The sequence below is a fragment of the Raphanus sativus genome, chromosome 4 (genome assembly GCF_000801105.2).
Source record: "Raphanus sativus cultivar WK10039 chromosome 4, ASM80110v3, whole genome shotgun sequence".
Lineage (NCBI taxonomy): Eukaryota > Viridiplantae > Streptophyta > Magnoliopsida > Brassicales > Brassicaceae > Raphanus > Raphanus sativus.
The window spans coordinates 46196859-46250603 of NC_079514.1; the positions used below are offsets into that span (position 1 = coordinate 46196859).

At 33.3% G+C, this 53745-nt stretch overlaps 6 protein-coding genes and 1 pseudogene across 6 annotated transcripts in view; 1 reads left to right on the plus strand and 6 right to left on the minus strand.

The window, feature by feature from the left end:
• LOC108851169 (cytochrome P450 76A1) overlaps positions 1-2304 on the minus strand; it is a 13140-nt gene extending 10836 nt beyond the window's left edge. Inside the window, exon 1 of the mRNA XM_018624584.2 lies at positions 1737-2304. Within this exon, the coding sequence (XP_018480086.2) occupies positions 1737-2247 (511 nt within the window). The 5' untranslated portion in view covers positions 2248-2304. The remainder of the gene's footprint in view (positions 1-1736) is intronic.
• A 3585-nt stretch (positions 2305-5889) lies between these two features.
• Positions 5890-9644, minus strand: LOC108855582 (pyruvate kinase 1, cytosolic). Its single transcript, XM_018629435.2, has 15 exons — positions 9464-9644; positions 9179-9373; positions 8935-9090; positions 8764-8841; positions 8516-8647; positions 8325-8405; positions 8150-8221; positions 7953-8042; positions 7716-7860; positions 7497-7585; positions 7316-7411; positions 7138-7205; positions 6944-7043; positions 6521-6580; positions 5890-6265 (listed from the first exon to the last, which is right to left on the minus strand). Exons 1-15 carry the CDS (start codon positions 9530-9532, stop codon positions 6113-6115), a joined length of 1584 nt encoding a protein of 527 aa, XP_018484937.1. The 5' UTR covers positions 9533-9644; the 3' UTR covers positions 5890-6112.
• A 9342-nt stretch (positions 9645-18986) lies between these two features.
• On the minus strand, positions 18987-20400 carry LOC108852820 (probable carbohydrate esterase At4g34215). Its single transcript, XM_018626301.2, has 2 exons — positions 19693-20400; positions 18987-19356 (listed from the first exon to the last, which is right to left on the minus strand). The coding sequence occupies exons 1-2, from the start codon at positions 20284-20286 to the stop codon at positions 19105-19107; spliced, it is 846 nt and encodes a 281-aa protein (XP_018481803.1). The 5' UTR covers positions 20287-20400; the 3' UTR covers positions 18987-19104.
• A 1631-nt stretch (positions 20401-22031) lies between these two features.
• On the minus strand, positions 22032-23414 carry LOC108848959 (60S ribosomal protein L24-2). Its single transcript, XM_018622431.2, has 5 exons — positions 23281-23414; positions 22888-22963; positions 22697-22798; positions 22436-22584; positions 22032-22348 (listed from the first exon to the last, which is right to left on the minus strand). Exons 1-5 carry the CDS (start codon positions 23289-23291, stop codon positions 22198-22200), a joined length of 489 nt encoding a protein of 162 aa, XP_018477933.1. The 5' UTR covers positions 23292-23414; the 3' UTR covers positions 22032-22197.
• A 594-nt stretch (positions 23415-24008) lies between these two features.
• Positions 24009-25649, minus strand: LOC108853113 (late embryogenesis abundant protein At3g53040). The gene is made up of 3 exons (XM_018626573.2): positions 24754-25649; positions 24494-24651; positions 24009-24405 (listed from the first exon to the last, which is right to left on the minus strand). Exons 1-3 carry the CDS (start codon positions 25606-25608, stop codon positions 24135-24137), a joined length of 1284 nt encoding a protein of 427 aa, XP_018482075.1. The 5' UTR covers positions 25609-25649; the 3' UTR covers positions 24009-24134.
• Positions 25650-35171: 9522 nt separating this feature from the next.
• On the minus strand, positions 35172-39571 carry LOC130511396 (uncharacterized; annotated as a pseudogene).
• A 6427-nt stretch (positions 39572-45998) lies between these two features.
• LOC130510958 (beta-galactosidase 14-like) lies at positions 45999-46718 on the plus strand. The gene is made up of 2 exons (XM_057007703.1): positions 45999-46380; positions 46465-46718. The coding sequence occupies exons 1-2, from the start codon at positions 46024-46026 to the stop codon at positions 46576-46578; spliced, it is 471 nt and encodes a 156-aa protein (XP_056863683.1). The 5' UTR covers positions 45999-46023; the 3' UTR covers positions 46579-46718.
• Positions 46719-53745: the final 7027 nt, after the last annotated feature.

A 53745-nucleotide genomic window follows, 5' to 3' on the forward strand; every position in this document is an offset into this window, starting at 1 on the left:
TTTTTTTTTCTTTTTTTTTTTTTTGTTTTACTTGACTTTTGAAACTTCGAACTATTATCCAAAACTTCCATAGCCGGAATATACTTTTGTAAGAGTTTTTATTCCTTTCAATAACATTTAAACCCTAGCCGCTAAATCAGAGAGAAAAAGAAAGATTCTTATGTGTGGCCTGCGTTGGTGTGGCTTTCCTCATTTCTTTCCTAATATTCTTTTTTTAGTATTATTTTTTTTTATTCTCGTTGTTTCTTTCATAGTTTCTAAGAATATTATTGTATTTTTTCCAGCTTTTGTAATCAGATATATACTTATTTTGCTCCGATCTTCATTGTAATGGTTATCACAAGTTATTCGACAGAGCAAACTTTTTGAAATGAATCTTTTCGAGAACAAATTTAACCAAGAAAAATGATATATCATTGTCTAGAGAACTTTTAACGTGTAGGTAATAAAAGTGATTGCAGCGCTGTGGAAAAACATTTTGACTGTTAAAAAGCGTGGAACAAGATCATTCTTATATCAATATTGACAACATCCAACCAAATTTTGGTCTGATCTTCATCTTTGATTTTTCTTATCGTATTTATCAGATCATACATTTAGCAGGTTAGATTGTCTCTCAAAAATTTGTTGTGACTTTTTTATATGATATATCATATCAACTTTTATATTATTCTATTTGATAGTTTTACACAAAGAATACACTAGCATTTGTTATAATTCTACTTCTTTGTTATTCATACCATAAAATTACATATTGTATGCTTTGAACTGCATTTTAGAAAAATATAGAAAACACTAATTTTGTGTTTTGTTTTTTTTAGTTTACCATATATCTTCAATAAAATAATTAGTTCTTACGTGTATGCTATGTTTAATGAGGTTATAATTTATATACTAACCATGTCATCATTCTACATAGTTTATTATTTTTTAAGATATGAGAAAATTTTAGAAAACACTCGTAACTGATTTATATAAACTTATCGGTATGTCTTTTCAAATTTTGTAGTTTTATATTTTACTTTTATTCATTTTATTCTATTTTATATGTTTTATGTGTATTATGATTTGTTTATATGAAATTACATTATATTTGATGAATATATTTTTACCTTTTTACTAGTTTAGTAAATATATAATTGATAATATACTATACATATATTGAAATATTGAATAAATTACATAAATACGAAATTAAATATATTTGGATGAAGATAGAATTGATTATGCATTATAAATATATTTAAAATATTGTAAAAATTTCATAAATTACTAGTTTAATTAATAAACAAAAACGTAAACTACATAAATGTTTAACTATTAAACATAAACTGTAATTTATCAATTATTAGAGGGTGAGTTAATTTGTATTAAAATAATAAAAGGTACAATGAGAAAAAACTATAAAGTAAAAGGTAAAAGAGACAAATATATTTTTAGTATGGCTTAATTACCCAAATTATTCTAAGATATTTGAGTGCATGTGTCATGTTATAAGTAGTCTAGATGTTTTAAAAGAAAAATAATATATATATATAATATAATATACTATAATAATACTATAGATTGGTTGAAATTGAAACCTCTTGTACCATATTTCTTTAATTGATAAGTTTTAAATAACTATAGTCGTATAATTTCATATTCATAAACTTCGTATTAAATTCAAATTCGAATGTGGTAATACCAAAACAAGACTACAGAGCCGTGAAAACCTTTGATGATATACGACGTACCGTTTTGGCCGCCTTCCTCAACGAACCTAAGCATCTGATCAACGCACCTTGAGCGTACGTCACTCATAGCATCAAGACGACGTGTGACAAAGAATTGAGTGGTGCAGAGACGCCGTAGCATCCGCCAATACGGACCGTACTGAGCCGTGATCAACGAGCCATCACTACTCTTCCCTCCTTTCATCGCTTCGTAAATCTTCCGGCCAGCCAAAGCCGCGTCATGCTTCTTGAAAATCTCCCGAGCCATTTCGCTCGACGAGATCACAACCGTCAACATCGAACCTAGCCGTAAAGTCATGACTGGTCCGTGACGCCTTGAAAGTTTAGTCAATGAGTGGTGTGGTGGTGAACCAACGAGCTCGAACAAGTTGCCGATCACCGGCCATGGATTTGGTCCCGGAGGCAGTTTCATACGACGTCGTTTGGTGTGAAAGAGACATGCAACATATATGAGGAGGGCAATGGATGTAAATATTCCGATTAGCTCGTTCATCGTTAATTGTTTGATCATGTTTCTTGTTTTGTTTTGAAAAACTTATAGTAGAAGACGTTTTTGCTTTTATAGGCTTCATCAGGTTTCTAGCGTGACACTTGGAAGATAATCTGTAATAACGTACACCAGGGAAGGTAATGGATGTAATTAAATTGCGATTAATTAAGTCGTACTCTTCGTTAATTGTTTAATCATTTGCTTTCAGGTTGTTCTATCAAAAGTAGTACGAAACGGTTTGGCTCTGCAGGGACCAGATTTTGTGTCATTTAGAAAATACTATAAAGTTGATAACGTTGATTGATGTTTTGACGAGTCTTGTCGCTATTATGTTAGGAATCTTTATCGAATATAATCGGCTTGAAACCAAAGAAAAAGAAGTACTGTATGTTGTGTTGTGAATTATGATTAACTTGTAGGCCCATTAAAGCACTCGATGATAACAGCAAATTTATGTGGGCCGAGAGTAGAAGGGGCAGACAGAGAGAGATTGTGTTTTCTTCCAATCCAGGTTCAGATTGCTTCCCGAATACTTTTCTACCAAAGCCCGGTGTAACTGTAGCGGTTTGTTGCGCCCAGTCTCAAGCACTTCGTGCTCCCAAATGTAAACTACCGAATGCAACATATGTCAAATAATAAATCAACAATATTTATATTTTATATAATTATAAAGTATTATCATAATATTATAATAAGTATAAAATTTATATAATCATACTATTAAATTTTTAAAATTGGTAGAAAATATTTTTGTTTCAAAGTTTTATAATATAAATTAAAATATAATATGTATAAATTTTATAATTTTTATTATTTCAGTTTAAAATTTATTAAAATATTTTCAATTTTTTTATTTAAAAAAAAATCTTTCTGCAGCCGAAAACACTATCTATAACCAATTTTTAATTTTAAGAGGTTCAGAGTAGTTTGAAGCGTTTTGTAAATTTTTTTTTGATTGATTCAAAACGCCAACAACTGCTACCAATCACAAAAACTACGTTTGCAGATGGTAGTGGAAAAACCAATCGTGTCCTTAAATTAAACATGCGCCAACAATATTTCGTATACAACTCTTTTTAGGTACACTATTATATAATTTGCATTTTATATATTATAAAATAAAAAATAATAAAAAATTGAGAAGCAAATAACTATTAAATATTACATATATAATTAAACTGACACGAACATATAAATTAAAACAGTCACTTTTTATTTATAATTTTTATGATAAATAAACCAAAACAATCATATTTAACTATTTTATATGGGTATAGTTAAATTTAAATGATACTAACATACATATACATTACACTTTTTAATATGGTTATCTATTACATAAAATTTTATATTTATATGATTTTATGATCATTTGTATTTTTTATAACAAATATTTTAACCTGCTAAAAACAAAAATTTCAGTGTGGACTTTTAATTTTTAAAGCATTAAGTTTTCGCCAATTATAAATACTTAACTTCCAGTAATTAAAGTCATATTGTTTGGTTAAACTTTTCAAAACTAAAAATTATATGGTTAAACTATATTTGTTATTTTGTGAAAAAATAAACTATCAGAATCTTGCCGAGTGTGTTGTCAACCTAGGTGTTCCAGACTGTAAATCTTAAAGACAGTTAGTTCGTTGATAAGTCATCATTCTGTTCTCGCTAAGAGTCAGTTAGTTTGCATTAAATTTGAATCATAGTATAATTTAAACATGACATCTTCAGTTATGAATAGTTTAAATCAAGACATGCATCTACTTCTTCATCTCAAAAACAATCAATTCAAGAGAAATTATGTCAAAAAATCATTGCATTTAATCAAGACATATCGCATGATCAACTATCTCACATTAGTCCTGAAAATATATATCAAATACGAAATTTTTATTTTAAAACTGCATATTCTATTAAACAACATGAACAAACTATTATCTTCTATGGCTTTAGAAAAGTAAAGAAGAATTTTTTTTACTATATTCAGTTCGGATTAATACAAATAGGCAAATAGCAATAAAACATTTGTCTAGGACATGGAATGATTCTCCAATACTTATGTTATTAAGAGAATTATGTAAAAAACACAACATTTAATCAAGAAATATCGCATGATCAACTACTTCACATTAGTCCAGAATATATATCAAGTATGAACATTTGATTTTAGAGCTGCATATACTATTAAAGAATATGAACAAACCATATCATTATAATTTGAATTTTAAGAAATCAAATTATTATTTTATATGGCTTTAGAAATATATAGTAGAATTTTTTTAACTGTATTCATTTCGTATTAATACAAAGAGCAATCAAAACTTTGTCTTGGACATGTATTGATTCTCCAATCCCCTTTCTATAATTTGAAGAAATTTTTTATTAATTAACCTTACCCTCATGTGTGATTAACAAGATTGTCATTGCTTATTTGTCATCATGAGGCCCTACTCACACCCTTTGTTAAAAAAATCTCAATTGCCTAGAGAAATTACATGTTATGTCATTGCATATTAGAATTAGATAGTTATTATAGTATATGTATTTCACATTAAATGTTTGAGTGCAAGAGAATAACCAAACTATACCATGGTTTTGTATTCATATACATATATACATATAGAAATTATAACATTTGTTTTAAGATAATGTTATCAAAAGTAATTTTGTCAAAGCCTCGACTTATTTTCATGGTTTCATATGTCATGCCATGTGTTAGACCATGTTGTATATAATATTATATAGTAGATGAAGAAAACAGTTTTGAAAATGCAAGTTAACGTGGATTTAGATTTCTGAGAAAAAATAAGAATACGGATAGTTGAAAATTTAGTTTGCAGAAAAATAGGAGATGAAAAAGAAATTCAGTTTTTTTTTTTAAGTTTCACTTGTCAGGATTTAATTGGACAAACGACTTGCGCTTTAATTTATAGGAGATATGTAGTTTCAGAAGCGCAAAGCTGAAGATCCGTGAATGAAAAGGTAACATAAAATATATCAATAATGGTTTGGTTTATTCAACACAGATGGTGAAACAAACAGCCCTATAATGTAAAATGTCATGGTTTGACAACAAAAGACAACTTAAATTAAATTATTTTTCGATAAGTTAAATTTAATATAGCTTGAATTATTCAATCCACTCCTGCACATAGCACACCTGTAACTGGAAATGGTTAAAAACAAGCGACAAAGTAATAAGGATACACATAATATTATCCAACCTATAAACATGTAACAAAATGAGTATGAAGTGGAAAAAAAAACCTCCGTGATATGCAGAATAATAAATTGAAATTTACTAATCTTTCAAACCATCAATTGTGATATGAAGGGTGAATCAAAACATATTCCGCATTTTGTGTGTGTACAGTGAATCTGTTTCATGGACCATTTGATCTCAGTGCATAGTTGTTCTATTCCAGTCACAACGAATTTCCCCCCACCCAACCCTATGCTCCACCCCCTGACCATCAAAAGTCCAAAGCGAAAACGTTCCCTGTTCCAAGCCCAGTCACGCTCGTCTCCCGTTCTTTTTGTGATTCTCCCTAGAGTAGAAAACTGATGCCAGACAATACGACTATTTGCGTATTGTACAACGATTGGATACGATAATTTCATACAGCTACATAATAAAGATTCTGTTTGTATGTTACATAATCAATATAATGAAAATTTGTAACATCGTATACTTCTTTTTTCTTACCGTAGCATTAATCTGAAACCAACTAAATGTATAGCGAAGAGAAAGAAAGAGAATAGTTAGAGACATCAGATCTCCCAAGTACAAAAACCAAAAGTCCCGAAGATTAGTATATACTTTAACTCCGGCATTGGATCAAAGCAAAAACAAAGTAGGCAGCAGAGTTTGTTTTCTTCCTCCCATTTATTAATCTTCTAGCTCGATGATCTTCACCACAGATGCATCACCAACTTTCTGACACACCACTACTCTGTCATGCGACTTGATCACTCCTGCTTGCTTCCCGTGGTCTAGTGCAACCTTCAGGACTGACTCGTTCGTTGCACTTGTTGATTCCGCCTGCGACAAGGACATTACATTTTTAACAAATGTTGGAATTTGAACCCAAAAAGTTCAAACTAAAACTCTTAAAAGACTTGTTTGAGCCATTTTTTGTTCAACCAATGAATTAACTCTACGATCTATACACAATTCACAGCAACTATCTTGGTCTTAAAGAGTGATATAAGTGTAATACATTTGAGACTGACTGTTTCTCCAATAGGGAAAGAGAGATAATATGCACACAAAAAAAAGACGATAAACAAGACTTACAGGGTGACGAGGGTCAGCAAGCATGGGGAAGAGTCCTCTGACAATAAGTGACTGCCTCGCCTGATAAGAGAGCCACACGAGTTAATAAACTTGAACTATATCACGCGCACTAAATACATGTGACTACAGTATAAAAAGAAACCTCCCTAAGTATTCTGATATTACAAATTAAACAATCACAGTCAACCATTGATTTTTTTTTGAAACACTTTTTTTTTTTTTTTGAAACACAACCAACCATTGATACAACACATTTTTGAGTAGTCGCTTTTCTTGAACCATAGCTAAGATGGATAAACACATTTAAATAAGACAACAGAAGTAAAAGAGCTGTGGATCATGACTCTTTGATAATCAAAAACTTCTTAAAAGAATGACATGGCTGCCGTCTCTAAACTTGAGAGATCAGGAGGGGAAACATACCTCAAATGCTCCACTGAAGCTCCATTTCAGCTGATTTGTCTTAACTCGTGGAATGACAACAGAAATAACCGGCATTGTTGGCCTGTATTTGGCAATTAACCTGCACAGAGAACAAAGGATAGCAATTCATTAGACATGTATGCATAGATCAAAAGAAACGAAAAAACAATTCAAGGCAAAACAAAGCTAAGAACCTTGCTGCTCTTCCAGAAGACGTGAAGCATATAATAACGGATGCCTTAACCTTGATGGCTGCCCGTACCTGAACAAGCGCGTACCAAGCAAAATTATAAATTGTGATGCCAATTTGCATCTTAAAGCCATAAAATCGAATCCTTTATTATGTGTCCGCCACACAGATGACAGACTTACAGCTGAAGAAGCAATGGATTCCAGATGACTCATCGGTTCTCCAACATACTTGACAGTCTTCTTGAAGTACAAATCTTGATTGAAAACCTTCTCTGCCTGTGAATAGTTTAAGATTTGTAAGAGTAAAACGGATGAGGACAACCAACAAAATGACACCAAAGCAATATGTCATAAAGCTTACCTCAGCACAGATCTTTCCGACAATTGATATAGTCTCAACAGGATACAATCCACGAAGAGTCTCAGCACCAAGAAGAATTGCATCACTTCCTGAAGTAAGAATAAATTGGAGTAAGAACCTCCATTATTTCGTAACAGTTACCAAACCAAGCAGATTTTTCTATTGAATGTTAGAAGCATCAAACACCACCAAAAGAAGCACACTTGAAGCTAAACATACCATCTAAAACAGCATTAGCAACATCAGTTGCCTCCGCACGAGTTGGTCGCAAGTTGTCAGTCATACTATCAACAACACGGGTAAGAACGGCTGGCTTTCCAGCCATGTTGCACTTGTAAAGAGCCGCCTTTTGAAACAAAAACACCTGCCACAAGAACCCACCAGGATAAATCATAAAAGAAGAACGTAAAAGTTTGGTTCCCGAAAAAATCAAATTGAATTACCAAATCAATATACCTTCTCTGGGGGTAGATCTATACCCAAATTCCCACGAGAAAGAATAATTCCATCAGCTTCTTGAAGAATCTCGTCAAAGTGGGTTAGTCCCTAAATTCAATACAAATATCAGCAGTTTTCTAATTAACGAAAAAGGAGGAAAAAGTTATAGAGAGAGACGTAGTATAAAGCAAAACAAAAAAATGCATTGCACTTACCTCTACATTCTCAATCTTGGCAAATATTTGGGTTTGAGAGAGGTCACCCAGCTTTTTAAGCATTTCACGGGTCTGTGTTATGAAACAACATTTGGTTATTGTTCAAAGTAAGCTCAGAACTATAATATACACAAAGAAGTACGACACAACAAGAAGTATAGCGCAAGATACAGACCTGGCGAACATCTTCCGCATGTCGACAATAGGACAGTGAGAGAAAATCAATTTTATTTTGAACTCCCCATGTGCTTATAACCTAGATGACAAACAAATAAAAGCAATCTGGTCAGACACTCGAACTAAAACCCACGAATGTGTGACAAAAAGCAAATCTTTGGATTTGTAGATGAGAAGCAACTCTCTGACCTCCTTATCTTTCTCCGTGAGAGTTGGGAGGTCGATGTGAACTTGAGAGGCGTGCAAAGTGAAGAGAGCACCAGCAAGAGTAGCAGCATTCCTTGAAAGGCAAATGACATCATCTCCTTTGATTTCATCAACCTGCAAATTCGATTGGTAAATTAGTCTTACAACACATAAATTCTAAATGTCTAAAACTTCAACATAGAGAAACCACCAAAGCTCTCATCTTTTTGAGCTTCATAGTTTTTTTTTACCTCTAACCAAACAGAAGTTGTTTCACTACCAGTGAACAGGTACTGCCCAACAAAGATAGTGTCTCCTTTCTTCACCGCCTGAAAACATCAAACAAAAACTCCATCACATATCTACTACACAAGTATTGGTATTGTATAAAGTCATCTCATTTCTATAAATAAAGAACAAACCTTGGCAAGCCCATCGAAGTTAATGGGAAGAACTTCAGAAGAAGCTTCTTGGTCTTGATTCGGAGTCAAAGTAACAAGTCCATCAGCTTTAAGAGTGATAGCTTTCTCAGACTTGTTGATAACTTGAAGCTCAGGTCCCACAGTATCAAGCATAACCTAAATAAAAGACATCTCAATATCAACTCAAAGCATATGCAAAAAAAAAAAAAACATAAAAATCAAATGATTCACTAAAGTAACATACGGCACAAAGCTTCTTGGTGCTCTTGACAGCAATTTTGAGATTATCAAGCGTCTCCTGGTGGTACTCGGCGTCGCCCCAAGAGAAATCGAATCGAGCCACCGACATGCCGGATTTGAGACAGCCGGAGAGAGTCTCGACGGATCGGGATTTGGGACCGAGAGTCCCGACGATCTTAGTCAATGCCGGGAAGAAACTCTGAGTAAATACATTAAACACGGATCAGAGACGCTTTATATCGATGATGACGAAATGAGAGAGAGAGAGAGAGAGAGAGAGAGAGCTTACGGATTTGGAAGGTTCGAGGATTGAAGCCATTCTGATGGGCTCCTCGAGGAGAAGATGGCTGGAATGCATCTTTGTGTGGTGGTGAGAGGAGAGATCTCAGATGTTCGCCGGCTGAAAGTTTGGACGGAGAGGTTTTGGGGATAGTTTTAAGGGATTGAGATTTGACCTAACATCCGTTCACTGATATCAAGTAGAAGAAAAGCAACAAGTCCTCGTTTTTTCTTTTCTGTTTTAGTCCTTATATTCTTAATCTAATTCAAATTATACCCTTTCGTTTTTTGCATCGCAATTGTTAACCCCCATTCTACTTTACGTGGACAACAAGTCGACAACATAATAAGATACAGCTGGCCCAAGGTTTTTTACTTTTAATCAACTAACACCATCCATGGTTTGTAATTTCCAATAATCCAAAACCATCAAACGAATATGCCTTCCATGAGATCGAATAAGATCTAATGTCACAAGCATATCCAGTCTCTAATTTAAAAAGTGGAAATTCCACGAGTTATGTTCAGTCATTTGTGAATCAAGTTAAGTGTTGTCCGTCTCAAATAATATTTGTGAGAGACACTTGTCAGACATGTCCAATCCCATTTTCACATACAAATCTGAACCAAGAATCCAAAAGTTTCACATCTTATAATTACTTTGAAATGAGTATTAAATTTGTATTCATCAAAATAACCGTTTTACTTTGAATGCATCTATAATTAATTTTTTTGAAATATCGGCTATTTCTTAGCTATTCGCCGGGAAAACGGTCATTTCATACTCAATATATCGCGATATGTTCAATTCATACCCGACTTATATAGCCGTGCCAAAATATACCTGAATTTATATGGCTGTGCCAAAACATACCCAACTTATATTTTTTGGCAAAATCATACACCAGTCGCAACATCAGCTGTCATGTCATCTATTTTTGCTTGCATGGATGCAACATTAGCTAATTTTGCTGACAAATATGTCATGTATATAATTTTTTTTTTAAAACTAAATAATTTTGTTATAAAAATAAAATTTTAGAAAATGTAAAATTTTATAATTTTTTTATTTAGTAAAATTAACAAAAAAATAATTAATTATTAAATTTTAATCTTATATAATAGATATATTCGTAAATATTTTGATCCTATCAAAAACCGTCCTTATAAGAGTTATATATGTATTGTAATGATTCAAATCCAATGCTAGTTTGCAGACTTGTTACTCTTTATTAATTATGATTGTGTTAATCTAAATCTTTTAAATGTAAATAACATACCCATGATTAATAAAACGTAACATAATTTATTTTTACGTTTGATAAAGCGTTACATAATTTATTTTTAAGCTTTTTTAATCATGGACATGTTATTTACATTTAAAAAATTAGATTAAATGTAAATAACATACTCATGATTAGCGAAACATGATTCATTTTTACTATTTATTAATCATAGATATATTATTTACATTTAAAAATTTAGATTAACACAACTATGATTAATCAAGAATAACATGTCTGCAACACTTGCATTGGATTTAAATCATTAAAATACATATATAACTCTTATAAAGAAGGTTTTTGATATGATTGAAATCTCTTATATAAGATTAGAATTTAATTAATTAATTATTTTGTTAATTTTACTAAATAATATAAAATAAAAAATTTATATTTTATAAAAACTTATTTTTATAACAAAATTATTTAGTTTTTTTAAATTATATACATGGTATATTTGTCAGCAAAATTAGCTGACGTTGCATCCACGCGAGCAAAAATAGATGACATGACAACTGATGCGGCGACTGGTGTATGATTTTGCCAAAAAAAATATAAGTTGAATATGTTTTGGCACATCCATATAAGTTCAGGTATGTTTTGGCACGGCCATATAAGTCGGGTATGAATTGAACATATTGCGATATGTTAGGTATGAAATGGTTGTTTTTCCGCTATTCGCCTATTCATGGAAGTACGAGAGAAATTATATTTTGTTCCAAACCACTATCGTAAAATACTTTTTAGTCCATTTCCCTCTCTTTTGAGCTTAGTAAACTGAGCTTTTTTCTGGCACCTTTATGATGATAATTCATTATGGCTAGCAGAGGTATTGGATGTTCCCTATGTCTTCGTTTGTTCCGTTATCTCTCTCTTTTTTTTTTGTTCAAACCATACATTTCATTCTTTAAACAGAAACTAATACATCAATCTCAGAGTCATTGTTTGAGTTCGAAAACAGAGTGGACTTAGCCAATCTGTCTGCTGCTTCATTACAAACTCGAGAGACAAAAACAAAAGAGATAGAGTTGAAGGAGTGACTCAACACGCTTATGTCATGGAGTATCCTTCGGAGAGCAATCACGGATTTGTTTCTTATAATTAAATCAATAAGACCTTTAGAATCTGATATACAGATCACGTCTTTTAAACCTGCAGAAGCCGCCTGCGACAAGCATGCTTTCAACGCTAATGCCTCTACTACAAGAGCTGAAGCTATATAACGCCGGTACTCTATTCCTTGGAAGCGATGTGTGCATTCTTTCGAAGTGCAGATCCAGCCAAGCCCCCCTGCGAGAGAAGAGCCATTCCAAGCAGCTTCGAATAGATCAGATCAGTATTATCTGGTACTTGAGAGAGTACATTCGGAGTGTTCTGAGGTCTGTTGTCTTTCTTTGAAACAGAGGTTTGTTTTCGTGGTGGAAGGGAAGCTTGCCACTCTTTTGCCGCCTTTAAAGCTTTGGTCACCATCACTGTTTCTGAGAAAGACTTGTCCTCAAACCTCTTCTGGTTCATGCTAGTCCATAACACCCAGGGGATCCATGGGTATAGGGGCGTAGCGAGGCCTGATGGCGGTAGGTTAGTCATGCTAGCACACGCCTTTAGTAAGTCCTCCATAGTTGTCGTAGCATCCCGCAACGGGATTTTCACTGCCGGAACAAGGTCCCAGACTTTCTTAGCCACTGGGCATGTAAACATGACATGAAGTATTGACTCATCTTCCCCACAGCTCTTGCAGTGGCCATCGACTTGCATTCCTCTGCGTTGCACGATCTCTCCAACTGTCAGCGCGTTGTTTTTGAGCTTCCAAAGGAAGTGTCTGAGCTTAGGGGAGCATTCCACATTCCAGACATATCGTTTCCAGTTAAACGAAGGTTGGTCTTCTCCTTTGTGGATTTTCGCCAGAGCATAACCTGATTTAGTTGAATAATTACCAGATTTCTCCAATAACCACACCAATTCATCTTCCATTTGGTATGTACTCGGCATAGCTTCAGAATTTGAGACCTGTGATGGGGCAGATATTTCATTATGGCCTCCTCATTCCAGGTTGTCGAGTTCGGTAGCATGAGGTCTTTAACTCTGAGGTCCTGGCTCTGTTCCGTTGGTGGGCCAATGGGAGTCAGTTGTTGCTCTGAGGAGAGCCAGTTATCACTCCATACCTTAATGCTTTCTCCGTTACCAACCCACCAGCTCATACCCTTGCGGAGAACCTCCCGACCTGCTAAAATGCCTCTCCATCCATGTGAGGCGGAGTTTGGTGCTGAGCAGGTTAACACATCAGAGTCCCGGCAGTATTTATTGAGTAGTATCTGGCCTAGCAGAGATGATGGGTTCTTGAGTAGTCTCCATGTGTGCTTCGCCAGAAGAGCATCATTAAAGACTTCAATTTCTTTAAATCCTAACCCTCCAGCACTCTTCGGATACGTCAATCTATCCCAAGAGATCCAACTCATCTTCCGTAGCTCGGGTTTAACGTCCCACCAGAATCTTGTTAGCACGGACTGTATCTGTTTGCACAAAGACACCGGAAGCTTGAAACAAGACATTGCGTAAGTTGGCATTGCAGCTAGGACTGCTTTGAGAAGCACCATCTTTCCTGCACCTGATAAGAATATACTAGTCTAGTTGTGTGCTCTTTGCCTTATCTGATCCACAATAGAGGCAAAAATATCTCTCTTTCTTCGTCCAAAATGCTCTGGAAGTCCTAAGTATTTCCGTTCTCTCTCTCCTAGGTTCGTATTTGTGATAAATATTGATAATCAGTTCTATTGAAGACCCAAAGATGGTGTAAGAGTAGAATTACACACAAACACATTTTATATTTATTCTGTAAATTCCACTCAAATCCAGTAACTGATACATGATGATCAACCTAAGAAATGTTAATATAGCAAGTTGGAATTTGAAGGATCATTGAAGGACACACACAACTATTGGTAGCCTAATTTCTCTTCTTCTTAGACTAAATACAATGGTGGTGTTGAAGCATAAATTCAACAGTTTAATTACTGGGATGTATGTGTTGAAAGAAGAGTTGAATCATATCTAAATTAAACATAGTTGAATATCTTCAACCCATTGAATCCATCGTGAAAGAAGAGAGATAACATAGGTGGCATGTTTCCATTGGAGATAATATTTGAAGTTTGTAGAAGAAAGATATCAAATATGTGCTGGGATTTATTTTCCCCTCCTTATTATTTAATGTCATTTTATTTTATACTAAATTAATTTTTCACATATATATTTTTATAACAAAACTCATCATTTTGAATACTCTATTTATAGAGATTTTTTTCATTTCATTTGGACATAAAAAAGTTTACTATAATTTTTCTATTATACATAACATTTTGTTTGTTTAGTTATTCTTAATTATGATTTTTATTAATATTTTAACCATAAAATATATAGAAGAAAATAGAAAATATAATGATGAAATAAATTGTTGAATACTATTAAATAAACCATTGTAGAGTGTGAAAATATAATGGGTGTTGATTTATTAGGTGGAAGATAGAAGAGATGATATGGAATAGAAAAAATGTAAAAATTAGGGTGTTGAATTGAATAACCACTGTGGATAGTCTTAGACTACTTACATTGGACATGTTAAACAGCTTAAACCAATGTCGGGTGTTGAATTAAAAAAAATACACATGGAGTAAACATCAGTTGAATAACTTCAACATGATGAATAAAAAACAGATGGGACCCGCACTGCTATATACTCTTTTTTCATTGGTTGTTTATATTTTAGTGTTTTTCTATTTTCACCAAATTCTTAGAATTTAATTATTTTATAAAACAAAACTTTTCAAAAAAAAATAAAAATTATAGCAAAATTCATCATTTCTTATAACCTATCAATAGAGATTAGTTTCATTTTATTTTGATATATATTAAAATTTTCACTTTTTCTTTATGATTTTATTTTTTATTTTTAATCAAGTGTTTTGGTATTTTTAAATTTTGTGTTTTTGTTAAATAGGTATTAATTATAATATTTTAATACCTTAAATAATTATTAGTATGTAGTTACCAAATTATAATTGATATATGTATGAATTAAAAATAATAAAATAGGGTGTTGAATCAAAAATAAGAAAACTATCTTAGAGTACAAAAATTAAATGAGTGTTGAATAATAGGTGGAAAAGAGAGAAAATGATGTGGAGTGTTAGAGCAACATTATCCAAAGAAACCTACATGGTTTCTTTCTTTTTCTTAAAAAAAAATTAAAATTGCACTAATCGCGGGCCGACATGTGTCGTAGGGTCCGCGGAATAGTGACAGAAACATACAGAACCAGTTTCTCTATATGGGCCTTTCTTCCCATTTTCTTCCCCTTTTCTCTGTCTTTCGTGGACCCCGCCCTCCTTGAAACCCCTATCAGAAACTGCAATAAGAGTGCTTGGGTCTGGGGTACCCATTCGGGTACGGATCGGTTTTTCGGGTATCAGATTTTTTGGGTTTGGAAATTAAAACTCATTCGGGTATTATAAAATTTCGGGTCGGGTTCGAGTCGGATCTTTCCGGGTCCGGGTGGGTTCGGTTCTGACATAAAAGAACCTAAAAAACCGAATAACCAATGTATATGAAACATGTTCGGATAAAAGTATCCAAAGTAACCATATTACCCGATTCGGTTCGGGTATTTTGTATCCAAACTATCCAAATATACCAAAAAACAACAAAAAAAATACTCATTAGACTCGGTTTTGTTTAAGTATTTCTATCCAAACTATCATATTTTATCTGAAAATACACAAAAGTATTGAAAATAACTAATATCTTAAATTTATAATTATAATTAAAATTATTATACATATAATTATAAATCATATTTTTAAATACATGTCTACATTTCGGATATATTTGGATACTCATTCGGTTCTCGGTTCGGATCGGGTTGGATACCGGTTCTACGGATACAACAGTTTAGGACCCAAACGGTTATTTCTGAAGAACCGAACATATCCGATATCCTGATTTTTCGGTTCGATTCCGGTTCGGGTCCTCAAGTCCGGTTTTTGTGCCCAGGCATAAGAGTGCTCTTAAAAAGAGAAAAATAGAGTGTTGAGACTGTAATATCCATTCAAATCAGGGGCGGATCTACAGTACCCGGAATGGGGGCACGTGCCCCCGACTACTTTTAAAATTATTGAGCATCTCCAACCAAGACACCAAATTTGGTGTTGAATTACACCAAATTTGGGGTTTTGGTGTCAAACATTTTTTGTCATCTCCAACCATGACACCAAATATTACACCAAAAGTAATATTATATTATTTAATATTTTCTGTTTTAATAATTTTTTATTTTTAGTATTTGAAATTGATAAATAGTTGTTTTATCACACTTTGATATTATGTTAATTAAATTTACGTAACTATACATTTATAACATTTATTTACATTTATATGTTATGGTTTAATAATATTTTACATGTATTTAATTTACATAAAATACTATATTCAAAGTTACAAAACATTAATGATGAAAAGCACATAACATAACAATATATTTATTTTAATAAATTTTTATTAGTCAGTAATACATGTTTAACTATATTATAAAATAAAAAATATATTTTAAAGTTTGGTGAATTTGATAGTATTAAATATAATTTAAATAAAAATTATAATCAATATTTTAAATAAAATAAATGATAATAACCATTTAGTGATTTCTTATTTAAAATAGAATATAAATTTCTATGATATTTTATTTTTATAACATAAAATTATTATAATAATTTAGTGATTTTAATTGAAATCAAAATAAAAAAAATATTTAATTATGTAAAAGTAATTTAAAAATATAAATAATACTATGTATTTATATTTAGTTAAAAATTTGAAATGATTAATAATAATTTAAACAAATTTAAACTAACTAATAATAATAATTAAACTATATTATAAATGAAAACACAATAAAATATGTATATAAAATATTTGGTGTGATGAATAATGTTACACCAAATTTGGTGTAACACTATTCACTCTATACCAAATTTGGTGGGATAGTATAATTTTTGGTGTTCCATTAGAAATGAAATTACACTAAATTTGGTATTTTGGTGTCCCATTGGAAATGGTCTTAGTTAGCTGGATCACTATTGATTTCTGTTGAATGTGATTGGTAAAGACACTTTCTGTTACGTTGAGTTCCTCCAGGTTGCGAAACCATACGTTGGTCTTTTACCTGCTTTTACTTTTATCTTTTGGTGTGCAATTAATGTCTTCTCTCACACGTCTACTATTACGATATTTTTTCTTCACAACAATTATTTAGTGACATTTTCCTACCTTTTGTTTTATTGTTAATATAATTTTTTTTTGTGTTAGCATATAATTGTCTTTCTTTATATGTGTTTTAATAGTTCTTTCGATTAATATATTTATTCTATTTTTATTTTTCAACTTTTTAACAGATTTTAAATCCATTCTTTTAATAATAGACATTAGCAATTGCTAATAAAAACTAACTAATCCATTCATTTTATTTAATATTTAGAGTTTAGTTGCTTATGATATGATGATTAATTGATTATAAACAAGTTCTGTAAGATATTTATATGCTGTTATATGTGTAAGTTTGAAGACTACTTTTATATATATTCAAATTAACTTTAAGTGTAACAGTATGTTATTGTGATCGGTTACATTTGTAAAATAATTAATAATAATAAAATATATTATGAGTTGAAAAATTAAACTTTATTATTTTCTTACAGTTTTGGTTAATTATTAATGATTAATAGTTTATATAATTTTAAATATAATTTTATTTACTTTATATAAATTAATTTAATAATAATATATGTATTAATTATGTGCCCCCGTCAAATAATTAGTCTGGATCTGCCACTGATTCAAATGATCCATTTGTATGGTCCATTCACATGATTCATTCAGATTTTATGAGATGTTTGTTTGTTCATTCAAATGACTCATCTAGATTAATCATCTAATGGATCTTAGTTTGTCCATCCAAATGATTCATCTAAACAAATTACCAAAATACCCTTGTTTGATTTAACCATTACTTGATATTAGTTTCAACTATAATAACTTTAATTATTTAATCTGATATATTTACAACAGAATTATTTGTAAATTAACATTTTGGTGGGAAATGCGTTTTGGCAGGAAACCGTGTTTCGCGGTTTTGCGATTTGGCGGAAAACGCGTTTTTGGAGTTTTGACGGGAAAACGCATTTTGCGATTTTGGCGGAAAACCACGTTTTGCGGTTTTTACGGGAAATGCATTTTTGGAATTTTCGCGGGAAATCGCGTTTTGGCGGAAAAAAATGTTTTGAGGTTTTGCAGTTTTGGCGTGAAATCGCGTTTTTACGGTTTTGACGGGAAACCATGTTATGCGGTTTTGGCGGAAAATCACATTTTTACTGTTTTGGCGGGAAACCGTGTTTTTGCGGATTTTTGGTTTTGGCGGGAAACCACATTTTTGCGGTTTTGGCGGGAAACCGCGTTTTGGGGTTTTGGCAGGAATCCATATTTTTGCATTCTTTGCGGGAAACCGCGGTTTTGTGGTTTTGACGGAAACCTGTGTTTTGTGGTTTTGGCGGGAAAACCGTGTTTTGCCGTTTTGGCGGGAAAACCGCGTTTTTGCGGTTTTGGCGGGAAACCGCGTTTTTGCGGTTTTGACGGGAAAACTGTGTTTTGCGTTTTTAGCAGGAAACTGCGTTTTTGCGGTTTTAGCGAGAAACCATGTTTTTGTGATTTTGACGGAAAACGCGTTTTTGTTTTTGGTGGGAAAACATGTTTTGCGGTTTTGGCAAAAAAACACGTTTTGGTGAAAAAAACATTTTGCGATTTTGGTGAGAAAATGCATTTTTGGGGGGTTTTGGCGGGAAAATTTTGTTCGTAGTTTTGGTGAGAAAATGCGTTTTATGGTTTTGTCATTTTTCTTGAGTGACAAAATAATATTAGGTTAAGTTTGTAATTTTGTAAACTATATAAGGGATATAATAGACATTATGCTATTTTGAATGTACCATCTCCGTTCAAATGGTCCAACTTGGTTCAGCCAAATGGACTCTATGATTAAACCTAAAATTTTAAAAATCATTCAAATGGACCATCTGAATGAGATGTACTTTTAGTGCTTAAACAAACAACAATCTCATTTTCATTCAAATGGATCATTCAAACGGAGAAACGAACATGCCCTTTAATGTCATGATGGATCTAGATCAATAGGGTTGTAATCATATGATAGATTGAACACTTGCCCATCTTTATTCAAGTTTAGTAAAACTCCAAGAATCCCTCCCTCTACAATAATTGGAACAGAATCATGAAGTATCCAAAATTGTTAAGGTTGGTCCAAAATATACTATAAAATGAATAGAGGAAACAGAACAAGGACAGACAAGCCAGAGAATAATTCTGCTGAACTAGAAATGGCCAAGAAAGCATCAGCCATCATGTGACCAAGCCGGACCTGAGAAGATGTGGTCAGGTGCAAACCGTCCGGTTCAAGAGGTAAGCCCATTGCATCAACACAATGTACGTTCTCAAGATCCGTCTCAAGTTGTGCTTTCCTTACCGCCCCAAGATATGGTCCTGTGCCTGTAGCAAGAGCCACCTGTATTTTTCCAAACCAACATAGAAATATAAGAAGAATGTATTAGTATTAATCAAATCATGTCTACTCTATAGTTTTTGCTAATGATCAAGAAATCGTTAAAACAATTCTTTTGGCAATTTATAGGAGATTGATTATGCTTAGACAGGCATCTAAAATAATTTTTTGAAAAATCGTTTAAAAAAAAATTGTTTTGCTTATGACCAGTTTACCGAGGCGCCCGAGGCGCCGTGCCGTCGCCCTCTATAGTACACTCGTTATTATAAGAATATACCAAAAAGTCAAACTAAAAATTCTAGCTGGATTGGTACAATGAAGAATCACTAAATAACATACCTGAATAATAGGAAGATTTGGATGTTGTAAATCACTTCGAAGATCATTGAAAAACTTGACTAGTCTCTTTTTATAATCCGAAGCATCCACCATATCGTCCGTATCCGACTCGCCTTGATACCACAAAACCGCTTGGTACGAGCCACCTCCACTAGCCACAGCTGCTTTGGCCCTTTTCACTGTCTCCTCGTAAAGAAACTCACCCTTTTGCCATTGGCTTAGTTTAGTCCCACCTATAGAGCAAGGAACCAAACCTACCTTACCAAACCGGTTAACCACCCGGTTTGCAAATGACATCCCCGGTCCAACACCATTAGTCTTGTTAACGTCAATATCAGCATGGAGTGGCTCTTTAGCTTTTTCCCACTCGAGATTAGCCGTGAGGCGGAGGATGGAAGGGTTTGATCGAGATTCTGGCGGTATTACGCTGTCCCACACGATTATGTTTTTGGATGTGTCGTTATAAACGCCGCCCCGACCTGCCATGTTGCTTTGACCGGCCAATATGAAAATGCTGATGTTTTGTGGAAGGATTTGGGAATGGATTTGTGGTGGAGATAGAAGAAAAACTATGTAGAGAAAGATCTTGTTCATTGTTTTCGAAATGAGGAGACAAAGATCGAGAAATCCCGATTAAAGACAAAGTTGAAGTAAGATGCACGAGAGAATAATGTTTACTTCCTTAGTCTTCTTGTTTTGTCTCTTTCTTAGTACTATTTAGTTGAAAATTCTTGTTTTTCTTTTCAGATTAAGAAGACTAATTAGCCTGGCCGACTTTATATCTTTTCATGCACAATTTGATCTTATATATCTAGACTCCTACACATGTATATGATTTTAAACACTGATTAGTTTTAAACATTGATTAGTTTTTTTGGCTAAAATTTGGCATTGATTAGTTAGTAATAATTGCATAAGCGGCTCTCAAAACAACCGGTTGTTATTATACATACATCGTATAATTATTGTCAAAATATTTTGTATTAATATTAACCTAAAAATATTTATGTTTCAACAGGGGCAGATGGACATTGTGCGGTATGGAGTCATGTGTCCCCTACTGTTTTGAAAATTTTCTCAAGTACTTTAAATTAATTTGGTTAAATTCTTCGTAGTTTAGTGAAGAAATAGGTAAAATGCCTCCGGTTCAAAATTTATTTGTCCTCAATTAAAAATGTTTCTAGATCTGTCTAGTTTCAAATCCGACGCTGAGTATAACAGTAAACTGTGACATAAAATAAAAATTCATAACATAATGACTTAATCTCACTTAAACGAAGAGGAATCTTTCCAGTGTCAGCAAAGCTTAAACCAATTTTCCATTCAAAAATGAAAATATAGTATATTGGAAGTTTATTAGGATTTTTCCGTCGTTCATAATTTTCTGAAAACCCAACTATGTGAAAATCAAACCCAAAACTAATAAATATAAAAAAAAAAAAACTGATTTAATAGGTTTGAAAAATATTAGTCCATACATTATAGACTCAGTACTCTGCGACTTACTTGACGTTACTCTCTTCTGATCGCCACATACTTGATCAAAAAATTGTAGGTGTTTAAATGAGAAAATTAATTCGAAGGAGAAAAAGATGATGATCATATATGCCAACGATGAAGAATTTACAAATCCATGAACAATGGAGAAAGTTTAGTTGGGGATGTTAATGTATAAAATTAGATATTTTCTAAATTTGCGTCCGTAAATCTAAAACGAAAACTAAAGTGAAATGGAAGGAGTAATAAACTAAATCAACTAGTTTTTTTGGCAAATTTCGAAAACAGTATTTTTAAATATTTGTTCCAAAAATAGCAATCAATGATAACTTAACAAGTGTTATTTAGGAAAACTTTCCCATTATATAAAGTTTGAGATTAAATGTTGTTTATTGCTATTTGATAGTATTTCTCATTTTTTAGTTTATATTATTTTGATTAAATTCAAACAAATTGTTATGGTCAACTGGCCACTATCCATCTTGGTACAGAAGGATGAACTTGAGGTATGGATGAACTTGAGGTATGGAGGATCTTGTCCTCACTGAAACTATGATGCATTCCGTAACACTTTAAAGTCCATTCTTGTGGTGATGTTCTCCGGTTTAATGTGAAAACTTGCAATAACCATATCCTCAACAACAAATTCAACAGAAAACAGAGCTACGATTGAGATGAAGAAGTGAGATGTTCTCTTCTTATTCATCCAAGAAGAAAGAGATCGCATATACGGAAACGAAAATGTAGTTCTTATTCAAAATGAGTGCCTATTAAACAGTAGAGAGCACAATGATAAGAGGTTTGAGCAATCATACACTCTCGTCTAGACAGATAGAAGAAACTTTTAGTGAAATGAAGTTGATAAGCACTAAAATTCTCAAGTCTGAGATTACGAGTTGCAAAAGGAAAAAGACAAACGGCAACAACAAAAGGTTTACGTTCGGCAGAATATTCCGAGTTCAACATTTAACTAACAAAAGAGTAAAAGATAAAATGGCTTTGGGCTCTTCAGCGTTTGCCACCACCACCTCCCAACTTAGGACCACCCTTTGCAGCAGCCTTGGGGACCTTAGCCTGAATCTTCTGTTGCTTAGAGGCAAATTCAGCTTTCTTTGCCTTCTTCTCATCCTTGGTCTTCTTGATTCTCTCCTTGATATCACTGTAGGATCATCACAATTCACTTGAGTCGATTAAAGTTATTTTAATGTGTTCTTATTGAACGAATCGAGAGATAGAAAAAACTGACCGGAGAGCAGCTTCTCTTGCGGCATCACGAACTTCAGGCTTCTCAGCTCTCTTCTTCTGGATCACTTCCAAGGTAGCACCAACAATAGACCTTGAGTAAGGCTTCTTGGTAGCACGTCTCCTCTTCTTGACAGCTTCTTGAGCTGCATCCTATAAAAGATCATAATTTCCAAACAAGACCACTGTCATAATCCAAAAGCAGCAGACAGTAACATGGACTCTTTCAAAAAACTAGAACCAAAATTAATGATTAGTTTGGAACCTTCTTGTGCTGCTTTCTGTACATGGTAGTCCAACAAAGCTTGGAAGGCTTCAGTTTGTTATGAAAGTAATGCTTACACTTTGAGTTGATAAACAAGAACACCTTTATAGAACCATGGAAACGATAAAAAGAAGATTAGAGACTATAACATTAAGATGACCAGTACTCGAGAAAGATTAATAAAAAAATACCTGAGAGTCAGATCGGATGAATCTGATACCCCTTCCTGGGTAAATCTTGTGGCCACTGAAACGACAAAGCTCCGTCCTGCATCACATAGATAGCCAAAAGAATGAGACATAGCTTAGGATTGAAAAATCTATGACTAACATGCTAGAAATGAATCATCCAGTACTATATAGAGACCACTAGTAAATGTTCACGCGATGCAAAATCATTACAAAACATGTAGGAAGATAGATTAAAGGTTAACAACATTGCACACCAGAGAGACAAGGTAACAAAACCAGATCTAGTTACAACGTAACATCATCTAATGAAATCAAGAATCGTTGCAACTAGCAATGTCAATTAGTTGACAAACAAAGGCACAGATCAATAGAGAGGTGGGAGATTTGATTTACTTGAGAACCATGGTGGCGTGTTTCTGCTGCTGCTCCTCTTCTTCCTCCTTTTCTCAAGCTGCTGCCGAAACCCTAGTTCTATGGATTTCTTTATATAAGAGGCTACAACGAGATTGCAGACATTTTCGTGTCTATATAGTTTATTTGTTAGCCCACACTTTAAAACCCATACACTTTTAGTGACAGCAGCTTCTCCTCAATAACCCTAGTTTGTTAGCCCACACTTTATGGCCCATTATACAGGCCCATAATTTCAATTGCCTATAAGATATTGGATCTAGAAGAATTATAGATTTCATTAGTTCTAGTGTTATTCAATCACCTAGGCTATTTCTTACTACATCCGCTGATCTCTGGTTGTTTGCGTGCTTATGTTTTGAACTTGCCGCTGGAGATGTTCTTTTCGATCTTCATATAGTGGAAACAACTATGATAGAGATGAGGTAATGTGGTCTGGCTTCGTGATTCTATCATTAGGGATTTTATGTAGCAAGCTAATTCACTCGTGTCTAATAGGACCAGTTTGGCTTTGATGATGGAGCTCCTTGGAATAATGCCTCGCAAGGAAACAGAATCATTAGCAGAATGCTGTTGAACTACTTCAATCATTCTAGACCGTCCAACTCTTTTCTCTATTGTATGTCTTGCATATAGCTTTAGGAGGCAGTTACTCCAGAGATCTCTTCAATAGGCATGGTGTGCATATTGAAGTACTGTTTGTGTACTTATAAGAAACAGAAACTATTTATTATTTTACAAGACCAAGATCAAAAGACATTAACGACACACAAAAAACAAAGATCAAAGCATTTAGTTATATAAACCGCAGAACTTCTTCATCTTGTTTTGTTTGATTACAGCTTCCCTTTATCTCCCACTTTGACATTCACCTTCCTTTCCTCCTCATCCATCTCTCCAACGTCGTTAAAAGTTTGACCAGTCATCTGATCCGCCGCTTTCAGCTTCGTCGCCACTTGTCCAGGCCTCGTATCTTCTACGTCAACTGTCACAGTCGTCTTCCCTGAGCCAGCCTCATCAGAGGGCGTTGCTCCTGTCAGCTTGCTCTTTATGGCTCCAGTCATGTTCCCTAACGCACCCCTTACCGTCCCTCTCCCTTCTTCACCTCTACAAAACACATTAAAAAAATGAACACTTCCGCAACTATTAAGACATATTAAGATTTAAGACAAGCCCGCCCTTGCAATCTCCATACCTTTGAGAGACGGAGTCCTTAGTCTCGCGAGCTTTATCAGCTGCTGATTCGGTTCTCTCTTGGGTCTTCTTAGAAGCCTCTTCTTCGAGTTCTTTACCCTCGAGTCTCATCTCTTCCATTTTCCTCCTTGCTTCTTCTCCTGCCTCGCTCATTTTTTCCTATTAATCAACAACACATCATTTTTGTAACACATCAAGTAGTATACTTCAATAAATGCAATACAACACTCTTTCCACATAGACATAGATTTGCTAATATACCTTTGCAGTGTCTTTGGTTTCGACGGCTTTTTGTTTTGTTTCCTCTGTCTTGCCAGACAAGAATCCCATAGCCCTCTTCGCTGTATCCACAGCACTGTCCTTCAGTTCACCAATCTTACTCACTCCAGCATCTTTCCCTTCCGTTGCCTTTTCTGCCGTATAGTCTTTATACTCACCCAACTTTTCAGCAGTCTTGTCTTTCGCTTCCCTTGCCTTCTCTGCCGTGTAGTCCGCAGTTTCCTTCGTCTTCTCAGCTGTTTTGTCTTTGGCTTCTTTCGCCTTCTCTGCTGTGTAGTCTTTGTACTCACCTGCCTTCTCAGCCGCCTCTCTCGCCTTATCTGCTGTGTAGTCCTTATACTCGCCTACCTTCCCAGCCGTCTTGTCTTTTCCTTCTTTTGCCTTCTCTGCCGTGTAATCCGCAGTTTCCTTTGTCTTCTCAGCTGTTTTATCCTTGGCTTCTTTCGCCTTCTCCGCCGTGTAATCTGCTGCCTCCTTTGTCTTATTAGCGGTCCTATCTTTAACCTCTCCGGCCTTTTCAGCGGTGGCGTCTTTCACCTCCGCTGCCTTCCCCGACGCAACCTCGGCTCCACTTCTCGTCGACTCTGCCGCATCGTGGCTTTTACCAATCACCGCATCTTTAGTCCCCTGCACCGCCTTCATCACCGAGCCTATAATCCCGGGTCTTTCAGTTTCCTCCACCGTTGAAGGATGCTCAGTTGTTGTTGTCTTCTCAGTCACCTTATACGTTACACCTCCTTCGTTGACGTCTCTCAAGTCGTCAGCCGCGAGCCTTGCCGCTGCCTCAGCTCTCTCGGCCTTGGCTGCTTTCTCTGCCTCTCGTTGCCCTGACGCCATGATTTGTTTGGTTTTGGTTTTTGAATGCTTTGATATTCTTCTTCCTAGTTTTTTTTTTCAACTTATCCGTCTTATTTATTTAGTGAGTGCTGCTTTGTTGATTTTATAGCAAGCGGTTTGGTTCTAATGAGATGCCATGTAATGATCTCGGTAGATTTAGTAACTGCTACGTGTGATTTAAATGATTTCATTTTATGCCATTTTTATCTTACAAGTAGCCTTGTGCGCGACACGTATCTGAGAAGATCGATCGTTGAACTCAGGAACCATGCCACGTAAACTTTTCATGCAGCGGCACCTTTTGACTTAACGTATAAGCAAGTATCTGTGGTCGGTTATAAACAACAATACTAATTCAAATTGTTAAATCAGGCTCCGATTTAAATTACTATATATGTATACCAAGTTACCTAAACACCATGTACATATCATGAAAGTTAAAAAGAAGAAAAGTTAAAAGATAGCTCGATACAGTCTTTACACAAACGAGAATTTTTGTTTCAGTGTGTTCTGTTAAGAATGAATTCGATTACTTGAATAGTTGTATTTTTAGTTTAATATAAGTAAATATAAGTCTCAATATCCAACACAACTCAACATGAGAGACATATGCTCAGCACAACCATAGTGACATAATCAAATCCTGCTCACTGCAGCCGAAGTGTTCAGGTTCATAGACCGCGATATCAAGACGATTATCACAGCTACAAAGATGAGAAAGCACTTCTCTTCTCTTATGTCATTTTGGAATGATTGGTTATAGTTGTAGATGCTTTGACAGCCAAAATTTAATCTAGTGCTGTGTTTTTTTTATAACAATCTAGAGCTGTATATGTTAATCAATCAAGTTTTCTTTTCCTTAAAAATTCACAGCAAAAATATCTCTACAAAATCAAAACATAATTGTAGAAAGCTTTATTTTCAAAGGAAAAAATAGTGCTTTAAAAACTACAAAAAAATGTTAAAGCAAATAATAATACAGACTAAATTCTATAGCCAAAAACATAAAGCACTTGTATTTTTACAGGCCAGATTGTTTTTTATTCTTTTTACCAAAGTAGTTCTGCTTCTTAGATTTTCAATTTGTAAATCTGACTATTTCATTTATCAATATTTACATTCTTGGCGAAACCAAAAACCCAAGTCAACATATGAATGTTCATCTTTAACGTAGCTTTCCAACTCATCTTGCGACAATCAACTTTAACAATAACTAGATTTTGATCCGCGTTTTAAAAGTGCAGGATTTGTCTTTTTTAAAAATCAAAATTTAAAAATTTACATATTTTTTTGTTATAATCTTATGTATTTAATACACTACAAAAAAACAGAGAAATACTAACGGACATACTGACGGAAAATGAATTCCTTGGAATATTCTGAAGAATTTCCGAGAAAATTCCGAAGAAACTTAAATTTTAAGTTTTTTCGGGATTTCTTCGGAAAATACCGACGGAATTCCGAGGAAGTCACTTTCCGTCGATATTTTCCGAGGAAATCCCGAAGAAAGATTTTTTTTCGGAAAAAACCGACGAAATTCCAAGGATATATTATAGCCGTTGGAAACGTTCGAGTACGACTTATGATACTGGCGTTTGTTCTGCATCAGGAGATGACGTATACTACGGAAACATACAGGAAATTATGGAAATCAAGTATTCGGGCATGGTTGGATTGCGCTGTACTATTTTCTATTGTGATTGGTACGACGACACTCCAAATCGAGGTATTGTTTTTTTTTTCTATTGTGATTGCGCTATACTGTTTTTTTTTTAATATTCCGAGGAAATTCCGAGGGATTTAGGGATTTGACTTTTAGGGTTTAGGTTCCTCGGAATTTCCTCGGAATTTACCGAGGAAATTCCGAGGGATTTATGAATTTTACTATAGGGTTTAGCTTCCTCAAAATTTCCTCGGAATATTCTGAGGAAATTTCGAGGAAAAACACATTTTCCTCGGAATTTTCTTGGAATATTCCGAGGCTTTTCCGAAGAACAAGGGTTTGTAACCGAAAACAACGTTTTGCGGTTTGAATAACACGTATATAAGTCTTATTAAGTGTCTTAAACTGATTATTAAGTGTTCTAAACCAAAAAGGTGCGTTACCCGATAATAAACACTTTCCGATTGTATGAACGAATTTCCCACAACATAAGATCAAACACTTATACACTTTAATGGACGGTAAAGGGAATACTTACAATTTATTTTGGAATTTTGTTATTTCATGGTTTATGATCATCTATACAAAGAATAGTCAATTTTATGCATTACATTAGTATAAGAAATGATATTGGGCAAAAACAATTGAGGTTTTGAAACCCCAAACATATATCCCTCGGAATTTCTTCGGAATATACCGAGAAAATTCCGAGGGATTTGAATTTTCCTCGGATTTTTTTCATTTAACCGCCATAATTTTCGCGAAATATTTCGCCAAAATTAAATTTCCGAAACTGAAGAAATTCCGACGGATAGTTTTCGTCGGAAACCTCGTATTTATAAATACAGATCTCTTCTTCTTCCCCATGTCTCTCTTCTTCTTCCTCGCCATCTCCGCCGACCTCCCCTTCTCTCTCGACGATTTCCGGCCAATCCGACCTATTCCTCCTCTATTTGATTCCCAAATCATGTAAGGACTTTCCCAATCTATTTGTTAAGTTAGATTTGATGATTTTAGAAGTTTTTTGATAGATTTTTGATAGGGTGATTGGTAGGATTGTATAATGAAAGTTTGATTGTTGTTTTGTATTGAGGATTGTGATTACTTGATTGTGTCGAATTTTTTTTTAAGTTTTATAATAGTTTGGTGTTTATAAATAATTTTGAAAACGTTTTTTGTATATAAAATCTATTTTATGAATTATAAATGAAACATTTTTGTATATAAAATCATTTCTATATTTATTAAACATTTTTAATATTTATGAAACGTTTTTTGTAAATATTAAACTATTTTTGGAATTTTAAAACTATTTATATTTTTTTAAATATATTTATATTTTTGTTATTAAAAAATATTTTTGGAATTTTAAAACTATTTGTATTTTTCAAATATATTTATATTTTTGTGATTAAAAACTATTTATATATATACTTTTATTATATTTATATTTTTGTGATTAAAATCTTTTTTTGTAATTATTAACCTGTTTTTTATATTTATATTTTTGTGGTTAAAAACTATTTTTGGAATTTTAAAACTATTTATATTTTTTTTATATTTATATTTTATATTTATATTTTTGTGATTAAAAATATTTTTTGTAATTATTAAAATATTTTTTTTTTTATTTATATTTTTGTTATTAAAAACTTTTTTTAGTAATTATCAAACTATTTTTATATTTATATTTTGACGGCTTTGACCAACTTGTCCCGGATTCGAATCAACGAAATCGTTGAATCGGTATGTTCTATTCTTAGTTCAATTCATTTATATCTTTATTTTTGCATTTTATCATCTTTTCAATTATTTAAGTTTGTTTATTTTTCTGTTTTAGTCGGTTTCAAAGAAGAAGAGACGTTTGGTCGGTTTGGGTCGTTGATCCCGATCAGTTCCTGCTGCTTCTTCTGCACCACAACTCTTTGTTGATCCAGTACTACTTATGGATCAGTTGAAGGACAAGGATGACCGCATAGCTGCGTTGGAGACCAGGATGGAAAATCAACTGGCGGGATGGGAGGAAACAAGGAAGCATAACGAGCGAATGATGGAGATGATGAAGAAGATGTATCCGGACATAGAATTCTCCTAGTTTTTTTTTCTTTCAAAACTCTGAATGTTTTTTTTTTAATTTGTACAACTTTAAATTATCTAATATATTTCAATTTCAATTTATATTTTAGATTTTCGAATTTCATTAAAAATTAATTTTTAAATTTTTTAAAAATTTTTTTTTTTTGGAAAATTCCGAGGAAGTGGGTTCCTCGGAATATTCCGACGAACTCACTTCCTCGGAAATTACTAAGGGAACAGCTTCCTCGGAATTTTCTGAGGGACACAGTCCTCGGAAATTTCCGAGGAAATGCTTCCTCGGAAATTCGTCAGAAAAAAATGTTCTCAGTAATTCGTCAGAAATTTCCGAGGAAATTCCGAGGAAACCGAACTTTCCGACGAGAAAATTCCGACGACATTTTTCCTCGGTATGTCCTCGGAATACTGTTATTCCGAGGACATACCGACGAAAAAGGCCGTCGGTTTCCCGGTGTTTTCTTGTAGTGATATTTGATAACTAATATTTTTAATTGTGTTGATGCTTTATGTTTGACAAATTTTTATCGGTGTGGAGACATCTATCTATAACACTACTAAAAGGAGAATATGAGAAATTATGTGAACATATAGGTTTAATTAAATCATCCAATAGCATTGGAGGTATGTCGCCACGTCTGATATGAGTTTGTGTAAATGTGTTCTTCGTGACTTCTAATCTTTTTTTTGGGGGAAAACTCTCTATCTTCTTTCTCACATATAATCCATCTCTTCTGTCTTCCTACTCCACGCAATCACCAAGAATTGTGACGTCTCCTCTCCTCCTCTGCCTCTCTTCTCTGACTCTATCTCACTCTTGACGTCTGTTCTTTTCTTTCTTTTGATCTCTGCTCCATGTCTCTCCACCCTCGCGAGATCTCTGCTCATGTCTCTCCATCTCTACTACCGGCTCTGTCAATTGTAACGAATTGATTTTACCTGTTGCCACCGTTACAGTTGAAAGATATTTTTCAGCGATGAAGATTGTGAAGACTAGTTTGCGGAATCGGATAAATGATCAGTTTTAAATGATTGTGTTGTTTGTTTTGTTAAAAAGGAATTGTTTGAAAAAGTGACAAACGAAGTAGTAGTGAAAAAATTCCAGAATATGAAATCTCGTAGGATAAATTTGTAAAGTATTTTTTAGTTATGAATTTTTTTATTTAAATGAATTACTTATTAAAGTGCCCCCGATTAGTAATAGTTCTAAATCCGCCACTGTTTATCACCACAATTCACTAAAGTTTAATCTCACAATTTTTTTTTTAAATTGTGATTTTCATCAACCGAGACTGGAAATTAAAAATTGCCAAAACTAGGGTTGATATTTAGATTATATCTATATAAGTAGATGATATTATTGGACTTTTTGCAAAAGTGACTCAAAACTTGAAGTCAAACAGAAAACTAACATTTTCTTTTGACTCATTTTTTTTTTTGAGTTTTTAACCCCACACCTGTATTTTATCTACGAAAATGCCATTAACTTTTTATTTTTTTTGTTTTTCGAAAATGGCTTCTTTACTGTCTCAACCTCATCTTCTTCAAGTATTTGCAAAATTGCCACTGCCATGAATAGTGGGAACAACCTTGTACGAACTGTTTGGAGCATTTAATGCCCTTTAATGCACGTAAATCTCTTTACACTCTCTCTGTTTCAATTGTTATGAACTAAAAACAACATTTCTTTCACTTTCTCTCCATATTCATCCAAAACACTCAAGCTTTTGATTCAAAATATGGGCGATGGTTGACAGAGCCATATTTCTTTCGTTTTGACTTACGGTTGCTTTCGTTTGAGGTTCTGGGTGGTTGGAGAAGACCCTGTGTGTAAACGAAGTCATCTCACCTAGTTTAAGGTACAAATTTGATTTTTTTTTCAAAATCTGTTCGCGTAGAAGACTTACAAGTAAGTCATCTGGATGTAGAAGACTTACTGATGAGTCTTCTGGTCAAACGGACGACTTAAACTAAGTCGTCCAGCTTTGTTTGTTGAAAAAAACACTCCAGACGACTTATATCTTTGACTTATATAAGTCGTCTACGAGAAACATGCTAGTTTTGCATTTGACCGAATCGTGTCAGATCTTTGACTATTTCTGGACGACTTATAATTCAGTCGTCTCTGGGAAAGTTAAAATTTCAATATTTTATTAAACTAGACGACTTACGTGTAAGTCGTCTTAGGTTAGTTTTGTAATTGAAAAATAAAACTTCATAATTTAACTTTTACCAGACGACATAATATAAAGTCGTCCCGTCAGAAGACTTAATTTAAAGTCGTCCGGGGAAAGCAAAGTCGTCCAGAAATTTTTCCAATTTTCTGGTCAAACCTTGCTTATCCCGGACGACCTTAAATTAAGTCGTCTAGCTGGACGACTTTTAGTTAAGTCGTCTGGAGAAAGTTAAATTTCAAGTTTTATTTTTCAATTACAAAACTAACCTAGGACGACTTACATGTAAGTCGTCTAGTTTGAATAAAATATTGAAATTTTTACTTTCCAGAGACGACTGAATTATAAGTCGTCCAGAAATAGTCAAAGATCTGACACGATTCGGTCAAATGCAAAACTAACCCGTTTCTCGTAGACGACTTATATATAAGTCGTCTGGATTTTTCTTTTTTAACAAACAAAGCCGGACGACTTAGAATTAAGTCGTACCTTTTAATTTTCAATTGCAAAAGTGACCTCTTTAGACGACTTACCTTTAAGTCTTCTGGACGACTTAATTCTAAGTCGTCTGCGATAATGTTTATTGAACTTCTTCATTTTCTCTATGTTTACTAATGTGTTTTATTTTGAATATTTGCAGATGATTTTTATGTTACATGCAGTATATGGAGAATGGCTGTTGAGAGATTTCCGTTGGGATTTTGTGGTTGATGATCTCAAAGGAGCAAGATTGTTTTTATTGAATGAAGATTCAACACATGCTGAACTTGTTGCAATGGCTCAAGAAGATTATAACCTGGACATGAGATCAGTGACTGTGGAGATTAGCTACTCATTACCAGCAGAAATGATGATGACTCCAGGCAGTCCTCCCATTCATGTTACAAGTGATAGACAAGTTCGAAACTTGCTCGAGATACTCAAAACGCATAGAGTATGTCTTTGTGTATCAAGCCGCAGCAAGGTGGAAACGGTTTCAGAGAAAAGAGAAGAAGCTGGTGAATGGGAAGAAGATGTTGGTGATAATGATGAAGCTGGTGAATGGGAAGAAGATGCTGGTGATAAAGCTGATGAATGTTTTGAAGATGTTGGTGATAATGAGTCTGTTGAAGATGAAAATCAAGAAGGGGAGGAGGAAAATGGGGAGGAGGAAAATGGGAAGGAGGATGCTGATAACACTATTGTTGGTGAAACGGATCAGAATGGTGGGGATTACAGTCTTTATGGAAAGGTTCAAGATGAGGACGAGGAAGATGATGATAATATTTGTTTTGAAGAAATTGAAAAGACATATGCTAAGACAAATGCTATTGAAGGAGGAAAATCAGATTGTACCAGCATCTATGTCAACCAGAGTTTTGTTAGCAAGGATGCACTGCTTTCAGAGCTGCGGTTGACAGCAGTGAGGGGTAAGTTTTCTTTCAGAATATACAAATCAACAAAAACTCTCCTTGTGGCAACATGTCGGGTTAGCGGTTGTGGATGGAAGATCAGAGCGAGTGTGAAAGATGGGATAAACACGTTTTGGGTAACAAAGTATGTGGAAAAACATTTATGCTCAATTGGAGATCGAATCGCTCAGCGGAGACACTGTACTCCAAAGTATGTTGGTAGTCTTTTCATTGATCGTGTTGGAATCATTGATGGGATAACTTCACAGCATATCACTGATGCAATGAGGAACATGTTTGGCATGAAGCTTGATTACACCACTTCATACAGAGCACTGTTATATGCACAAAAAATGGTGAGAGGATCAGCAGAAGAAGGGTATTCGCGTCTGCCTTCATATCTCGAGCAAATCTCCATTGCAAATCCTGATTCTATCACGGCTATAGAACTTGATTCTATGAAAAGATTTAAGTATCTATTTCTCTCTTTTGGAGCTTCTATCAAAGGTTTTAAGTATCAGAGAAAGGTCATTGTGGTGGATGAAACTCACCTAAGTGGAAAGTATGGAAGTGTTATATTAGTTGCAGCCGCACAAGATGGCAATTTTCAGATATTCCCATTGGCTTTTGGGATCGTGGATGCTGAAGATGAACCTTCTTGGGAATGGTTTTTTCAAAAAATTGGCCAGTTGTATATCTCATGACAAGCCTCTGGTGATAGTCTCCGACCGGCACGCAGCCATTAAAAGTGCGTGTGAGAAGGTGTTTCCTTGGGTAACCCGAGGAATATGTTATTATCACCTTCAAGATAACATTGTCAAAAAGTTTAAAGGGAAACATCTCATGTACTTGGTGAAATAGGCTGCTTATGCGCACACGGTTTACGATTTTGACCGGTACATGGCTGAGATACGGAGTGCAAACCCGGAACTTGCAACGTATTTGGAGAAGGCCGACGCCAGGCTATGGTCAAGGGTTTATTGTAAGGGAAACATGTTCAACATAAAAACAAGCAACATCGCTGAATCTATTAATTCCGCACTGAAGCGAGCAAGAGGATTTCTGATTCCGTTCCTGCTGGAGTTCATAAGGCAGAAGTTAGGACAATTGTATTGGAAAAGGAGACAAGATTCTTTGAGTCTCCCAACTGAACATAGCCGGGATGTTGAATACTTGCTTGTTGTTCGATCAGAGATAGCGGATACGATGACGGTCGAACCAATTGATTGATGGCGTTTCTTTGTCAAAGGTGGCAAAATGGACTGTGTGGTTGATTTGGAACATGTAAAATGTGATTGTGGTGTCTATGGAGTGGAGAAAATACCTTGCTCTCATGCTATAGCTGCTGGAACACATGCTGGTTTGCATATCTCCACACTTGTATGTCCATTTTACTCAAAGAATCATCTGTATGCAGGATACTCAGAGAATATATATCCTATCGTGTCACAACATATTGAGGAACGAGAATGCTTTCCTCCAGACGTAAAGCATGGTCCGGGGAGACAGAAGAAATCAAGATGGCAATCTTGGCTGGAGCTATCTAGGATGAGAGGACACAAACCCAGGAAGAAACACAGGGCACAGAGATGCTCAAACTGCAAGGAAACTGGCCATACGAAACCACAATGTACACAACCAGTTGACTAGTTGTCCAAACGGCCTAAATTTAAGTCGTCCACTCTTGATTACCCGTCCAGACTACTAATTGTTAAGTCGTCCAGTGTTTCGTCTACCAGATAACCTTCAAGTAAGTCGTCCAGAAGACCTTCTACTAAGTCGTCCAGTGTATTTTATTTTTAGACGACCTTCTACTAAGTCGTCCAGTGTATTTTATTTTTAGACTACCTTCTACTATCCCTTCAAGTTTATTTTTTTTAGACGACCTTTTACTAAGTCGTCCAGTGTATTTTATTTTTAGACTACCTTATACTATTTTTAGACTACCTTATTTGTAAGTCGTCCAAACCTACCAGACGACTTATTTGTAAGTCGTCCAACTGGAAAACCTTCCAGACGACTTATTTGTAAGTCGTCCAGCTGGAAAACCTTCCAGACGACTTATTTGTTAGTCGTCCAAACCTACCAGACGACTTATATATTTACAAATCTATACAAAGACAAGTTCAAATAAATCATACACAAGTTAGAAAATATATACAACGACAAGTTCAAATACAAATACACAAATCATACACAAGTTAGAAAATCTATACAAAGACAAGTTCAAAGCCATACACAAATCTAATCATACATGCCCACGAACATATCACCATCCTCATTATCTTTCAAATGATGATCAACAAGCTCCGTCCATATAACCACCGCCATATTATCCCTCATATTCTTCGCATTGGACCTAGCAAAGTCTTTAGGGCTAAAAGGGACCCCAAGAGCATGACATTCAATGTACTTTAGAGCGTACACGCCACAATCACCATTGTTGGCCGTGGGTACATCTTTCAGCCGTCTCTCATATGTGTATCGCTCCAACCCGTATTTGACCCGTAATTCGTCGGTGTTTGCGCACTCAATAAGCAGATAAGGGACCATCTCGAGAAAAGGCTCCATTATCTTATCCCATGCTTCTGGTATGCTAGATGTAGGTATGCTGTCCCAGACGACTATGTGCCTCTTAGGGATCGATATCCAAATAGCAACCCAATGTTTGTTGTCCAAGTTCACTGGCACATAGATATCATCAATGTCCTCCCCCCACTTCTTGTTTGATTGGCAAAATGAAGGCATTGATCCGTCATAAAAACTCGACGCCCCACCAGGTAGCATTCTTCCTAAACCTTTGTGATCAGGTTCCGATGCTTTGAAGAACAGATACTGGTCTCTCCAAGACTGGTAAAAGTTGTGATCCAGGAAGCACATTCGCTCGCTCCGAAAAGCTTGTGGGTTCTCCTGATACCTCTGCCTCAGCACATTAATCCAAGCATCTATATGCTGCATATAAAATAATACAAGTTAGAACCTTCCAGACGACTTTTATTTAAGTCGCACAAACCTACCAAACGACTTATTTGTAAGTCGTCCAGCTAGAAAACCTTCCAGACGACTTATTTGTAAGTCGTCCAGCTGGAAAACCTTCCAGACGACTTATTGGTAAGTCGTCCAGCTGGAAAACCTTCCAGACGACTTATATATTTACAAATCTATAGAAAGACAAGTTACCAGACGACTTAAAGATAAGCAGAAGACTTACTACGTCTTCCAGCCATCCTTTGTTACTCCGGAGGATGTGATACCACCAAGTTGGTGATGTACGTGGTTTGTCCTCTTGCTTAGTGAAATAATGACTGCAAACAAAAAAGCAATCAGTTTTGGTAGACTAAATCAAACTATTATGGGTAAAGCAATCATTTACGGATCAGTTTTCAACCAATCAGCAAGCTCCTTCAACTTAGGTCTGTTTAGTGTGGGAAATGGATTATACTTTTCCACTCTAAGGAGTTTCTTTCTCTCTGCCGTATAAGGAGATATCTGCGTGGGAGCAGGTTTCTTCGTTCGTTCACTCCTTGCACGCACATAAGCAGTGGGAGCTGTTTTGTCCAATACAACCAGGCTCGGTTCTGAAACTGGAACGCTTGGATCGGTGGAAGCGAAGCTCGGTTGTTGATCGTTGGAAGCGAAGCTCGGTTGGTCAGTGGAAGTGAGAGGAACAATCTCTTTGGAGGTGACACCATCTGCTTTATCCTCCGGCAAGATCTTATATACCGAGATCGCCTCATCTGCTGTATCCTCCGGCAACAATCTTTGTAATAAAAGTTGCATACAAGTTAACCCTGGACGACTTAAATAAAAGTTGTCTGGACGACTAGTTGACCCTAGACGACTTAAATAAAAGTTGTCTGGACGACTAGTTGACCCTGGACGACTTAAACGTAAGTTGTCTGGACGACTAGTTAACCACGGACAACTAGTCGTCCAGACAACTTTTATTTAAGTCGTCTGGACAACTAGAAGACCTTGGACGACTTAATTCTTGTTGGGAGAGGATTTGATACTAACCTCTTTGGGCAGAGGAGAAGGCTGTTTCTTTTGAGGAGTAGGCTTTGCCTTTTGAGGAGTAGGCTGTCTGGTTTGAGGAGCAGGATGATTGGTTTGAAGTGTAGGATGATCCTTTTGAGGAGTAGGCTGTCTGGTTTGAGGAGTAGGCTGATTGGTTTGAGGTGTAAGGGTAGCCTGTTTGTTACTAACCCCGGTTTCTGTGGCTTGAGGGGTAGGATGTTTGTTACTAACCCCGGTTTCTTTGGCTTGAGGGGTAGCCTGATTGGTGACACCAACCTTCTTCTCCACAGCTTCCAATCTATCGGACATCTTCCTAATCTCCCTGATGCACTTCTTAAACCCATCTTTCATCACGTCAACTACGTCCTTGAACATATTTTCCAACTCCTCTCTGGTCACCCAACTAGCCTCTTCTCTAGCCTCTTCTCTAGCCTATTCTCTAGCCTCTTCTCTATCGTCTTCTCTAGCCTCTTTAAGAGCCTCTTTACGAGCTTTCTTCCGAGGTCTCTGATTGTCTTCCTCCTCCTCCTCCTCCACCTCCACCACAACCATCTCTTTGGCTCTTTTCGATGGAGTCACAACCTTAGGTTTTGTACCAGTGACTTCCCAGCAATCCATGGTCCACTTCCACGGTCTCCGATCATACATGACTTTAATGATGTTCTCCGCGGGCACGTCCTCAACCTCAGAGTCCCATTTTGGCCACATTTCACTAATGTCCTTCTCAACAAAGTTGATCACGCGGGTCTGCAGTAAATAGAAGAAGAATCGAGTTAGATATTTGAAACAAAATACTAAATAGACGACTTAATTATAAGTCATCTACTAAGTCGTCCAGCTGGACGACCTTCCAGACGACTTATTATAAGTCGTCTACTAAGTCGTCCAGCTGGAAGACCTTCCAGACGACTTATTATAAGTCTTCTAATAAGTCGTCCAGCTAGAAGACCTTCCAGACGACTTATAATAAGTCATCTACTAAGTCGTCCAGCTGGAAGACCTTCCAGACGACTTATAATAAGTCGTCTACTAAGTCGTCCAGCTGGAAGACTTTCCAGACAACTTAATTAAGTGAAGATGGAAAAGTACCTGACTCAAGATAGCAGCTTTCATGAATATGCGGCCTCTGCTGCCCTCGTAAGCCAGAATCGGTGGAGACGGACTGTTTGCTCTGGGACTACCAATACTAGCACCCATTCCCGGCAGAGCTGTGTACGCCCAGACCTGAAGAACTTGTATAAACCCATCCACGGTGTAACAGCCAGTAATCTCTTTGTTCCACAAAGAGTCCATCAGCACCTTAAATGCGACTCTCCCCCATGGATAATTCTCAAACCGTTCTAAATCCATCACTAGCCTTGCTAGAGTAGATCGTGTAGCGGTTGAAAACTTTCTCCCTTCAATGAATCCAGTGAAGATGGAAAGGTACGCGAGCCGCTTGCGATCTTCCGTGGACCAATCCCCGCATCTCTTCAGTGCTGTTTTATCTGATCAGTAGTTGGCCCAGCTTCCAGATTAACTCCTATCATCCCCCAGAAAGAAACCATCTCTTTGGTAACTTCACATTTTGGTGTCTCAAGGTCTTCGATGTACTCGCAGTTTAGACCAGTGAGGTTTTCAAACTCTAACAGTGAAAACCTCACAGGTTCTGGACCAACGAGAGACCACATCTCGTACTTCTTCTTAATGTCCAGCTTTAAACAGAGCATGTAGTGAACCGGCCTTGAAGCCCAACCAAATTCCTGCTCCTTGAACTTGATGAAAACTCCCAAACTCGACTCATTGAGCTCTTCAAATTCATCATCAGTGAGAGCTTCCCTAAGAGCAGTATGCAACTTCTTGTTATCCGTATGATACGAAATGCTATGCTGGGGTTCTGGCTCTTCCTCTAATGTGTATAACCTACGGAGGAGTTCTGGAATATCCATCCTTTTTGTCTGCAAAATAATCAAAGACAACAATAGAAGTCAGAACACAAGCTAAATCAATCACACCTTAATTGTTACTCCAGACGACTTAGTAGACGACTTTAATATAAGTCGTCTGGAAAGTCGTCCAACTGGACGACTTAGTTGACGACTTATATTTAAGTCGTCTGGAAAGTCTTCCAAATGGACGACTTATATTTAAGTCGTCTACTAAGTCCTCCAGTTGGAAGACTTTCCAGACGACTTACTTACAAGTCTTCCAGTAGAAAAATTTCAAGCGGACCTGATTAGTCGCAGAAGGAGTTGGAGTACTCGTCATTGTGGTTATAGATCTGAAAAAATAAACGTGAAACGGTGAGAATGAGTAAATTGATAGAGACAACATTTTATGTTCATCTTTTCCTCGAGATTGATGACTTACCGGCGTTAGGGTTTACAGAGAAACGGCGCTACGGTTTACAGAGAAGAAGCGGCGGTGCTAGCTAGTGTTTAGAGGAAGCGGCGGTGAGAACGTTGGTGAGCACGGTGGTGAGGGCGACAGTTTGTTCGGAAATAGTGGAAGCGGGGGCGCTAGGATTTAGAGGAATCGGCGGCGCTAGGATTAGAAGAAGCTGCGGCGACAACGGTGAGAATGAAGTGAGATAGATAGCCGACGTTGAGAACGATGGTTTGTTCGGAAATAGTGGGAATTCGAATCGCCTTTGATATCGCCGGTGAGAGAGAACTGTTAGGGTTTCTGAATTTAGCGGAAAATGAAACAAAAAAAAATCACCTTATATATTGGGTAAATAATCCGGTTAGCTTTAAAAGTACATTGGTAAACTTTAAGGTTTGGTCCGGTTTAGACGACTTATTCTGACTGATAATGTACATCAGACGACCTAATATTTAGTCGTCTGTGCACAGAAGACTAAATATTAAGTCGTCCCAGACCCTAAAATGAACCCCTAAGCTAAAATGACTAAATTAACTTACTAACCACGTTATAAAATCAAATTATACTTCAATAGTGTTTATTATACACATAAATGAACACGCTTAGGTAATTTTAAAAATTTTCAAAAACGGTTTTAATGCTTTCCAAAATCTAACCCTAAGAACACATACAATACTACAACATATGTTGATGAAACATAAACTAAAGAATATCATGACTCACTACTTTCACTCATCTGGGCTGAAAACAATTGAAATTTGTTATATATTAATTTATATCTCTTAAGACATATGTTAATTACATAATTCCAATTTTCACTTATCAAAATATTTTTTTACAAAATTTTTAAATTATGTTTAAGAATAACTGTCCAGACGACTTTAAGTTAAGTTGTCTGGACGACTTATTTTCAAGTCGTCTAAACAGACGACTTGCGAGGGGTAGAAACGTAAAAAAAATCCGTTTTTTTGTTTGTTCACAAGGAGATAGTTGTAATTTCAATAGCCTTTTAGGTTACTTTTGCCTTTGACCCAAGTTGGGGTATTCTTTTGGGTTTGAATCCAAGTTTTGAGTCACACTTGGTAATTCTCTCGATATTATTTGGATTAAAACATTATATTAAATAGTTTCTAATATATTTTAATTTTAATATTTGACTTTTATTAAACATATATGCTTTTCAAATGTGATTTTATAAATTTAAAATGGACGTAATACATTTTCTTTCACTCAAAATAAAAATCTATTATCAAGTCATCGTGAAAAAGTCAAAGCAATGTTATTATACATCTCCGAAAACAAAGAAAAAAAAAGAAAATTCAAAAAAATAGAACTACGTTGTCCCAAAAAAAAAAATTGAATAAAGAAATGAAACTAACAGATGCCAAATAATATGAAAGAAATCTGCATGGCCACACCAGCACACGAATTTGCCGTTGCAAATTAGATCCAAATTAAACTATATATAGTGCTTAATACATTTTTGTTACTTCTGATTACAAAAAATAAAATGAATACTTTACATAGCCATCGTCTAGGCTACATCTTGCTTCTAGTTATATTTCATTCCTCTGTGTTTGGTTTAGTTTCCAATAAGAATATATCTAGTGATGCTGACAGTACCTTCAAATCTCAAACTGCTTACACTCACTATGGCAAAGACATGGGTAAGGAATATATTATGTGTACAGAAGCTAATCTCGAACTTCCGTGGAAGCTTTCTTGTACAAGAGAATCTAAAGATGTTGTTACAAAAATCAATTTTGCTGATTATGGTAATCCTTCCGGTAAATGTGAACACTATAAACACGGAAATTGCGGTGCATCAACCACCATGAAGGTTGTCAAAAAGGTTAGCAAAATTAATTGCAGAATTGTCTTGTGAATTATACTGAACAATAAATATTTCAATGAATAATAATGTGAAATATAATTCTGTGCAGAATTGTCTTGGAAAACACATGTGTGTGTTTATGGTTACCGACGAGATGTTTGGTACGAGTCACTGCAAAACGGATGTGAAGTTCTTTGTTCAATACACTTGTACAAAAGCATAGCCTTAGGTTTCTTATTTGCTTCTTAATTACTAGTCTTTTTTTTTGCTACTCCCTCAATTTTATAATATAAATCGTTTAAGAAAATAATTAATTTCTTATATTTTCTAAATAAAAATATTATTAATTGTTTACATAACCAGAATCCAATAAATAATAAAATGGAATGTATATTATCATTGGTCAAATAACATTGATATTTAATTAAATTAGAACAAATATTTTTTCTAAAACGATTTTAATTAAAAAAAAATAGTAAGGTCTTTTATAAAAATGGTTGCATGGTTTGTTTTCTTATAGTGATCAAGTTCCATTTATGCCTAGCTCTTCTCCTGCCTCGTTCATTTTCTCCTATTAATCAACAATAATATATTTTACAAACCAGTATGTAAATAAATCCCATGAATTTTCAAAAATACCACTTTATCATTATTCATCTTTACCATCACTAAATAGATATATATATACTCTGGAACATAGAAAGAGCTAAGCTAATTAGCTTGGCGGTCTCTTTGGTCTCCACAGATTTTTGTTTTGTTTACTCTGTTTTCCCGACAAGAATCCCATATCCCTCGTCGCAGTATCCACAGTACTATCTTTCAGTTCACCATTTCGCTTCCCTTGCTATTATAGTGTTTCGTATAAATGGACATTATATATCTATCTACTAAACATAAAATGCATTTTAAAAAAAATGTATTAGAACAACGTAATCATTCACATAACTTCTGCATATCCATATCGAATAATTAAGAGAATTAGTGCATTGTCAAATGTATTATATTGTTTCCTAAAATACAAAATAGTTTTAGTCAGCCATAAATTTTGATTCTCATCGCTATAAATTAGTAAATAGATTCTCAATCACAATTAAATGTATCCCATTTTAAATGGTGATTTTATTAAAACATCAAATCAGTCAAAAATACAATCTAATTTTACATAAATTATATTTCTGATACATCATTTGTTTAAAGTTACAATATTTCTGATACATCGTTTATTTCTCATGCTAAAAAAATATTTATTTTAAACAAACTTACTAATAAAAAATATTTGTTTTCTCAACCTACTGAACCATATAATTTTTTTATGTGAATAACCATATCATTTTTTTGATACATCGTATACAAAAATATCTGTATTTGATTAGGTACATAATAATCGTATAACTTCAGTTGTTATATGAAATTGATGCTTTGATTTTTATTTATTTTTTAATTCATAATAGGACCAAAAAAGTATTATATTGTATTATAGTGTTTTGTATAAATGAACATTAGATCTCTATCTACTAAACGTAAAATGTATTTCAAATATATATAAAAAGAATGTATTAAAACAATGTATTAAAACAATGTAATTATTCACATAACTTCTGCGTATCCATATCGAAATGCATAATTAATGAGATTAGTACATTGCCGAATGTATTATATTGTTTCCTAAATTACAGAATAGTTTCAGTCAGCCGTAAATTTTGATTTTCATCGCCATAAATTAGTAAATAGATTCTCAGTCACAATTAAATACACTCCATTTCAAATGGTGATTTAATCAAAACATCAAATCAGTCAAAGATACAATCACATTTTGCATAAATTATATTTCTCATACATCGTTTATTTAAAACTATAGTTTCTGATACATCGTTTGTTTCTCAAGGTAAAGAAATATTTGTTTTAAACAAACTTACTAAGAAAAAAAATTTGTTTTTTCAACCTACTAAACCATATAATTTTTTTAACCCGGAGAACCATATCATTTTTGATACATCATATTATTTATTTTCTGATCCAAGAATTTATATGATATTTATAATATAATACGTAGTCAATCATGATATGCAAAAAATATATCATATACAAAAACTATGGTTTATTAGGTATGTAATAATCATATAAATTCAATTGTTATATGAACTTGATGCTTTGATTAGTTTATCTTTTTACATAAATCATATCAAATGTTTTAAATTTTCCTTATATTATTTAAAAAAAATTGGAAAGAAAGACATAATCAAATATTATGCATTGTTTACGGAAATTTAATCTATTTTCCTAAATTACTGTTGATTTTAATTGCTATTCTAACTGAGACAAATCATTTTGAACATATATGTAGTTTCAAATATTCATAGTTTTATGATTGGTCGAAATAAAAAAATTAAATCGTTCCAGTGTAATATTTTGTATTAGGTACATGACTTTTTCATTAGTTTTCGTCTCACATCTAAAGATGATTTATGCAGAGTTTGAGCATGATCTTTTCAGTATTAAAATATTAACAAAGGTATCAATCATGTCTGGAATCAATTCATCATATTCACTAATTTTGTTTAAACCATCAAGTAATTTTTCTCAATTATAATCGCTGAGAAACATGTTTATATATACAATTTGAAATACAAATTTTGTCTAATTTGAGAGCTGTGTTTTTATGACAACATGTGTTAAAATAAGTTTTAAAGTAAATTGTACCACAAGTTTAGGAATATTAATTAGTAAATATTTGCTATAATTTTGGGGATTTGTTTTCATCATTAAAACCCTAAACATACATCATTATGTATATACTTATGCACTGTCTTCAACACATCTCCTCATCACATCACTTTTTCGAATCATCATTAACAAACCAGAAGTCGACTAGGAAAACACATATGGCGGACTTCATTAGTTTTATATCAGCTTTTATTTATTCTTTTAGATTTACTTCCACAAACTATATTTCAATTACACAAAACAAATAACACAAGATATAAAATACTTTGAAGCTTACTTTGTTTACGTATCTGTACTTTCATTGAATTTCTTAACATGAATAATCTGTAATGTATGGGCGTGGAATTTTACCTTTATAATATCCATATATTCAAATTGTAATTTATTTAAGTTTTCTCACCCTGCGCAGAGCGCAGGTTATCACCTAGTATTTGTAGTATTTAGTTAACAAACGAACCACAATTACATAAAAATAAATATTAGACGATCTATTTTTTGAAACATTCACCATATAAAATAAATTTACAGTTTTTCAAAAAAAAATATTATTTAAAAGGAAACATTCTGTTCTTTCCTTTAATGTAAATGTCGATTTTCCAAAAATAATTATAAACTACCATATACATACTATCTTTTGATTTATGGGCTTACAACTATACATAGTCATTAATTTAATTCATTGCATTTGTGACTCATTAATATTGATCATTACAAACCTATAAATTAAAATGCATAACATAAATACAATGCATTTACATTATCCAAAAACTCAAATAGTTTATTCAGTTTTATGTATTATTATAAAGTATATGAGAGTTTTGATCAAGTTTTCAAAAAAATATTAGAAGATTTTTTTGGATATTTTTTTTCGGCCAAGCGGTGTCGGTTAGCGGGTTAATGACGGGTTTCTTTGTTTTATCGGATATTTAAATAATATTTTTTCATTAATTCCTAATTTTGTGGAAAACAATTAGTTGGTAGAACCTCTAACATAATGCTGCATGAAGAAAATAAATCAGTCGAGATTATATACGGCCGGATTAACCGGTTTGACTGTGGGTCCGAATCATATATAAAAATACTGCTTATATTTTAATTAGTCTACAAACTACATATGTACCCAACTAAAAGAGTTGAAAACGATTTAAAAGAAAATGCCTTATTTGCATCATTTAAAAGAAAATGCCTTATTAGTCCTCATCTTTCAGTTCAGTTTGAATATTTTAGTTTTTCTGTTTTACCTCAAATTGTTCATGTATTTACAAAGTTCAATTTGATTCAATTATGTTAATTTGGTTTTTGTTCCGGTTCATTTGCAAAGTTGGAAACTAGCTAATATACAAAAAGTAGGTCCAATTTAGTTCTGGTTCAATTCTGGTTTTCGAATAATTATGGATTTATCGATAAAATATTGGATAATTTAAAATTTTCAATTTAAATGTAGGGTAATTCGGATAAAAAATATTAAATAATACTGATATTTTAAAAATATTTTGAATAAAAAGTATCGGGTAATTCGGTGTATAGATAATATTTTAGGATATCTATTTGATTCACAATTCGGTTCCAGTTTTTTGGTTATAGAGATATATGATCTGCTCGGTTATATATGAAATTCCGTTTAGTTATGGTTTTGTGTCTTCATTTTGGTATCGTTCAGTTCACTATCCATAATAAATGTATCCAAACCCATACTATATCTAATATAGAAATTCGTTTAAATTGAGTTTATCTATTGTCGAAAACAAATCTGTGATTTTCAAACTCGGATCAAAATCTAGTTATTTGGATTAAAACATTATGTTAACTAGTTTCTAAAATTAAATTTCAATTTAAATATTTTGACTTTTAATAAAGATATATGTTTTATAAATGTGATTTTATAAATTTAAAATGGACCTAATATATTTTTTCACTCAAAATAAAATCTATTACTAAACGATCATAGAAAAGTCAAAGGAATGTTATTCCCCACCCCCGAAAACAAATCAGAAAAAAAGAGAACTGAAAAATAGAACTGTAATTTGAGAGAAATTTGCGAGGCCACACCAACCCACGAATTTTCCGTTGAAAATTAATCCAAGTAAAACTATATATAACTATATTCATAAGTAGTGCTTACTACATTTTGTTACTTTTGATTACGGAGACAACAAAATGGATACTTCTCATAGCCGTCGTCGAGGCTACATCTTTCTTCTAGTTCTATCTTATTCCTCTGTGCTTGGTTTAGCTTCCAATATGAATATTTCTTCCAATGATGCAAGAGGCAACAAAACCGACAGTTTCTTTGAAGATCAATATGCTTACACTCATTATGGCACAGACATGGGCAAGGAATATATTATCTGTGCAGAATCTACTATGGAATCTCCGTGGGTGCTTGGTTGCAATAAGTCTAAAGAAGTTTTTACAAAGATCAATTTTGCTGATTATGGAGATCCTTCCGGCAAGTGTGAACACTATAGACATGGAAATTGCGGCGCAGAAGCTGCCTTGAAGGTCGCCAAAAAGGTTAGCAAAATTAATGATATGTTTTGCGGATTAGTCAACAATAAATATCTCAATGAATATTAATGTGAAATATAATTTGTGCAGAATTGTGTTGGAAAAAACATATGTGTGTTTATGACTTCGGACGAGATGTTTGGTGCGAGTCACTGCAATAAAGAGGCTAAGTTTTTTATTCAACTCACTTGTAAAAAAGCTTGAGTTTCTTAGTTGCTCCTTAATTAATAAGGTCTTTAAGAAAATGGTTGCATGGTTTGTTTTCTTGTAATGATCAAGTTCTTATTGATTATTAAAGGAATGTCCGATATAAGTTATTTATTCTATTTGTTATTTTGCAACAAGGATTGATGTTGATGGCTCTTTGGGTGATCCAATTCATCTTCGATATCAACTTTCTCAATCTCATACTTCTGGCAAAAAGAAAAGACTTTATCCAAAGAATGCCACTCATTATCTCTAAAATTTTGAAGTTGTCTCTTTGTTAATTTCATCAATGACATTGCATTCAAAATGTCTTGATTCCTTTTTTGCAAAGCCTTGGATAAACTATCTGTAAGTCTTAAAAGATGAACCATCATTTGCAGATAAAACACAAAATCAAAATCCTGAAAATATACAAGAAGACCATATGCTTGTCGTCTTTTTGAGTCGTCCAAGCCCTCATTCTCAATATGTTTAAGCACAAGATGATGGGAGAAAATAACTCAATCAAACGCAACAGAGTTTTTCAGTGAGAACCCCAACGTATCTGTCCTGGTATTTGAATAGCAACCTCTTGATTCGACCCTTTTTCTGTGTTGATTTTACCATCAAGAATATCTTCCTCAATCATTTTTCTTTGATCTTCCCGAATCTGATACTTTCTCTTGCATGAATCTCCAACCACATTCAACAATAAAGAAATCATATCAAAGAATCCTCGAATCTCAAAATTCTTTTTGCAACAACCACAACAACCAATTGAAGTTGATGAGCAAAACAGTGGACATAATAAGCTGAAGTGTTTTCCCGTAAAATCAGTGAACTTAGTCCGTTATATTCACCTCTAAACTATTAAAACTGAAGTACAAATAGTATTTAATCCTGGGTTTTTCACAAAAATTACATCATACTGCCACTGTTGATGCACAGTCGTTTTAGCCAAAAAAAATTAACCTAAAATTCACTCGAGGTTACGTTCTTTCTGGACCGAGATATTTGCAAGTTTGTTTCTAAGCCTAATGTTATATTGTTCTGGGCTTGCTATATTTTCATGGCCCAGATAACTAACACTTTCTGTATTTTACCACAATATGTTTTCATTTTTCATACATATACTCATCCTCATATGGGATACGTCGATAATGTGGCGATACTCATTAAGTTTAATATTTTATTATATTAGCTTTTTTGACAACACTTATATTATATCAGTTAAATCAGTATATTTAACTCATGAGTATGAGTATGAGGTCCATTAGTTACAAATAAATAAATGCAGTTTATACAAACCCAAATTTAATATATATGTTTTCAAACACAAGTTCATCACATTATTATTTGAAATACATGTGACCTTTAAAATATAAATATTGATGTTATATTTTCACGAATAATATATCCATTACAAAAAACAATGGGATGGACAATGATAATTTTTTTTGGTTAGCATTGCAACTACATATTTAAAATATTGTTTTGCTACATTGAAGGTAAAATTTTTTAATACTGTAGCTTGGTTTCAAAAGACGACGTATCTAACACCACAAACAAAATTATTCTGATTTTTTAGAAATGACCAACAAATGATATACCGTACTTTGAGCAAAACAACAAAAACAAATCAAATTTCTATAATCAATTTAGCATAAAAACGAAATGAAATTAAAAATTTGACTCAACCTCATTTTGTGAACCATGTATCTAATTAAAGTTTCAAATGTCGTTTCGTGCACATGTTTATTACAACTAACATTCATCATATGATCTTTTCGTTTTAGACGTATATTGTACAAAGGACTTATTACTACTGCCATTAATTAGATATAATACACAGTCGTTTAATTTACATAATTTACCTCGTATAAAACATTCATTTAGTTAGGCCAACCGATGGGGTTTTTATTCTTAATTCTTAACTTTTTAGATAGATCCGTTAATTTAATTAAAAACTAGAATGGTACCCGCGTTAAAATGCAGGATTTTTTACCAACCGATAAAATTATGTATAAATATTTGTTCAGTAGGTTAATTGGATATTTATTTTACTTTGTCTTGAATTCATAATTTGTTCAATACTTTGTGAAAATATATTAATAATTTGTGGCTATTATTAAACCAATGCTCTTTTGATTTGTGGAACTATATCTTTATTTATTAGTTGATCTATTTTTTATTTGAATGTTACATGCAGATTTCTTATGATGCAACAAATAACTAATGTTCTTTTGCTATTAGATATTTATTCATATGATTATAAATATGACATATTTTGAATATCTATGATAAATTATTTCTAGAAAATATAATTGATTTTATGTTTTTGTGTGTTAACGATTTAACAACCTCCACAATATGTGGTAACAATACATATTTATGACCCAATTAATATCTTACATTGTTAATAAATTAAGTAAATCATTATATTGTATAATGAGTAGAATTAGGAGTAGGTCCAAACTTAAATGACAACATTTAATAGTAGATAAAAAAATAGGACTCTAAATTAATAGATTAGACTAGCTTTTGACCCGTGCGGGCACACGGGTGTAAAGTAATTTTATGTTTTTGTTACATACTAAAAATATTATTGTTGCATATGTTATTAAGTTCTGAAATTAGTGTATCTAGTTTATTTTGTTTAGTGTACATTTTTTAACTATAATGTTATATTCTTCTTATATTGTATTTTTTACTTGGTAAACTAAACATTCTTTGAATAATATTAGAGCATTTAGTTGAGATTTAATAGTTTTATTAAATTTGAAATCTTAAAATTTAGGATTTAAGTGCGTATTTTTAAATTTTATTTTTACAGTTTAAAAAAATATTATTTCGATAGTAACAATAAAAGCAATTGGAAAAGTAACCTCAAACATATAAAAATATGCATCTCTAGTAATTATGTTTACAAAACCTAATCTGATGAATTGATTTGGTCCATTTGATTATGAATTATAAATTTATATCATATTTAACCAAAAAAACAGTGGACCTTAAACACAAAGCAAAGCAAAGCCCATATATGCATTTAATTGTATAACACACGATATGCAGACAACGGCCGGTTTAGTTTAAGATGCAAATTAACGTATCAGTTTAATATAAAAATAAAACTATGTGTTTAATGACAGTGGCATAAGGTGGTAATTATTGTGGAAAAATCAGGATTAAGTACAAAATGTACTTCCCTTTTAATAGTTTAGATATATCTTAGCAATTTAATCTCCATACTTATATTAGTAAGCCTATTATAACGTATTAATAAATTAGATATAGGCCAATTTATCACTAAAATTATTTATTAATATATTAGATGTAACTTCAGTGCATTACACGTTAACATATATATATATATATATATATATACCAAAATGGATTTATATTAGTTAAACTATATGGAACATACAATTAGAGTTTCACCATAATAACAATTAATATATGATATATTCTTAATATATGCTTCTATATACAGTAAAAATCTATAAATTAATAATTTCAAGACTATTATACATTATTAATTTATAGAATTATAATTTTTCAGTTTTAAATTTATAGCCTTAAAATATTTTTTATTTAAGAAAAAAGAGTAGTTATTTCATAATATTATATATTAGTTAAAATTTATAGATTTAAATTTCATCTATTTTTATGAGATTATTTGATACATTTTATGTATGTTGAAAAATATTTTTAATAAATTAACACCAAAAATATTGAAAAAAAATTAGAGATACAATTTGAATTGATTAATAAACAGTAAAATAATTTATTTATGTATATAAGAAATTATATATATCATAATTATTAATTTAGATTTCAATGAAACCATATATTTAGCTAGAAATTTTCTAAATATTATTATCTTAACTAAATAATCGAATTATGTTATAACCAGTCCAATTTGGAACCGAAAAATATATTAGTTTAACGTGTTTATTAGTTTATCGAGTATTAGTTTATGGAGTTTCTACTGTGTTGTTTTAATAGCTTAGATTTCAAACTTTTAATATATATACACAATTCTTATAAACAAACAACTAAAGGAATTGAAAATTTTAAATAATGATAAAACAACATAAAAACAATTAAAATGTTGTGTGTATACATGTCAATTAAAACAAATATTTAATATGGTAAATGTTATATATATATATATATATATATATATATATACTAGGGTCGACCCGCCCTACGGGCGGGTTTTTTTTTCCAAAAATGTTAATTTTAGTTATATATTTTGTATGTATGTTTATTTTAATATACAAATGGTATAATATATTATAAAAATATAAGTAGTTAGACAATAATAAAATTATTTTCAAGTCTTTTTTCTTTCTTACAAATTTCAAAAATTCAATATCAAAATCTGATTTTTTTTTGTAACTGGAAATTATATAAGGTGATGAGAAAATGAAAAAAAATTGATTAAATTTTAATTATGTGTTTGATTAGTAGGATTGTAGAAATGTTTCATTTCACTTAATTTTATAAATTTTGTTTTTAGTTATACTCTTAGTAATTTAATTGACCCTCACCTCTAAATATACAATCTTTTTAGAATATATTTTTTCTTAAAACACCGGTTTAAAAATTGTAATATCTTACCTAAAATCCACAAAGTAAATTCTCACAGTGAAATTTATGCACTTACAACCCAACTATTTAGACTTATGATGTTATAAAATATAAGTAGTTAGACAATCCTAAAATTATTTTCAATTATTTTTTCTGTCTTACAAATTTCAAAAATTTAATATCAAAATCTGACTTTTTGTTACTGGAAATTATATATAAGGTGATGAGAAAATGAAAAAAAATTGATTAAATTTTAATTATGTGTTTGATTAGTAGGATTGTAGAAATGTTTCATTTCACTTAATTTTTTATAAATTTTGTTTCTTGTAATACTCTTAGTTTATTTAATTGACCCTCACCTCTAAATATACAATCCTTTTAGAATATATTTTTTTTCTTAAAATATTGGTTTAAAAATTGTAGTATCTTACCTAAAATCCACAAACTAAATTCTCACAGCGAAATTTATGCACTTCCCAACTATTTAGACGTATGATCTAAATTTTCATTTATCTTGCTTATATAAATTTTGTTGGATTTTCTTTTTAAATGTACAAACTATCATAATTCTATTTTAGTTTTAAACCATTGAATTCACAACTTTCACAGGTGTCTTTTCAAAACTTTTATTCCATTTCATCCTAAATCTCATTTGATGTATTCAATCATCTATGTTTTTACACACACACACACACACACACACACACACATATATGTATTATATATTTATAATCTTTTATTATCTAAAAAATTGGTTTTGATTAAATTAGTTAAAGTTAAACAAATTTATGTTGTGGTTTTTATTTATATTATAGTTGGGATGTTACATGATAATGCACTAATGCATGATATACAACTGATGTATTTTTCTTAAAACAAAACTACAATATAAATGAAAAAAGAAGAACCAGTGTAAAAAAAAGCAGAAGGGGAAAGATTGTATATATGTTCTCTCAGGAACATATATAGTGAGAAAGAATCATCTTATATATTATATAGGTACTAAGTCAATGCACCAAGGTCAGCCGTCCCTTCCCTTCAGATGCATTTGTCTCAGCCAATATTCTCTTTGACAATAATCACCGTCCATGGCTAAAAAGAAGTATTCTTACATATATATATCTAAAAACAACCAAGCTATTGTTTTGTATGTTAAAAAACCAAACGTGAGAAAGATCCCAAGTTGTGTTCTTCTTGTTTCTTATGTACCAACATGTAAAATGCACAAACTGGGAAAACCATGAAAGTAATCTAGGGACCAACCTGATTGATATCACCATCATGATCTCTTCATGAACCAGAGTTAAACTTGTAGACGTCATCTCATTGATACCACAATAAAATTGTGTAATAGTGTTAGCAACATATGTAATAGCCAACCAGAAATTAAATAAGAAACAAACATGTAAGAAAGTTGCAGAGAATTGCATTATTGATTAAAAACAGCTGGATATTACAGGAGTTTCAACTGTGGTCTTGCAATAAATATCACAGGAGTTTCAACTGCGGTCAAGTTAGTTGCCTTATCAAGTTCAACTTCCATGACCTGGGTAGGCATTATGCTAACTGCTCGTTTCGATGATGATTTGGCCACTTTCTCCACAGCATTAGTGCTCTGAACTATTGCTGCTTTATCTTTCTTCCGGAAGTGTAATTGTGTCTCTTCTCTCAAACCTCTCAACCAATGACTGTGTGTCCTCCTGGAAATAGCTTTAACTGAAAATATAGCAATTGTTAATAAATCAGTAGCCATATAATTTTATATGCTACCAAAGAAAGTAACGACAGAAAACTTTGAATGGCTAACCTCCTCTAGCAACCTTCACAGGGTCTGACTCTTTGCTACCTCCAGGGGATTGAACGCCTGAACGGCAGAATATTTATGTCAATCACTTGCGAACTGATCGTAGCCTCAAACCAAGTAACTTGACCGAGTCAACAAAGAAAACTGTGAGGCAATTTAGTTCTGAAAGTAGCTGACTTAGCAACCTATAAGCTAATGCTATTATTTCTCTGCTTCCTTGTTCAACTTTTTCCAAGATTACATTACTTAAAAAACTTCAAACCCAATAGTTTTTAATGGTGATGGATTCGTCTCGCAAAAAACCGTAGATGACGAAATAGATCGATGAAAAAGAAATATTAAACGAAGACAACATAACACAGCCGACAGTCTGAATTGTTTGTGGAAAAAATAATAATCTGAATGATAAAAAAGTGAAGTGTGAGAGAAGATAAACCTTTAAAACATGGGAAAAGACCTGAAGAAGAAGCCTGGAGCTGCCTTGCACGATCATTGCAGCTTCCCAAAAAATGGCTGAGGGCAGACCTTCATTTTCTTAACTACTCTATCCTCATCTTTGTTCTTCCAATTGCCTACAACACATGGATATACATTTTCAATTTTTCTTTTTGCCCTAAACACATTCGTAACGTAGCTCAGAAACTAAACTATATAAGCTCCTCTCCATATACAGATAAAGCTTCTACATTTCATGATTATGTAAAATAATAAACCAACAGAAACAGTGTCATTCTATTCATCAGTAAACAAAATAGACTCGCCGGAATGATCGAACTCAGATCCGAAAA

Excerpts from the sequence above, each read along its gene's own strand:
- LOC108853113 (XM_018626573.2), bottom strand. The coding sequence starts at position 25,608 with ATGGCGTCAGGGCAACGAGAGGCAGAGAAAGCAGCCAAGGCCGAGAGA. Across the intron at positions 24,652-24,753 it reads AAACCAAAGACACTGCAAAG|GAAAAAATGAGCGAGGCAGG; the intron begins GTATATTAGCAA and ends GTTGATTAATAG. Across the intron at positions 24,406-24,493 it reads AAGGACTCCGTCTCTCAAAG|AGGTGAAGAAGGGAGAGGGA; the intron begins GTATGGAGATTG and ends TGTGTTTTGTAG.
- LOC108852820 (XM_018626301.2), bottom strand. The coding sequence starts at position 20,286 with ATGAACAAGATCTTTCTCTACATAGTTTTTCTTCTATCTCCACCACAA. Across the intron at positions 19,357-19,692 it reads CAAATCTTCCTATTATTCAG|GTGGCTCTTGCTACAGGCAC; the intron begins GTATGTTATTTA and ends GGAAAAATACAG.
- LOC108848959 (XM_018622431.2), bottom strand. Across the intron at positions 22,799-22,887 it reads TCATCCGATCTGACTCTCAG|GTGTTCTTGTTTATCAACTC; the intron begins GTATTTTTTTAT and ends GGTTCTATAAAG. Across the intron at positions 22,585-22,696 it reads ACAGAAAGCAGCACAAGAAG|GATGCAGCTCAAGAAGCTGT; the intron begins GTTCCAAACTAA and ends GATCTTTTATAG.
- LOC108855582 (XM_018629435.2), bottom strand. The coding sequence starts at position 9,532 with ATGCATTCCAGCCATCTTCTCCTCGAGGAGCCCATCAGAATGGCTTCA. Across the intron at positions 8,043-8,149 it reads CCAAGATTGAGAATGTAGAG|GGACTAACCCACTTTGACGA; the intron begins GTAAGTGCAATG and ends TATTGAATTTAG. Across the intron at positions 6,581-6,943 it reads GCTTCAGTGGAGCATTTGAG|GCGAGGCAGTCACTTATTGT; the intron begins GTATGTTTCCCC and ends CTCTCTTATCAG.
- LOC130510958 (XM_057007703.1), top strand. The coding sequence starts at position 46,024 with ATGGATACTTCTCATAGCCGTCGTCGAGGCTACATCTTTCTTCTAGTT. Across the intron at positions 46,381-46,464 it reads CCTTGAAGGTCGCCAAAAAG|AATTGTGTTGGAAAAAACAT; the intron begins GTTAGCAAAATT and ends TAATTTGTGCAG.